Source organism: Arachis hypogaea, chromosome 1, assembly GCF_003086295.3.
Source record: "Arachis hypogaea cultivar Tifrunner chromosome 1, arahy.Tifrunner.gnm2.J5K5, whole genome shotgun sequence".
In the NCBI taxonomy this organism is placed as follows: Eukaryota; Viridiplantae; Streptophyta; class Magnoliopsida; order Fabales; family Fabaceae; genus Arachis; species Arachis hypogaea.
The window spans coordinates 60,150,429-60,222,517 of NC_092036.1; the positions used below are offsets into that span (position 1 = coordinate 60,150,429).

Genomic DNA, 72,089 nt, shown 5'->3' on the forward strand with positions numbered 1-72,089 from the left:
TATGATATGAATTCACAAGTAAAGTAAATTTTTTTTTGAATTGACCGAAAAAAATAAAATAAAACAAAAGGAAAACAAAATAAATTTTCGAAAACTAAAAGAAAATAAGATCAAAGCAAATTGAAAACTAAATCAATTAATTAGTTAAAAAGATTTTAGAATTAGCAATTGAAAAGATATGATTGAAAATTATTTTGAAAAAGATTTGATTTTTTTTTAAATGAGGAAAGAGAAAAACAACAAAATGACACCAAACTTAAAATTTTTAGAAAATCAGACACAAATTTTCGAAAACTTAGAGTAAAACAAAAAGAAGACACCAAACTTAGAATTTTTAAAGATCAAAAAGGGACTAAGGACATGCGAATTCGAAAATTAAAAGAAAAACAAAAGCATGCAATTGACACCAAACTTAAAATATGAAACTAAACTCAAATAAAAGACTCTAAACCAACAAAAAAAAAAATAAAAAAGTCCTAATCTAAGCAACAAGATAAACCGTCAGTTGTCCAAACTCAACAATCCCCGGCAACGGCGCCAAAAACTTGGTGCATGGAATTGCAATCACACTTTTGCAATTCCGCACAACTAACCAGCAAGTGCACTGGGTCGTCCAAGTAATACCTTACGTGAGTAAGGGTCGATCCCACGGAGATTGTCGGCTTGAAGCAAGCTATGGTTATCTTGTAACTCTTAGTCAGGATATCAATACTTATCAGGGTTGATTGTAAAAAGCAAAAGAACATGAAATAAATACTTGTTTTGCAATAACGGGGAACAGGTTGAGGTTTTGGAGATGCTCTATCTTCTGAACCTCTGCTTTCCTACTGTCTTCTTCTTCAAGCACGCAAGGCTCCTTTCATGGCAAGCTGTATGTAGGGTTTCACCGTTGTCAATGGCTACCTCCCATCCTCTCAGTGAAAATGTTCAACGTGCTCTGTCACAGCACGGCTAATCATCTATCGGTTCTCAATCGGGTTGGAATAAAATCCAGTGATTCTTTTGCATCTGTCACTAACGCCCAACCCTCAGGAGTTTGAAGCTCGTCACAGTCATTCAATCCTTGAATCCTACTCAGAATACCACAGACAAAGTTTAGACCTTCCGGATTCTCTTGAATGCCGCCATCAATTCTAGCTTATACCACGAAGATTCTGATTAAGGAATCCAAGAGATATCTACTCAATCTAAGGTAGAACAGAGGTGGTTGTCAGGCACACGTTCATAGGTGAGAATGATGATGAGTGCCACGGATCATCACATTCATCAAGTTTAGGAACAAGTGATATCTTAGAATAGAAGCAAGCGTGATTGAATGAAAAATGGTAGTAATTGCATTAATCCATCAAGACACAGCAGAGCTCCTCACCCCTAACCATGGGGTTTAGAGACTCATGCTGTAGAAGATACAATGAGAAACGTGTAAAGTGTCATGAGGTACAGATACAATGTCAAAAGATCCTATTAATAGTGAACTAGTAGTCTAGGGTATACAGAAATGAGTAAATGACGTAAAAATCCACTCCCGGGGTCCACTTGGTGTGTGCTTGGGCTGAGCATTGAAGCTTTTATGTGTAGAGACTTTTTCTGGAGTTAAACGCCAGCTTTTATGCCAGTTTGGGTGTTTAACTCCAATTCTTATGCCAGTTCCGGCGTTAAACGCCAGGAATTCTGAAGGTGATTTGCAACGCCGGTTTGGGCCATCAAATCTTGGGCAAAGTATAGACTATTATCCATTGCTGGAAAGCCCAGGATGTCTACTTTCCAACGCCGTTGAGAGCTCGCCAATTGGGCTTCTGTAGCTCCAAAAAATCCACTTTGAGTGCAGGGAGGTCAGAATCCAATAGCATCTGCAGTCCTTTTCAGCCTCTGAATCGGATTTTTGCTCAGGACCCTCAATTTCAGCCAGAAAATACCTGAAATCACAGAAAAACACACAAACTCATAGTAAAGCCCAGAAAAGTGAATTTTAACTAAAAACTAATAAAAATGTAATAAAAACTAACTAAAACATACTAAAAACATACTAAAAACAATGCCAAAAAGCGTATAAATTATCCGCTCATCAATGACAAACGCAAAAGAATCAAGGGATTCTATTCCAACCTGATTGAGAACCGACAGATGATTAGTCGTGCTGTGACAGAGCATAGGACCATTTTCACTGAGAGGATGGGATGTAGCCATTGACAACGGTGATGCCCTACATACAGCTTGCCATGGAAAGGAGTAAGAAGGATTGGATGAATGTAATAAGAAAGTAGAGATTCAAGAGGAGCACAGCATCTCCATACGCCTATCTGAAATTCCCACTATTGATTTACATAAGTATTTCGATCCTATTTTATTTTCTGTTTTTTATTTATTTTCGAACTTATCCATAATCAATTATTATCCGCCTGACTGAGATTTATAAGGTGACCATAGCTTGCTTCATACCAACAATCTCTGTGGAATCGACCCTTACTCACGTAAGGTATTACTTGGATGACCCAGTATACTTGCTGGTTAAGTTGAACGGAGTTGTGACCACACATAGTTGTAAACCATGGTATTGGCATCATGTTTTTGGCGCCATTGCCAGGGAAAGAAAAAGCAATGAATTTTACAAAATGCAATAACATATGAATCACAATTTCATCCACCAAGTTTTTGGCGCCGTTGCCGGGGATTGTTCGAGTATGGACAACTGACGGTTCATCTTGTTGCTCAGATTAGGTAATTTTCTTTTCAAAAATCTTTTTCAAAATTTTTCTTTTCTTTTTTCGTTTTTCCAAACTTTATTTTCGAAAAATATAATAAAAATAAAAAAAAATAATAAAATCAAATTCAAAAATATTTTGTGTTTCTTGTTCGAGTCTTGAGTCAATTTTCAAGTTTGGTGTCAATTGCATGTTTTTAAAATTTATGCATTATTTTCAAAAATTCCATACATTCATAGTGTTCTTCATGATCTTCAAGTTGTTCTTGACAAGTCTTCTTGTTTGATCTTGATGTTTTCTTGTTTTGTGTTGTTTGTTGTTTTTCATATGCATTTTTCGTTTGTTAGAGTCCATGCATTAAAGATTTCTAAGTTTGGTGTCTTGCATGTCTTCTTTGCATCAAAAATTTTTCAAAAATATGTTATTGATGTTCATCATGATCTTCAAAGTGTTCTTAGTGTTCATCTTGACATTCATAGTGTTCTTGCATGCATTCCTTGTTTTGATCCAAAAAGAAAAGAGAAAAACACAATTATGACGTTTTAATTTTAATTATTTTTCTCTCCCATAATTAAAATTTCAAAAATAAAAAAATATCTTTTCCTTGTTTTTCTCATAATTTTTGAAAATTTGAGTTGACTTAGTCAAAAATTTTCAAAATTAGTTGTTTCTTACAAGTCAAGTCAAATTTTCAAAAAAAATTAAAAATCTTATCTTTTCAAAATCTTTTTCAAAAATCATATCTTTTCCAATTTTTCCTCTTTTTCAAAAAATTCAAAAAATTCTTTTTCAATTTGTTTTCAAAATCTTTTTCTTATCTTTATATCATATTTTTGAAATTATGCTAACAATTAATGTGATTGATTCAAAAATTTGAAGTTTGTTACTTTCTTGTTAAGAAAGGTTCAATCTTTAAATTCTAGAATCTTATCTTTTAGTTTCTTGTTAGTTAAGTAATTAATTTTAATTTTAAAAATTAAATCTTTTTCAAAATATCTTTTTCTTAAAAATCTTATCTTTTTATCTTATCTTCTTATCTTTTTATCTTATCTTTTTCAAAATTTGATTTCAAAATATCTTATCTAACTTATCTTCTTATCTTTTCAAATTTGATTTTAATATCTTTTTCAACTAACTCTTTGACTTTGTGTTTGTTTCTTATCTTTTTCAAAACCACCTAACTACTTTTTCAAAATTACTAACCCCTTTTTCAAAATTATTTTCGAAATTCTCCCTCTCTTTTCTTCTTCTATTTAATTATTTAATTACTAACACTTCTCTTCACCTCTCTCCATCTAAATATCCAAACCCACTCTTCTTCATTCTTCTCCCCTTTCTTTTTCTACTAACATAAAGGGATCTCTATACTGTGACATAGAGGATTCCTCTTTCTTTTCTTGTTTTCTTCTCTTTCATATGAGTAGGAACAAGGATAAAGGCACTCTTGTTGAAATTGATCCAGAACCTAAAAGGACTCCGAAGAGAAAATTAAGAGAAGCTAAATTACAACAATCTAAAGGTAACCTTTCAGAAATATTAGAACAAGAGAAGGAGATGGCAGCCGAAAATAATAATAATGCAAGGAGAATGCTTGGTGACTTCACAAAGCCAACGTCCAAATTTGATGGAAGAAGCATCTCCATTCCTGCCATTGGAGCCAACAACTTTGAGCTGAAACCTCAGCTAGTTGCCTTAATGCAATAAAACTGCAAGTTTTATGGACTTCCATCTGAAGATCCTTATCAGTTTTTAACTGAGTTCTTGCAGATCTGTGAGACTGTAAAGACGAATGGAGTTGATCCTGAAGTCTACAGACTTATGCTTTTCCCTTTTGCTGTAAGAGACAGAGCTAGAATATGGTTGGATTCACAACCCAAGGATAGCCTGGACTCCTGGGATAAGCTGGTCACTGCCTTCTTGGATAAATTCTTTCCTCCTCAAAAGCTGAGCAAGCTGAGAGTGGATGTTCAAACCTTCAAACAAAAAGATGGTGAATCCCTCTATGAAGCTTGGGAAAGATACAAGCAGCTGACCAAAAGATGTCCATCTGACATGTTTTCAGAATGGACCATATTAGATATATTCTATTATGGTCTATCTGAATTTTCGAACATGTCATTGGACCATTCTGCAGGTGGATCTATTCACCTAAAGAAAACGCCTGAAGAGGCTCAAGAGCTCATTGACATGGTTGCAAACAACCAATTCATGTACACTTCTGAGAGGAATTCTGTGAATAACGGGATACCTCAGAAGAAAGGAGTTCTTAAAATTGATACTCTGAATGCCATATTGGCTCAGAACAAAGTGTTGACTTAGCAAGTCAACATGATCTCTCAAAGTCTGAATGGATGGCAAAATGCATCCAATAGTACTAAAGAGGCAGCTTCTGAAGAAGCTTATGATCCTGAGAACCCTGCCATGGCAGAGGTTAATTACATGGGTGAACCTTATGGAAACACCTATAACTCATTGTACTTGAAAAAAGGCTGACAAAAGGACTGCTGATGCTGTTGGAATTTGACCTCCTTGTACTTGAAATGGATTTTCCAGAGCTACAGAAGTCCAAATGGCACGCTCTCAACGACGTTGGAAAGTAGACATCCAGAGCTTTCCAGCAATATATAATAGTCCATACTTTATTTGGAAATTGACGACGTAACTTGGCGTTGAACGCCAAGTACATGCTGCTGTCTACAGTTAAACGCCAGAAACACGTCATGATCCGGAGTTGAACGCCCAAAACACGTTATAACTTGGAGTTCAACTCCAAGAAAAGCCTCAGCTCGTGGATAGATCAAGCTCAGCCCAAGCATACACCAAGTGGGCCCCGGAAGTGGATTTATGCATCAATTACTTATTCATGTAAACCCTAGTAGCTAGTCTAGTATAAATAGGATAAGCTACTATTGTATTAGACATCTTTTGACAGTTTAATCTTTGGACTTTGTAGTCTTTGATCATTCGGTCTTTTGATCATTCAGGGGGCTGGCCATTCGGCCATGCCTGAACCTTTCACTTATGTATTTTCAACAGTGGAGTTTCTGCACACCATAGATTAAGGGTGTAGAGCTCCGCTGTACCTCAAGTTTCAATACAATTACTATTATTTTCCATTCAATTCTCTTTTATTCTTATTCCAAGATATACGTTGCACAACACTTTGATGAATGTGATGATCCGTGATACTCATCATCATTCTCACCTATGAACGCGCGTGACTGACAACCACTTCCGTTCTACTCTAGGCCGGGCGCATATCTCTTAGATTCCCTAACAGAATCTTCGTGGTATAAGCTAGATAGATGGCGGCATTCATGAGGATCCGGAAAGTCTAAACCTTGTCTATGGTATTCCGAGTAGGATTCTGGGATTGAATGACTGTGACGAGCTTCAAACTTCTGAAGGCTGGGCGTGATGACAAACGCAAAAGAATCAAGGGATTCTATTCCAACCTGATTGAGAACCGACAGATGATTAGCCGTGCTGTGACAGAGCATAGGACCATTTTCACTGAGAGGATGGGATGTAGCCATTGACAACGGTGATGCCCTACATACAGCTTGCCATGGAAAGGAGTAAGAAGGATTGGATGAATGTAATAAGAAAGTAGAGATTCAAGAGGAGCACAGCATCTCCATACGCCTATCTGAAATTCCCACTATTGATTTACATAAGTATTTCGATCCTATTTTATTTTCTATTTTTTATTTATTTTCGAACTTATCCATAATCAATTATTATCCGCCTGACTGAGATTTATAAGGTGACCATAGCTTGCTTCATACCAACAATCTCTGTGGAATCGACCCTTACTCATGTAAGGTATTACTTGGATGACCCAGTACACTTGCTGGTTAAGTTGAACGGAGTTGTGACCACACATAGTTGTAAACCATGGTATTGGCATCATGTTTTTGGCGCCATTGCCAGGGAAAGAAAAAGCAATGAATTTTACAAAATGCAATAACATATGAATCACAATTTCGTCCACCAGGTGGGTTGGGTGGGAAAAAGGATTTTGAATTTTGAAGGTAGGTGGGGTTTATGGGGATGAGTGGAAGGATGTGAGTGGTGAAAGGGGGTAATTGGAAAGAGAGATTGAGGTGATTGGTGAGGGGTTTTTGGGTAAGAGTGTTTATGGGGAAGAGAGTTTGAATGTGAAGAAGATGAGAGAAGGTGAGTTGAGGCAGGTGGAGATCCTGTGGGGTCCACAGATCCTGAAATGATCCTGTGGGATCCACAGATCCTGAGGTGTCAAGGATTTACATCACTGCACCAATTAGGCATGAAAAATGCCTTTGCATACAATTCTGGCATTTAAATGCCGAAGTGATGCTTATGTTGGGCGTTCAATGCCCAATTGCAGCATGTTTCTGGCGTTGAATGCCAGTTCCATGCTTGTTTCTGGCGTTCAGCGCCAGCTCTCCTCAGGGTATATTCCTGGCGTTCAAACGCCAGGATGCTGCTTGTTTCTGGTGTTCAACGCTAGATCCATGCTCTGTTCTGGCGTTGAATGCTAGCCAGATGCTCCTTACTGGCGTTTGAACTCCAGTAAGTCCTTCCTCCAAGGTGTGATTTTTCTTATGCTATTTTTGATTCTATTTTTAATTTTAATATTTATTGTGTGGCTCCACATGATCATGAACCTAATAAAACATAAAAGAGTAATAAAAGAAAAATAAAATTAGATAAAAAAAAAATTGGGTTGCCTCCCAATAAGCGCTTCTTTAATGTCAATAGCTTGACAGTGGGCTCTCATGGAGCCTCACAGGTGATCAAGTCAATGTTGTAGACTCCCAACACCAAACTTAGAGTTTGATTGTGGGGGCTTTGTTTGACTCTGTACTGAGAGAAGTTTTTCATGCTTCCTCTCTATTGTTAAAGAAGAAGATCCTTGAGCCTTAAACACAAGGTAGTCCCCATTCAATTGAAGGACTAATCTCCTCTGTTAACATCTATCACAGCTCCTACTGTGGCTAGGAAAGGTCTTCCAAGGATGATGCATTCATCCTCCTCCTTCCTAGTGTCTAAGATTATAAAATTAGCAGGGATGTAAAGTCCTTCAACCTTTACTAACACGTCCTCTACTAATCCATACGCCTGTCTTACTGACTTATCTGCCATTTGCAATGAAAATATGGCAGGCTGTACCTCAATGATCCCCAGCTTCTCCATTACAGAGAGTGGCATAAGTTTTATGCTTGACCCCAGGTCACACAGAGCCTTTTCAAAGGTCATTGTGCCTATGGTACAGGGTATTAAGAATTTGCTAGGATCCTGTTTCTTTTGAGGTAAGGTTTGCTGAACCCATGTATCTAGTTCACTGATGTGCAAGGGAGGTTCACCTTCCCAAGTCTCATTACCAAATAACTTGGCATTCAGCTTCATGATAGCTCCTAGATATTGAGCAACTTGCTCTCCAATTACATCTTCATCTTCTTCAGAGGAAGAATAGTCTTCAGAGCTCATGAATGGCAGAAGGAGGTTTAATAAAATCTCTATGGTCTCTATATGAGCCTCAGATTCCTTTGGGTCCTCAATAGGGAACTCCTTCTTTCTTGAGAGACATCCTATGAGGTATTCCTCATTGGGATTCACGTCCTCTCCTTCCTCTCTAGGTTCGGCCATGTTGATTATATCAATGGCCTTGCACTCTCTTTTTGGATTCTCTTCAGTATTGCTTGGGAGAGTACTAGGAGGAGTTTCAGTGATTTTCTTACTCAGCTGGCCCACTTGTGCCTCCAAATTTCTGATGGAGGACCTTGTCTCACTCATAAAACTTAAAGTGGCCTTAGACAGATCAGAGACTAAATTTGCTAAGTTAGAGGTGCTCTGTTCAGAATTCTCTGTCTGTTGCTGAGAAGATAATGGATAAGGCTTGATATTGCTGAGCCTATTTCTTCCACCATTATTAAAGCCTTGTTGAGACTTTTGTTGATACTTCTATGAGAAATTTGGATGATTTCTCCATGATGAATTATAGGTGTTTCCATAAGGTTCACCCATATAATTTACCTCTGCCATTGCAGGATTCTCTAGATCATAAGCTTCTACTTCAGAAGATGCCTCTTTAGTACTGTTGGATGCATTTTGCCATCCATTCAGACTTTAAGAAATCATGTTGACTTGCTGAGTCAACATTTTGTTCTGAGCCAATATGGAATTCAGAGCATCAATTTCAAGAACTCCCTTCCTTTGAGGCGTCCCATTATTCACGGAATTCCTCTCAGAAGTGTACATGAACTGGTTATTTGCAACCATGTCAATAAGTTCTTGAGCTTCTGCATGCATTTTCTTTAGGTGAATGGATCCACCTGCAGAATGGTCCAGTGACATCTTAGAGAACTCAGATAGACCATAATAGAATATATCTATCGTGGTCCATTCTGAAAACATGTCAGAAGGACATCTTTTGGTCAACTACTTGTATCTTTTCCAAGCTTCATAGAGGGATTCACCATCTTTTTGTTTGAAGGTCTGAACATCCACTATAAGCTTGCTCAGCTTTTGAGGAGAAAAGAACTTAGCCAAAAAGGCTGTGACCAGCTTATCCCAGGAGTCCAGGCTATCTTTAGGTTGAAAGTCCAACCATGTTCTAGCTCTGTCTCTTACATCAAAAGGGAAAAGCATGAGCCTGTAGACTTCAGGATCTACTCCATTAGTCTTAACAGTCTCACAGATCTGCAAGAACTCAGTCAAGAACTGGTAGGAATCTTCTGATGGAAGTCCGTAAAACTTGCAGTTCTGTTGCATTAGAGCAACTAATTGAGGTTTCAGCTCAAAATTGTTTGCTCCAATGGCAGGAATTGAGATGCTTCTTCCATCAAACTTGGATGTAGGTGCAGTATAATCACCAAGCATCCTTCTTGCATTATTGTTGTTGGGTTCGGCTGCCATCTCCTTTTCTTGTTCAAAAATTTCAGCAAGGTTGTCTCTGGATTGTTGCAATTTAGCTTCTCTTAGTTTCCTCTTTAGAGTCCTTTCAGGTTCTGGATCAGCTTCAACAAGAATGCCTTTTTCCTTGTTCCTGCTCATATGAAGGAGAAGAGAACAGAAAAAGAAGAGGAATCCTCTATGTCACAGTAAAGAGGTTTCTTATTGTTAGTAGAAGAAGAAAGGGGATAAAGAAAGGAGAATCCAAACACAAGGGTGAGGATAGGGGCAATGATTTGAGATGAAGAAACGTGTTAGTAAATGAATGAATAAATAGAATAAGATGAGAGAGAAGTTTTCGAAAACAATTTTGAAAAGGAGTTAATGATTTTCGAAAATTAAGATAAGAAATAAAATTAAAATTAAAATTTAAAACAATTAATTAATTAAAAAGAATTTTTGAAAAAGAGAGAGGTATTTTCGAAAATTAGAAAGGGAAGAGTAGTTAGGTGGTTTTGAAAAAGATAAGAAACAAACAAAATGTCAAATAGTTAGTTGAAAAAGATTTGAAAATTAATTTTGAAAAGATAAGATAAGAAGTTAGAAAAGATATTTTAAAATCAATTTTTTGAAAAAGATAAAATTTTGAAAAAGATATGATATAAAAGATAAGATAAAAGATACGATTAAAAAGATTTAATTTTTAAAATAAAAATTGATTACGTGACTAACAAGAAACTAAAAGATATGATTCTAGAATTTAAAGATTGAACCTTTCTTAACAAGAAAGTAACAAACTTCAAATTTTTGAATCAATCATATTACTTGTTAGTGTAATTTTCGAAAATAAAGATAAAATTAAGAAAAAGATTTTTGAAAAATATTTTAAATAATTTTCAAAAATTAATAAGAAAAATAAAAAAGATTTGATTTTTGAAAAAGTTTTGAAAAAGATAAGATTTTTAAAATTGAAAATTTGACTTGACTTACAAGAAACAACTAATTTTAAAAATTTTTTGACTAAGTCAACCCAAATTTTCGAAATTTTGAGAGAAAAAAGGAAAAGATATTTTTTTATTTTTCAATTTTTAATTATGAGAGAGAAAAACATAAAAAATGACTCACAACATGAAAATTATGAATCAAAACACATGATGCATGCAAGAACACTATGAATGTCAAGATGAACACCAAGAACACTTTGAAGATCATGATGAACATCAAGAACATAATTTTGAAAAAATTTTTGATGCAAAGAAAATATGCAAGACACCAAACTTAGAAATTTGCAATGCTCATGCACTATGAATGCATAAATGCATATGAAAAACAACAAAGAACACAAAATAAGAAATTATCAAGATCAAACAAGTAAACTTACCAAGAACAACTTGAAGATCATGAAGAACACTATGAATGCATGAATTTTTTCGAAAAATGCCAGAACAATATGAATATGCAATTGACACCAAACTTAAAACATAACACAAGACTCAAACAAGAAACACAAAAATATTTTTGATTTTTATGGTTTAATTATTATTTTTTTGGTTTTTATTTTATTTTATTTTTTTCAAAAATTATTTTTAGAAAAACGAAAAAGAAAAGAAAATTTTGAAAGGATTTTTGAAAATTTTTGAAAAGAAAATTACCTAATCTGAGCAACAAGATGAACTGTCAGTTGTCCAAACTCAACAATCTCCGGCAACGGCACCAAAAACTTGGTGGACGAAATTGTGATTCATACTTAAATTTTTGTTCGAAATTGATTCCCAGGTAATGGCCCCAAAAATTTGGTGCTCAATACCATGGTCTAAATATAATTTCACAACTTCGCTCAACTAACCAGCAAGTGTACTGGTCGTCCAAGTAATAAACCTTACGTGACTAAGGGTCGATCCCACAGAGATTGTTGGTATGAAGTAAGCTATGGTCATCTTGTAAATCTCAGTCAGGCGGATAATAAATGGTGATAGAGTTTTCGAATAATAATAATAAATAAACATAAAATAAAGATAGAAATACTTATGTAGATCATCGATGGGAATTTCAGATAGGCGTATGAAGATGCTGTGCTCCTTCTGAATCTCTGCTTTCTTACTGCCTTCATCCAATCCTTCTTACTCCTTTCCATGGCAAGCTGTATGTAGGGCATCACCGTTGTCAATGGCTATATCCCATCCTCTTAGTGAAAAAGGTCCAAATGCTTTGTCACGGCACGACTAATCATCTGTCAGTTCTCGATTATGTCGAAATAGAATCCCTTGATTCTTTTGCGTTTGTCATCATGCCCAACAATCGTGAGTTTGAAGCTCGTCATAGTCATTCAATCCTGGAATCCTACTCGGAATACCACAGATAAGGTTTAGACTTTCTAGATTCTCATGAATGCCACCATCAATTCTAGCTTATACCACGAAGACTCTGATCTCACAGAATGGAAGGCTCGGTTGTCAGGCGAGGGCAACCATGCGTCGTGCATCAGGAATCCAAGAGATACACACTCTAGCTTTTGCTTGTAGAACGGAAGTGGTTGTCAGGCACGCGTTCATAGGGACGGATGATGATGAGTGTCACGGATCATCACATCCATCATGTTGAAGTACGAGTAGTATCTTAGAATAGAAATAAGATTGAATTTGAATAAAAGATAGTAGTAATTGCATTAAAACTCGAGGTACAGCAGAGCTCCACACCCTTAATCTATGGTGTGTAGAAACTCCACCGTTGAAAATACATAAGTTATGAAGGTCCAGGCATGGCCGAATGGCCAGCCCCCCCAAAACGTGATATGAATTCGAAAATAAGTTGAAGGACCAGATATGTGGTCAAAAGAGGCTGAATACAATAGTAAAATGTTCTATTTATACTAAGCTAGCTACTAGGGTTTACAGAAGTAAGTAATTGATGCAGAAATCCACTTCCGGGGCCCACTTGGTGTGTGCTTGGGCTGAGCTTGAGCTTTACACGTGCAGAGGCTTCTTTTGGAGTTGAACGCCAAGTTGTAACGTGTTTTTGGCGTTCAACTCTGGTTCGTGACGTGTTTCTGGCGTTTGACTCCAGAATGCAGCATGGAACTGGCGTTGAGCGCCAGTTTACGTCATCTAATCACGAATAAAGTATGGACTATTATATATTGTTGGAAAGCTCTGGATGTCTACTTTCCAACGCTGTTGAGAGTGCACTATTTGGAGTTCTATAGCTCCAGAAAATCTATGTTGAGTGCAGAAAGGTTAGAATCCAACAGCATCAGTAGTCCTTTGTCAGCCTTTTATCAGAATTTTGCTCAGGTCCCTCATTTTCAGCCAGAAAATACCTGAAATCACAGAAAAACACAAAAACTCATAGTAAAGTCCAGAAAGTTGAATTTAGCATAAAAACTAATGAAAACATCCCTAAAAGTAACTAGATCCTATTAAAAACTACCTAAAAACAATGCCAAAAAGCGTATAAATTATCCGCTCATCACCACGCGTTCGCGTCATTGCACTTTCGCCCCACCCACGCTCTCACGTGATCCACGCGTCCGCGTGGATTTGAATTCCCTAACCCATGACACGGAAACCCTAACCCCCCGTTCGCGTCACTTCCCTTCCTCCCCAACGTTCCACCTCCATCCCTCTCTTCTCTCTCCACTCTCCCACTGCCACCAGCCACCACCGCCGGCCCCGCCCGCTGCACCACCACCGTTACAGACCCCCAACCCCACGGCCATTCACCTAACCCTCTTTCTTCATTCCCTTCTTCTTCTCTCCCTCCTCTCCCCACTGCCCCCTTACTGGCCCCAACGCAAACCCGACCACGCCGCCAGAACGTCGACCACCACCACCCTGACGCCACCATCCCCCTCACCCCTCTCCTTCTTCTTCCCTTCTCTTTTTCCTTCTTCCTCTTTCACCCCCTGCTTCCACCCACCACACCAGGACTCCCAGCGCCGCTGTGCAGCATCCCAGCACCACCGTGCTACCCACCAGAGCCACCACACCACCACCTTCTCTCTTCGTTCAATTTCTTTCACTGCACATACCAGGTTCCACTGCACTCCGATTCCTTTTCCGTTCAAGTTAGTTAGTGTGCATATTTTTTCAATTCTGTTCAATGTAGGTTTGTTAGATATGCATGTTCGTAGTGGATTTTAGGTGGTTAGGTAACTAGGATGTGGTTAGTGGATTTAGGTCTGATAATTGCACCGTTCTTACTGCTTGCTTTATCTGTTTCGCAATTTTTGGATTTGCTGTGCTGTTGCTATTGCTAATATGTTGTTCATTATTGTTTAATGATGTTTTAACATTATTCCCCTGAATTGCAATTCTCGCTGCAACTTGAGTTTGTTTATTCTGAATTCATGTGACTTGCTACTGCTACTTTTTTATGCACCACTTTAATGTCATATGAACTGAACTCCTGCTGCACTACATATGCATTTGACTTGTTGATTCTACTAATTTCTTTTCCTGGGAACATTACTTTTACTACCGGATTGCTGCCTGATTTTTCCGCAAATTGTTTCACTAAACTCGGATTCATGAATTGGCTTTGGTACTTTTGAATTCTGCCCTAATTGGTTTCAACCAAGCCAATTCATGGATGAATGGGCTAGCATTCCTACTCCTTCTAGTTCCCTTATTTATTAAATCACATTATTGAAGATTTTATTTATTTTGCTCTTCTTTTATTTCTATGATTTATCATCAATAATCTGCAATATCTGCTTGATTGTGATTTGCTTGTTCTTCAAGTTTGTACAAATTTTTGTTAACTAGGAACTACAATACCATGCCACTAACTTTAACTTCACTTTTTAACTTTTAACTTCATTAACTTTCTAACTTTTCTGTTAGCTTTTAACTACCTAGCTTCAATCAATTTTTAGGCATGTTCATTGGTGTTTCCTAACTAACAAGCATTCTGCATATCATAGTTCTTGGATTGTGATTCTTATTTAAATTCCTTAACTTTTAGCTTGCATACAGTCCAACACTCTACATCTATCTGACTCACTTCATGCTTTGAGTTTCTTTCCTCTTTTCCCTATCCATGCTTTCTTTGCTGACACACTATTTGCCTTCCTATTTTCCTGCTTTAGTTTAATAAACTATATCCTGGAACCTCTGCTTTTCAGGATGTCTGACCCTAAAGGGAAAGGAAAAGCTAAAGCAAGCACAGGCAAAAGAAAACGAGGAGAATCATCTACCACCACTTTGTATATACTACATGATGATTCCTGGTGAGAAAAGACCTTTACTCCGCAGGAAAAGGCCGATCAATTAGTGCCTGCAACCGACACAGTCAAGTTTTCAAACCGATACTGTGAACTGAAGTATCTGGTCTTTGCAACTTCAAGGAACTTATATCTAGAAGAGACCCTTCGAATTCCAGCTGAATTACAGCAGTACACCACAGAACAAATCAAACATAGAGGATGGTTCTTTCTGGAGAGGAACTTGACTGAGGTTAATGCATCCTGGGTCCGGAAATTCTATTGCAACTATTTTAAAACGACTATGGATGCAGTACAGCTCAGAGGCAAGTAGATTTTAGTCACTGAAGAGGCAATTGAAGATATCCTCAACTTCCAGCCTATATAAGATAAACCAGAGGGTTACCAGCAGGCTAAGGAGGATATGAGGTTTATGCGTTTTGATTGGGAAGCAGTGAAGTGCACTATAGCTATTAATCCTGCTGTCCCATGGGTTATGAGTAAGTCATCAACAACCCCCAAAGGCATAAAAATTAATTATCTGAATGATGAGGCTCGGCTATGGCAACAAATCCTGAGCAATTATGTGATGCTGAGCACTCACAAGACTGAGGTGCCAGCTGCCATGATTACTCTTATCTGGTGCGTGATGGAGGGCAAGGACCTGTACCTTTCTCGATTTATCCGATGCTACATGTCTAGGGTTCATGTCCGAGGCACTCTGCCCTTCCCCTACTTGATTACTCAGTTGGGCCGCAGAGCTGGGTACCCTAGGAGCTGGCGGATGAGAAGCCACCCATCACCGACTGCAAGAAGATCATCCCACATGGCAGGAAGTTCCAGGCTCTGGGCTACAGACCGCCCTCTCTTACTGCCACGGTTGATGCAGCCACATCTTCTACTGCCCTTTCAGCCCCTGCTGCACCACCCACATCCACAGAACCCTCCCCTGCTTCCCAGCCCATCTACCACCTTGTGCACCGCCTATTTGAGCACCTAGACCAGATGGAGCACCGCAACCAGCGGCGGTATAAGCGGTCTGAGCGTCGCAGTAAGCGATGCTATGAGCATTTGAAGTTGATGATCCGGTCCGGCCACACTAACATCCCCTCTGAGCCTGACACACCATCAGAGCCATCTGAGGAGGAAGGGATGACCAGGAGGAGGATGCACGAGTAGAGGCTGAGCAGGCAGGACCCGAGCAGGCAGCGCCCCAGCATGAGGAGCCTTAGCAGACACAGCCAGCAAACCCACAGGCACCTATACAGGCAGAGCCTCAGACACTTTTACTGCCAGAGCCCATACAGACAGCACCAGCACACCCCTCTGGAGATGACGACTCTTCACACCCAGCCTGATTGAGCATCGGGGATGATGCTATTATTTAAGTGTGGAGAGGTCTCCATCTCTGGCGAACTTTATTTTGGTGAAAACTATCTTCAGACCCTTTATCCTAGTCTATTTTATTTTATCTTGTTTGACTTTCAGTACTTGCACATTTTCTTTTGCTGTATTTCTGATTACTTTATTACATTGTGCATTTTGGGTTGTATATATATATATATATATATATATATATATATATATATATTAGGTATTTAGTTTAATTTGCACTCTTAGCTTATTAGTTGTGATATAGAAAATATAGATTATTTAGTTTAGTTTACCCTTTTAGCATATGATAATTTGGTTCAAATTGAAAATAAAGAGTAAACTAGAAACTTTAGTTTTTCAGAATCACAACAATCCACCCACCATCTATATATATATATATATATATATATATATAGCAATAAATGTTGATAAATTGACAACATTTTTCAAGGAAAATACTTATTTTTATAAGAGCCATTCAAAGATTCACATTGAGTTGAATGGAAACTCTTAATTTCTACTTGCATGATATACATAACTGATATATGGTTTTTGAGCCAAAGAACACACAACCCGTGAGTTTTTGAGCTTAATTGCATGGTTATATTATTTAACCATAGTTTTCATTCCTGTGTGTTTCTCCCTTCTTCTCTATACTTGCAGACATTACTTTGCTCCATTCTATATGTCCAATATTCAATGTATTTACATGCTTGCATATGATTGAGGCTATTATTTGTTTTTGCTCACTTATCCCAAATAGCCTACCCTTTTAAATCACCCTTGTTAGCCACCTTGAGCCTTTTAATCCCCTTCTGTTCTATAACCACATCACTAGCCTTAAGCAGAAAAACAAATTAAATATCCCAAATTGAATCTTTGGTTAGCTTAAGATAGAGATTGTGTATCCATTAAGTGTGGGGAACCGCAAGAACTTGGGTTGATAGGAAGGTATTGAATTGATAAATTATTTGAAATTTGGGTGCATGCTCATGTAAGGCCAAAATAATTAAAATACCATGTGCATTGGTATGTTGAGTTTATTTTTTTCAGATTTAAAAAAAATCCATATAAATAAGGGGACAAAATTACCCCAATATTAAATTTGGTGAAAGACCAATGCATATGTGATAAAATCAAAAGAAAAGCTGATACATGAGTATGTGATACAAAAGTGGAAAAATTGGGTAGCTAGGCATAATTTTAAAATTGTATAGAGTATGTATATGTTAGGTGAGATCTTAGACTAATCAAGGATTCAATTTATAGCTCACTTAGCCTTATATATACACCCTCACCTTTACCTTAGCCCATTACAACCTTGAAAAGACCTCATGATGTTTACATGTGTACATTAAATATTTGTTGATTGGTTAGATGAGGAACAAAGTTTTAGAAAGCATGAATAGGGAAGAGTAGAGTGATTAACCCCAAACACTGAGTGATTAGAGTGTAAACACAAATCCAGTGAGGTTTCAATTGCTAAATTCCATATATCCATGTTTAATCATTGCTTGTCTTGCAAGTTTATGAATTCTTTTGATTAGCTCAACTCAATTGTGAATATATTTTAATATGGTTCAACTTTTGTTGTGCATATATGATTCCTTGAAAAATTTGACTTAATTTGACCACATGTAAGCTCTATGAGTATATAGGTGGATAGTAATTAGAATTACATGATTCATTTAGGTAGCTTGCATTTAGATAGATTGCATTGCATAGATTCCACCATTCTACCTTCACCCCTTTATAGTTTCTCTTGGATTAAGCATGAGGACATGCTAATGTTTAAGTGTGGGGAGGTTGATAAACCACTATTTTATGATTTATATTATGCTCAATTGAGTGGTTTCTATCAAGTCTTTGCTCACTTATTCATATAAATTGCATGGTTTTACAATTCCTCCCTTATTCCTTAATATATGTGAAAATATGTTTCCTAGACCATAAAATTATTAATTTTAATTATCCTTTATTACCATTCGATGCCGTGATCCGTGTGTTGAGTATTTTCAGGCTTTATAGGGTAGGAATGGCTTAGAGAACAGGAAGGAAACATGAAAAAGTGGAAGGAACGCGCGAAAATGAAGTTTTGAAGGAAATGGCAGCGACGCGCACGCATGGACGACGCGGACGCGTGACTCGCGCAGAACACAAGCGACGTGCACGCGTGGACGACGCGACCACATGCCTAGCGCAAAGCACAAGCTACGCGCATGCGTGACTGACGCATATGCGTCACAAGAAAAACTTCCAAATGACGCGTACGCGTGACGGACGCGCACGCGTGAACGGATGCTACGTGCAGAAAATTGCAGAAAACATCCCCAGCGATTTCTGGACTCCTTTTCAGCCCAAATTCAAGCCCAGAAAACATAGATTAGAGGCTATAAAGTGGGAGAATGCATCCATTCAAAAAAAACAACATTCATTATTCACAATTTAGGTTTTAGATGTAGTTTTCTAGAGAGAGAGGCTCTCTCCTCTCTCTTAGGTTTTAGGATTTAGGATTTCTCTTAGGTTAGGTTTACTTCTTCTTCATTCCAGGTTTAATGTTCCTTAATTTATGTTCTCTTCTACTTTTATTTATTTTATTACTTTAGTTGTTTATTTTCTCAATATGGTTTATGAATCCCTATGTTGAATTTGATTTTCCTATTTAATACACATTGAGGTATTTCAAATTTATGATTGCTTTCTTCTCTTTAGGATATAAATAATTTGGATTTTTCTCCCTTTACTTTGGTTGAGTAATTGCTGACACTTGAGTTATCAAACTCAGCTGTTGATTGAAAATTAGAATTTGCTTATTGATTTGGATCCCTCTAAAGCTAGTCTTTCCATAGGAGTTGACTAGGACTTTATGAATCAAATTGATTAGTGCACTTGACTTTTCTTTATTTAGTAAGGGTTAACTAAGTGGGAGCAATAAACAATTTTCATCACACCTGATAAGGATAACTAGGATGGGATTTCCAGTTCTTATACCTTGCAATTGTTTTCATGATAATTAATTTACTTAATTGCCAGTTTATTTTCCTGTTCCCTATTTCAAAACCCAAGAATATACTTTTTCCATAACCAATAATAAACACACCTCCCTGCAATTCCTTGAGAGACGACCCGAGGTTTGAATACTTCAGTTATAAATTTTATTGGGTTTGCTTTAGTGACAAACAAGTTTTGGTACAAAAGGATTTTATGTTGGTTTAGAAACTATACTTACAATGTGATTATTCTTATGAATTTCTTTACTAGAAAAAGTACGTTCGTCAGAGATTCCATGTCTCCTTATCTCTTTGTACTCTGTATAGAAATTCTTACTTGCTTTATCTCTCATAGAGTTTCCCAAGGTTCGTGGAACCCAGTAGCGGTTTCCAGGAACAGACCTCGACTCTCTCATTTGATGTTTGCAGATGATCTTTTGCTTTCCTGTAAGGCATCAAAAGCTCAAGTAATAGAGGTTATGCACTGCCTGGACTTGTTTTCTAGAGCGTCAGGTTTGAAGATAAATCTTCATAAGTCAAAGGCCCAGTGTCCCAAGAGGGTGTTAGAGAGGAGAAAAGTGGTTCTCTCAGGGGTCTCTAACATCTGGTTCTGCAATGATTTGGGTAAATATTTGGGAATTAACATTGATCATGCCAGAGCTTCTAGGAGGATGACTCAGGAGGTTATTGAAAAAATTTTGAGGAATCTCTCTAGTTGGAAAGGATGCCTGCTGAATAAGGCAGAGAGGCTTTGTCTTGTTAAATCGGTTATGGCCTCTATCCTGGTTTATGAAATGCAAATTTTTCTTCTCCCGAAGTATGCATGTAATAAAATTGATTCCTTGATGACACAGTTCTTGTGGAAAGGCCAAGCAACCGGGAAAGGATTGCCTCTGGTCAGGTAGGAGGTCGCCATAACTCCTAAAAGGGCAGAAGGATTGGGCATTAGGGATACTTCCTGTGCTAACATGGCGCTTTTGGAAAAGTTGGTTTTGGATTGTCTAAATAATAGTGAGAAGTTGTGGGTGCAAGTTTTGAAGCATAAATATCTCATGAATCAGTCTTGTATGAGCGGAAACAGTAGAAATTCTTCATCGGCTACCTGGAAGAACATTGTTAGTGTCTATGAACATCTCAAGGAAGGGCTTCATTGGAATATTGGAGATGTCCACAAATCAGTTTGGTAAGCTTTGCAACCTTGTTCCTTATGTGCATATTTTTGAATCAGATTTCATAGTGGTTGACTTGTGGAAAGGGGTGACTTGGGAGGTTGATAGTCTTACCACGCCTATTCCGCATGAGATTAAGCATTTTATTCGTGCTCTGAGATATCCTAGTTCGATTGAGTTGGAGCCATAGTGGGAGTGGTGGCCTGCAGCAACAAAAAAGTATAGTGCAAAGGAGGGTTATAGATGGTTATTAGAGAAAACCTTAAATTGGAATGCCAATAGTAACTGGAATTGGTTGTGGAATACAAACATTCCGGAGAAGTTTAAATTTGCTATGTGGCTTGGCTTACATGATACTCTATCAACTGAGACCTTTCGATTCAAGCGGCATTTAGCTTCTTTAGATATGTGTAAGAGATGTAACAAGGCGTAGGAAACTATGGAGCATTGCCTTAGAGACTGTAAACGATCAAGGGCAATTTGGCATATGTTGGATCCTAGTATCCTGGACTTGATGGCTGGTACTATTCTTGAAGAGTGGTTTCGGAAGGCCTTGGCTAACAATGAGGCGTCTTTTGGTGCAGGATTTTGATGGATATGGAGACATAGGTGCAATGACATATTCAATACTGACAACCCTTGGACAGACTACAAGGTTGTTGCCTTGGCCAGAATTACCGCCAAGGACTTACAGGTTTACAGGAATCGAAACAATGCCTTTAGGTCTCTTCAAAATTGCCTTTGTTGGGAACCACCGGCAGGCAACAGTGTTAATTGTGATGCAAGCTTATATCTGGATTCAAATTTAGGAATTTGGGTGTATTATTAGAGATTCTAAGGGAGATTGGATCTCGGGTTGCTTTGGAAGCATTTCCCCTGTTCTATCATCAGATGTGAATTATTTGCTGTTTGGAGGGGGCTAGTTTTAGCTTGGGATTGTGGTTTGAGGGATATTATATGTGAAACGGATTGCCTTGACATTCTGCCCATCATGCATGGTCTTACAAGTGGGTATTCATCTGAAGTAACAGATTTAGTTCACAAGATTCAGGAGCTTTTATCTCGTCCTTGGCTTGTTCACGTTGAGTGGGTGTCCCCGGAAAGCAAATAGAGTTGTGGATTGGATGGCTAGATATGGTGCCAAGAGTAACTCTAATCATGTTATTTGGTTTGAGCCTTGTATTAATATTCAGCAAATCATCCGCTCCGATATACGATAGAGTTTGCTTTATTTTTTTCCATGTTTAAACACCAAAAAAAGTATGACAACAATAATAAAAATATAACATATGTTTTTTATAATTAGTAAAAGTTTTTAAATAATTTATATATTTAATCTCAATTTTTATGAAGATATTAGATAATTATTTAAATTTAATCTTTAAACATTTTTTATTTTGTAAAAGAATTTTGGTCGGTAAAAATAAAAAATAAAAAAATTGTTTGACATAAAATCTTTAAATTTTAAGAATAAAAATATGTTCAAATTTGATTTTTAAAATATATATTTAATATCTGATTATTTTTATTTTATTTTTTTTTTAATTTTCAAAACTTATTTGTGGATCGTATTTTTTGAATTATTTTTATCAGCCACGTCAATACTAGTACAATTTTATTATTTAACCCAATACTGTTTTAGTTTAAAATAAATTAAGTCAAGATATGTTTCATCCTTATTAATTAATTGTTTAGGCCGAAAGATTAATATCACAAAAAAAAAAAAAATTAATTAGCCCCAAGAATCGTCACTCAATTCAATCCCATGAGCGCAAACCACTCCCTAGCTCACATCAGTGTGGCCCATAGTAAAACCCGGATGAGGATGTGCTTTCTAATCAATAATAAACAAACACAAATTTGGATAAGCACGACGAATAATAAGGGAAGGACATAACTATTCTCGTTGACCGCTAAGTTGATCTACACAGTGTGTAACCAAATCATATCCATCCAGGTGTCACCATTACAAAAGCCAATGTAAGAAGTATGTGAATCCAACGATGGTTTATATTTGTGTTGAGTAGGTTAAGTGATCCTATATGGTTCAGTTATTTATGGGAAGGTGTTGGAGAAGAATGATCATGTTATAAGCTTGTCAACATTGCAGTTACACACAGAGAAAAAGAGAGAAAATGATGGCAATGGATACAATGGTGGCAGAGGGTCCAAGAAGCCCAGAAGCGAAGCTTGGGTTGAGAGTGGAGGATCTTTGGGATGTTATGGAGCCACAGCTAAGTCCTACTGAGAAGCTTAATGCCTGCTTTGAAAGCATCCCAGTCTCTGCGTTCCCAATGGCTCCTTCAAACAAAGGTATGGTAGCAATAAGGATCTTGTTTTAATGCAAGAAAATGCTTCAAATTTATTCTGATGCGCTTTCACTTCAATCTGTAAAGTTTGGACTTCTGGATCATCATTTTGGTCCTACTCGGTTGAAGAGCAGTATAATATTTAATCACAACTCACAACCATGATATTATCCATTGATGTCTAAGCATGTGTATTTTTGTTTTATTTTATTTTTTGGTGTGTATTGTAGAACTTGAGATAAAATCAGATGCCACACTAGCCGAAGCTGTAAAAGTGCTGGCACGTCACAACATTCTGAGTGCACCTGTGGTGAATGTTGACGCACCTGAAGATGCAAGTTGGCTTGATAGATACATCGGAATAATTGAGTTTGCTGGAATTGCTGTATGGATTCTGCATCAGGTTAGACACATGTCAATTCACCTTTAATTCCCCCCTTTTTCACTGTAGTAATGTTTGAAATTATGTATAATTGAATCTAGCAGTGGCAAATATGAATGTCATATTTTGGTATGTATATGGTGATACACAATTTTGTTGCTATATAAGGGAGATTTGAATGTGATTGTGATTGTTCCTATCTATGCATGTTATAATATAATGTTTTAAATGCAATAATCGTGGACCATATGAAAATGGAATTAATTTAACTAACATTTTTGCACTAAGCCAATGTGGGTGTATGCTTTTTGGCAGTCTGAACCTACAACTCCTACAAGTCCATCCACTCCAAACACTCCAACCAGTGCAAGTGCTATTGCAGCTAAAGCAAACGGATTAACCTTTGCTCTAGAACTTGAAAATTTAGGCCTTGGATCTGCTGCAACTACTTCAGGGAACTTCTTTGAGGATCTCATTTCTTCTGAACCTTACAAGAACACCAAGGTCCATACTTGTCTTTGCAATTATTTCACCTATTTGTATTTCAACTGCTATTTGTTCCAGATATTCCATCTGTTTGATTTAGTCTTACATATTTGTCTATTTATTTCACTAGTTTTTCTTTTCTGGGTGCAAACAGGTCTGCGATATTTCAGGGACGTTCCGGTGGGCTCCATTTCTTGCTTTGGAGAGATCGAACTCGTTTTTAACCATGCTGTTGCTGCTTTCTAAGTACAAGATGAAGAGTGTCCCTGTGGTGGATTTAGGTGCTGATAGAATTGACAACATTATTACACAATCTGCAGTGATTCATATGCTAGCGGAATGTGCCGGGCTTCAGTGGTTTGAAAGCTGGGGAACCAAGAGTCTATCTGAAGTCGGTCTTCCCTTGGTGACACCAGACCAAATCATCAAGGTTTGTAACGGAAAATGACTTGCATTATCATCAATCTAGAATATAAAATAGTAGACTTTGTTATTAGCATAATGCCATATTATATTTTACATACATTTGTACATTATAATCCTGTGTATACTATACCAACATAACCTTTATTGGAATATTTCATGCCATTGGAACTATGAGGGTAAATTTACATTAACCGCCTCTAAGATTTGGTGAGATTCAACATGAGCCCCACTTGTCAGTGACATTGATCTCTCCAAAGCTTCAGTTAAGAGGAGGTTAGTAATATGTTTACGAGTGGGGTTTAGTGTCATTCTAGAAAATACAAGGATATTGAGCTTACTATTACTTAAATACAAGGATATTGAGGTTAGTACTATGTATATTTCTGGAAATAAAGGAGAGTCAAGTTCAATTCACTGAAAGTTAAGGAAGATGAGATTAATTTTCCCTAACTATCACCCATTAATGCTATCAACCTGGCAAATACACCCTGAGTTCGAAGATGTTTATTCTGCTTAGATACAAGATGGTAAGCTTTAGCTCTCTGCTGCATTGAACCATGTTAAGTAGAATTCTCAAAACTCTAGTAGATATGGAGAAAAAACTCTGTTAGATATCTTGAAAACAATATAAATTGTAGTTGTAGAGTGTTGCCACCTTCTTAGTGGAGTGTTGCCACCTTCTCAGGTATATGAGGATGAACCAGTGCTTCAAGCATTTAAATTGATGAGGAAGAAGAGGATTGGAGGGGTGCCTGTGATGGATAGGGATCAAGGCAAGGCAGTTGGTAACATAAGCTTGCGAGATGTTCAGTTCTTGCTAACTGCCCCAGAAATCTACCATGATTATAGGTGTGTCATTACATTAAGAGAATTTGGTTTCGTAGCTTATTTCTTTTCTTCTTTTAGAAGCTACTTCGTTTAGCTGAAAGGATGAAACAAACAACCTAAATTTGTGAGATAAAATTACATTTCCTTTATGTGTTTCTTTACTTCGTTCACTGATCAGATGTTCTCACAATCACAGATCTATTACAGTAAAGGACTTTGTGACAGCAGTTAGAAGCTACCTAGAGAAGAATAAAGATGCAAACCCAATGTCAAGTGAATTGGTTACATGTAAAATTGATTGCACGATCAAGGATCTGATTAAATTGCTTGATGATGAGAAGATTCATCGGGTCTATGTCGTGGATGATGATGGGAATCTACAAGGACTTATCACGCTGAGGGATATCATCTCAAGGCTAGTACACGAGCCACGTGGCTATTTCGGTGATTTCTTTGATGGCGTTCTTCCCCTGCCTCTGGATTGCCGGGTTTGACAACCAAACTGTTAATTAAGAATAACATGCTGTCTCAGTATCTTTTTTTATATATAATTATGTTCTAAAATGAAAAAAAAAATTACAAATAGATCTATGTGCTTCTCTTCAGCGTTGAAGATGGGAGCTTGGACCTTTGTAGTATTAGGCTGTGTGCAAGTTGCTTGCTCCGCATTTTGACCAGTGTCGTAGCGTGAGATTTTGAGTACTGTAAATTAACCATGACTTTTGTCAACTTCTGTAATTTAACAAACCCTTATTTTTTGGATAATTGAACAAGGTTCGATATTCAAAACGAATATAGTACTCAGAACCTAATGGAAATTGGAAAATTCATTACCATATCAATAGCAAGACTTATGACTTATCCATCCTCCTTTAGTTTGGAAAGAATATAACTCGTGAACTTGCAAAGTAAATCAAGAATTTGGGATTTCTCATTTTGCAGTTGCGATGTTAACATATGAAGTTGGAAAAAGAAAAATGTTGGACATGTGACACTAAAAGAAAATAAGAGGAGAGCTGCTTTAGTTAAAACACTTTGTCGAATAAGACCAATCATAGGATATAGATCCACATACCCTGGGGCCAGAGGCACAAAGTGAGGAATTAAAAATAGAGGCTGTTCTAAATTGTCCCGGAATAGAAAGTTAACAAACATATAGCATCCAATAATGTTTGATGATAGGTGTTAGAAAATGAGTAAATGACATTATCATTGTACTGCTCACACTAACCATAACTTTCAACGACCAACCAACATAACATGTTCTCACGTTGTTTCATTCAGCAAATTAATATGCAACTTCCTTCATCCGATTCTTCTTGCTTCATTTACAATATTTTGATCATCACTTGAGCCTTTTCGTTAGCAAAATAATCCAGTTTCTGCTAAACTATAGATTATTTCATTTCATCACTCTTAGACATAAGCATAGAGCAATAAAAAACTACAAGTACCGTTTGAGACACTAGACCTGTGAATATATACAAAGGATACTACAGTATTGACAACCAAATGAAGGAAAAAAACGTGGATTTCATAAAACCCCATTGCACCTGAAAAACTAACAGCTATTTAGGAAAAACACATAACATACACAGGATAAGAAATCTTTTTTTTTTTTTTCCCAACTAATCCTCCTAAAATGAGTTCACCCTTTATAAACAACCTATATAGTCTATGTACTTTTTCTCCTTATGTGATGCAATACAGCAGGGGACCCTTCAAATAAATTCAATAAATAGGTATCAAGATCCTCTGGGGTATACTTAATGTATTTTCCAGCATGCCTTCCTTCTATTAGATGACTGCTAAACCTTCCCACAAACGAGCGGTAGGCCGGAATCACCTTCTCCGAAATAGATAACTGCAGCTCTTCACGAAGCCGGTCATCCGGTACCTTCCAAGCTGTCTGAATCCTATAAATCTCTTCAAAACAGGCATTGAAACTCTTGAACTTTTCCTTCAAGGCCATCTTTGAGGCACTACTAAGACTAGAGCTCCCTCCAATTCCTTCATCCTTCAAACAAGCCAAGGCTCTGGTCCAAGAGGCCCTGAGATAGCCTGTAGCATACTGGCGAATCTGGCCACGGCGCTTCCGGATCCAATCATCCCCTAAGACCTTCCTGATTTCGGAGTCTCTCACTTTCCACACTAGGTAATAGAGATTGTTCATCAAGAATATCTGCTGCAGTGCGTTGTCCTCATAGAGCCTTGATTTTTCCTCAAGGTTAAACTCAAGCTCAGACATCAACAACAACGTTCTTTGTCCTAAGGGAGAAATGGCCTCTAGCTGGGAAACATCACCCTGGAAATCATTTTGAAACCGATAAAGATCCTCTTCTCTGATTTCCAAGAGCAAGTTCAAGGGATCACTGTAATCCACAAGCAACTTTAGGTAGTTCATCACATATCGAGCCAACGGATGAACATCCCCTGTAATCACCAGCTTCTTGGAAGTCTCATTCCTAATACAATTCTCAAACTCGGCAAACGTCCCTATCACGGCATTGCCGAGTCCACTAAGCACTCCCCTGGCCTCACCAGCCACAAACTCATCAGAAACCATCGCCTCCAAATCAGGTAGAACATCCCTCGATGCCTCGTACATATCCAATATCCTGAACAACTTCTCCGGGGACCTCTTACAAATTGAGACAGCCTCCGCGAAATTCAGCAACTGCATAACACACCCTTTAGCAATCTCATTAAAACATACCTCTTTGACCTCAACCAAATCCCCAAACACATTTTCACAGAGCCTCTTCTCACCACTCAGCAAAACCCCAACACTAATCTTAAGAGCATGAACCCAATTCTTCATCTTCTCATCTAGAACCTTCCATTCAACCCTGTGAACCTCTTCGATACTCAACCTCTCGACACCAATAATAGCCAAGCACTCATCCAAAGCGTCACGCCTAACACCGCTATAAACCTGAAGGCACTCTCTTTCGTAACCAGACCTTATCATTCGAGTTACGATTTCTCTCAGCTCTGGAACCGCATCGGGATGCACCAAATTGATTGAAACGCCATCGTTTTCGTTTTCGTCTTCAAAGCTCGCGACGCGCTCGTGGAACCGGTGATTTGGGGTTTTGCCAAAGCTCTCCGAGCTTCCGTCGATTTCGGCGGTGGCGGTGGCGGCGCCGTCGTGTGAGGCGAACGAGAGTGAAACCCTATGCACCGAGCTGTAGAGGCTGTCGGCGTCTAGGGGGACGGTGCTGTGGATCAGCACATGGCGGAGCTCGTGCTCGAGCCTTGTCATCGCGATCTGGATAGCCTTTTCGGCGCGGTCACACATGGCGGCTCGGCGAGGTGGCAACGGCGGCGCTAACGAGAGATTTTCATCGATCCACTGGATGATGTCATCAACGGCAGAGAAGTACTCTACTCCGTCGACATGCGAGTCAAGGATGGAGGTGGAGTGGCGCAAGAAATCGCCGCCGCCGGAGAAGGAGGCGTCCCAGCGGAGGATGACTTTCATGGCGGCCTCGAGGCGGTCAAGGTCTTCTTCTTGTTCCTCCTCATCGGCGGGAACGGCGTCGGAGATGGTGGACTTGGAGTCGTTGTCGGCGTCGATGAGGTCAGAAATGGTAGAGAGACGGTTATCGAAGGAGGAGAAAATGAGGAGCATGTCCTGGCGAACCTCCTTGGGAGTGTTGAGACTCATGAGGATCTGCTGCGCCGTCGCCAGAACACGATCTTCTCCGGCGCCGTCGAGGCTAGTGGTGGCCATTCCTCGTCCACCAGCGCGGTGTATTTTGTCTTTCTGTGTTTCTCTCTTTTTGTTGGAGTGCGTTTCGGAAACTCGTAGGTTGTCTGTGAGGTGGAAGGGTTTGGGGAATTTGGAAGTGTCAGAACGCATAAGGTTCGAAGAGTGAAGGCCAAGAAGCCTTTTATTCTCGGATAAGTCGGACTTGTGGGATGTGGATTCTTTTTAGATTCTTTTTTTGTTTTATTTGTTTGCCTATTTATTTATTTATTTATGAATAAACACTCAATCCGGTCCTTCTTCTTTGTCTATTTTCACAAAGAACAAAGTGATTTTTGTCTAAAAAAAAAAGACACTTCAACTTTTGACTTTTTTATTTTGAAACAATATAATCTTCTGTTAAAAAAATTATTTAAATAATAATAAAAATTGGTTTTGTGAGAGTTTTATTTGTATTTTGTGGGGGTTTTAAACCTTCACAAAATTATTTTCAATAATATAGCTAATTACTACTACTACTATCACCACCTTTTTCATTTTCATTATTATGGCTCCTACTTCTATTATTTTTATTAATTTATCATTATCATTATCTCCTCTACCGTCATCATCACTAATACCAATATTATCAACATTAAAATTCTCTTTTTTTATTTTTTATTCGATGTTATTTTTTTCTTCTAAAAAGTATTTGTACTACAATTACTATTTTTTTTGTGCCATCATTTTCATTGATAGTTTTTCTTCACTTAACCACCATTGGTGAAGAAATTTTTCAAACACAAACTTATTAATAGTTTGTAGAGGTTTAGAACTCTACAAAATACAAATAAAACTCTTACAAAACCAATTTTTATTATTATTTAAATAATTTTTATAACAGAAGGATCATATTGTCCCAAAATAAAAAAATTAATGGTCAAAGTGTCCTTTTTTAGATAGGGATCGCTTTATCTTTCGTGAAAACGGACAAAAACCGAATTGGGTGTTTATTCATTTATTTATTTATGTTTTTTTATTTCTAAAGAGAAAATCGATGAAGGGATAAGCCGAGGGAGTGTTGTTAGCCCTTAGCCGGCTAAGTTGTGGTTGGGGACGGTTGAAGTTGTAGAGATTCTCACACACTTTTTTGCGTACCCCCATAGCATGTTTTTGTTTTCTGTTTTCCTATAAATAAACAAATAGTTAGTCTATAGATGATTTTTATTAACTTATAAATTTAGATGATGATTAATTGATTATTATTATAGAATAAATAACTATAGGTCTTTTTTAGTCTCGTCTATTTATTTAAAAAATAAAATACTCTTTCACAATTTGACCATTTTTAATCAAATCATAATTATTTAAGTAATTAATCTAAATAATTTTTGTTATTAATCTCAGTGAATTTAATAAATTAATTCGTATATATTATCGTATTCTGTACAAGATAATATATAAAATTATATAAAAATTTTTATTAAAAAAATTAAACCAAATACTATATTTATATTTTTTTTGTAACATTTTACCATGTAAAATTTTATATTTAAGTCGTAAATCAAAGGTAGTGAGATATTACAACGCCTAAAAAAATATACATAATATTTGAGTGATAATAATATAACTAGAAACCTGTGAAAAAAGGATAAATAATATTGACAGCCGTTATCAACACTCGAATCACATTAATGCAAATAAACGCTGTATATTGAAACAAAACATATATATATATATATATAAAAGTTCCGGAATAAGATACATAATAATTATTTGTCGAAGAAAAAGTTGGTTAGAATATTACAAAAGTAAAAAGTATACAAAATAAAAATCATGTTTCTCTAAATAAAAACCTTTAAAAAGAAATATACAATAAAGTTTTCAAAAGTGGAAAAATGCTAAATATAAAATAAGCATCAACAAAAGTCTTCTTTGCTTCGCAAAAATAATCCTGCACACTCAGTGAGGTACGTCACGTCCTGCATCTGAAAAAACAGAAAATCCACAACGGGTGAGAATCCGAAGGTTCCTAGTAGGATAATAGTTCCAAATAAAGACTATATAAAGAAACATGAACCCACTAGGCAATTCTAATCTCCAACTTAATAGAAATTCAAGTCTAGGGTCCTAACTAATCCCAATAGGATCAATTTTTGCTAAAGTCTTAGTTCTATCAATTGCCTCTAATCTCAATCATTCTCAATATATCGTCATCTTTACTCCCAATATTCAATTGCCTAGTTCAATATTCAGTTCAGTAATATAAATCACAAATAATAATCAATACGGGATTAATTTGCTAAGTTTAACATACTCTGAACTGCCACCAGTCTCATTAATCCCAAGTCTCAAGTATCAATAATAAAATCATACACAAACAACAAGCAGAACAAAGCAAATACAGTTAAAGAGTAATTACAACAAATAGTACATTTAACCGTTAACAGAAAATCAATTAGGCAAACCAAAATAATTATGTACACTCAAACAATAGCAAATAAATGCACATGATGCATATCTGTCCTACTGACCGTAAGCTCAGCTGTCGGTTAAAATGTCAGAACCCAACATATCTGGTAGCTAACCTGGATATTATCTCTCTGTTATCCATTCCCGAAAGGTAATTGTTTTATATATATAGCCTCGCAAAGAGAGTGCCATATACACCTTGCAGAGAGAAAGAGTGCGTTGTTACCTTGCAACTAGAGAGAGATTGTGATGTAGCAGAAAAAGAATCCTCAACCTAACTCGTCTACATCATAGCCAAGAATTGAAATCGAAAGGAATCCTTAACCTCCTATCCATTTTTTCAATATAACAAGAGTGGGAATCCTCAACCCTTCTTGTCCACCCTAACAAGAGAGAGAATTTTTAACCTTAACTTGTCTATGCGTGAGCGAGATCAAACTACCGTCCTCACCGTAGGCGGGACAAAACCACTATCGCACAACATTAATAACGCAAGCGTGACAAAACCCACATCCTTGCCAATCAATAATCATTATTAACCAAATCTATTATCATTGTCAAATTTATCATTAATCATAGTCGTTAGTATATATCTCAATCATAGTTTTCATTTTAAACCTCATATGAATCCTCACTTTTTGATCTAAGTCTCTAATCAATTCAATTCGATCCTAGTCATAATCTTAACTAGCCTCGTAAAGCATAACTCATCATAACCCCATTTGTGTGTGTGTGTGTGTGTGTGTGTGTGTGTGTGTGTGTGTGTGTGTGTGTGTGTGTGTGTGTGTGTGTGTGTGTGTGTGTGTGTGTGTGTGTGTGTGTGTGTGTGTGTGTGTGTGTGTGTGTGTGTGTGTGTGTGTGTGTGTGTGTGTGTGTGTGTGTGTGTGTGTGTGTGTGTGTGTGTGTGTGTGTGTGTGTGTGTGTGTGTGTGTGTGTGTGTGTGTGATCAAAGAGAATCCTCAACCTCTCCAATTTATGAGCAGAATTAAACCACCCTCCTCATCGTGGGCGGGACAAGACCATCATTCCTACAACATCACATCGCAACTACAAATAAATGGGATGAAATCGCCGTCCTCACCCGGTGCAGGTGCTAAATCAAATACACAACCGTGACAAAACCCACGACCTTGCCAATTCAGTTTTAGACCACATTCATTAAAAATAATTTACTCAAATCTATTTCATAAGTTATGACATTGAATAATCCTAATTCTTTATCAATTTATCAATTTCATTATTTCGTGAGCGGGACAAAGCCACCGTCCTAATCATAGGCGGGACGAACTTCCATCCCACAACATTCTCATCCGGCTATCCAAGGGTTTGTCTGGCTATAATTCAATTCAATTTGTTATACTCCTTTCCGGTATATTCAATGCTTACTAATTAGTTATTCAACTCCATACGGAGGTTAGAGAGGGATATAAACAGACTAGGAATGCTAGATAGTTCAAAATAATCATTTTGGCCAAAACAAGGTAGTCGTGCGTATGCACGCCTCGCGCATACGCGCGGAATTTGGTTCGGGAAAATTGGGAATTCGCAAGAGATGCATACATGGTCATCGTTCAAGCACGAGAATTCAAGTGCATGCGTAGGCGGCACCCATGCGTACGTGCGGGAGCTGCCTCTACCCCAATTTTTGCAAAATTTGAAATTTTCAATTTTCAACCCCAATTTTCAAACTTATATAACTTTTGCTACAAAATTTATTTTTCATCCGTTCTTTAATGATTTTAAATTTATCATCACCAACTTTAATTCAAGATAGGTTTCACTCAATTTCAAGTTTCAAGCATCAAGTTATGTCCTGTCGAAGTTAACCAAAAACCATTTTTTACCAAATTCTTCTACATCACTCAATTTCACAAATTCTCAAATTTACCTTTTTTAAAACAAATCGTAGACCAATTCCTAAGTCTTCTCTACACTCAATCATCAATCCCAAATCACATCCTAGCCATTCAAGGGCCAATCAACCAATTTCGATTTACATCAATTCCGTTCAAAAACCATTAATCAATCAAACCACAACAAAATCAAAGCATATAACTCAACCATCATACCATAACCCAATTCAACATATCTATACCAACAACTTACCAAAACTTACCCAATTATGGCGCCAAACACCACCAATCCGGCGTTTGTCGCCAGTAGCGCAAACCAGAGTGGTCCCCACGTGATTCAACACCGAATCTCTTGCTCCAATTTGAATTTTTAATCAATTTTGAATTAAGAAAAGATATTTTTAGGTTTTAGAATTTAAATTTTGTATCAATTAGGATTAGATATAAAAAGAGAAGATATCTTGGCCTAAGGCTTCTTTTTCTCTTCTTCAAACTTTTACAATTTTCTCTACTAGGATTTTTCCGCACCATGAGCAACTAAACCTCAATTGTTAAGGTTAGGAGCTCTATTTATTTTGATGGATTAATGTTAGCATCATTCTACTCTTAATTAATGCACTGATTTAAATTCAAGGATTATTTTCGTTCTTCATCCTAGGGATTAGAGTATATTGGAAGATAACTCTTTTTCTAATTAAGTTGTTGTTGAATCTTGGAAAAGTTAAATCACTTTAATAACAGTTTAAAATAAATTCCTCATAACTCTCTAACTACTTGGACTTAATGTGATATGTGATATATAATCATCTTATCTTTGGGTACTTAGAGTTTGTGTGGCTCATAAACTAGAATTGAACTTAATCCTCTAATTGAAATTAAGTGACCAGAGAATTAGTGGTTAACTAGGTTAGAGGAGATTAAATTACTAATTAAAGTTTGCCATGAATTAAACCTTTGCATGATTAAAGTAGTTAATAAGAATTATTAATCCGAAAAATTAGTCACCTTCAAAGCCTTAACTATTAAATTTTCACCAATTGTTCATTACTTGCTTTCTTAAATTCTCTGATTCATTGATTTATGATACTTGGAACACAAAACACTCAATTTGACTTGTCTGACTAGTCTAATCATTCGGTTATTGTCGCTCAATCTATTAATCCTCGTGGGATCGACACTCACTCACTTAAGTTATTACTTGGTACGACCCGGTGCACTTGCCAATAAATTTGTGGTATTCAAAAATTCGCATCAAGAGCCAACATGGGTTCTTCTTTGGAGGACGCCAACAGAATGAAGAGTGAGCCCCTGACTGCGACGGACAGCGTGGGTGGCTCACTCCTTGCGGCGGTGAGGTTAGGATTTTCGTTTTTGTTTGGGGAGAAGGAAGGAGATAAAAGAAACCGGATAAGGGGCTCTAGGGTTGGGAGGAGAGGATTATGTGCTTCACACGTGCCCCTGATTGCGATGGACGGCGACGATGGCTCACTTCTTGTGGCTTGCGGCGGTGAAGCTAGGGTTTCCGTTTCTTTGGAGAAGAGGAAGGAGATAGGATAATTGGAGAAAAGGTTGGTTCTATTTCACACATGCTTTCTTTTTATTTTCCTTCAACACGAAACGGCATCGTTTCATGAAAACCGGCCAGGTCCCAATTTGGTCCGATTAACCAGTTTTTGGCCGGTTTAGTAATTTAAATTCAATTTTAGATTAGTGGTTTTGCATGATAAACTGAACCATTTAAGCTGATGGTTTACAGTTGAACCGGCCAGTCCAATTTTAGAACCATAAGTATAATAAGCATTTTATTATTTTGTACAAAATATTATTAATTTTAATTTATATATTTATTATTATTGGGTATTAAAAATAAAAGATATTATCATTTTTCTGACCTTCCTCAACTCCAACTGTGATTAGACCTAAAATCTCGCTCATCGCATTGGAAACAAATATAATTTAATCATTTCTTATCTAATAGTGCTATACATTTGCATAATAATAGGAGAATTAACTTTAACGAGTTAACGGTATGGTGTTTGATCACCATAGGAGTATTTTTACACAAAGTTATTAATCAATCTTGTATGGCTTTTTATGAAAATAATATATTCAACATGGATGTTGTTTGTTAGGTAAAAGATAATAAATTGACAAAAAAATTCATTACAATGGGTATATTCATTTTAACAAATATTCTTCTATTTAATACTGTAAAATATGCACTGACTATCCTAAATTAATACAGGTTCAACTTTCATTGGTAGCGGTAGAATGCCTAAACTGAGACTATAGCATTCATCAAACAAATAAACAATGAAACACTCATTCATGCTTTCTCATTTTAAGTACATTTATACATAAAAAAAATTACACATAAAAAAAAAAGAAGAAGAGTAGAATTATAGTAAGAGTGATAAAAATGACGATTCTTATAATTTTGTTTGGCCATCTATATATAGAAGACAAGAAGACCATGATTATTTAATAAAATTAATTTATTTTTTTGTATTTAATTTAAACAAGTAAAAAATTATCTTATTTTAGTTTAGTCCTTAAATATTAGTTAAAAATATCTCAATTGTTTATTTTATTCATAGATTTATTATTCTAATGACTAATAAATTAATCGAATCAATTAATTAATACGCATAATTAGTATAATTAATTTAGTTTAATAAATTAAAAGAAATAAATTTAAAAATACTACCAGAACATTAAAAGAAATAAATTAAAAAATACTAATACTAAAATAAATTAATATAAATTATAATAAATTGTGTGATATATAAATATCTAATCAAATCAATTAATTGATACAATTAATTTATTATGATAAATTGTATTTAATGAGTTAAAAGAAGTAAATTGAGAAACACTCTCTACGTCAACTTTATCATTAAGTGTATAAACCTAATTTTTAATAGATATAATAGATAATAGCTAATAGATATGTTATCCTTTATTAGATGCCACTTAGACTAATTAATTGGACAATTAGAAATTGATTAAGAATTTTAAAATTTTAAAAAATTATTTTGTCTTTCGAATAAATGGTTGGAGACTGAAATTTTTTTCTTATTATTAGTATTAGATAAGTGAATATCTATTCGAATCCTTGATAATTTTGTTGAAAGACTACGAGGCTCTAAATAAAAAAATACCCATTCCAAACCTTGATATTTGGTGCACGAAATTGCAATCACACTTTTGTAATCCGCACAACTAACCAGCAAGTGCACTGGGTCGTTCAAGTAATACCTTACGTGAGTAAGGGTTGAATCCCACGGAGATTGTTGGTTTGAAGCAAGCTATGGTTATCTTATTATTCTTAGTTAGGATGCCAACAACAGTGTTTTTCAAGTTCAATTGTAAAAAGTGAAAGGGCATAAAATAAATAATTGTTACTCAATAATGGAGAATAGGTTGGAATTTTGGAGATGCTTTATCTTCTGAATTTCTATAACATAATGCTTCCTCACTTTCAAAAGTGCAAAGTTCCTTCCATGGCAAGCTGTGTGTAGGGTGTCACCGTTGTCAATGGCTACTTCCCATCCTCTCAATGGAAATGGTCCAAATGCTCTGTCACAGCACAGCTAATCATCTGTTGGTTCTCGATCATATCAGAATAAGATCCATTGATCCTTTTGCGTTTGTCACTATGCCCAACAATCGCGAGTTTGAAACTCATCACAGCCATTCAATCCTTGAATCCTACTCGGAATACCCCAGACAAGGTTTAGACTTTCCGGATTCTCATGAATGCCGCCATCAATTCTAGCTTATACCACGAAGATTCTGATTAAGAAATCTAAGAGATACTCATTCAATCTGATGTAGAACAGAGGTGGTTGTCAGGCATATGTTCGTGGATTGAGGAAGGTGATGAGTGTCACGGATCATCACCTTCTTCATAGTAAAGCACGAATGAACATCTTAGATAGGAACAAGCATGTTTGAATGGAACCAGAAATAATTACATTAATTCATCGAGACGCTGCAGAGCTCCTCACCCCCAACAATGGAGTTTAGAGGCTCATGCCGTCAAAAAGTATAAAATTCAGATCTAAAAATGTCATGAGATCCAAAATAAGTCTCTAAAAGTTGTTTAAATAGTAAACTAGTTCCCTAGGTTTACAGAAAATGAGTAAACTAAGATGGATAGTGCAGAAATCCACTTCTGGGGCCCACTTGGTGTGTACTGGAGCTGAGACTTAAGCTTCTCACATGCCTGGGCTGTTTCTGGAGTCGAACGCCAGGTTGTAACCTGTTTCTGGTGTTGAACTCCAACTTGCAACCTATTTCTGGCGCTGAACGCCAGACTGCAACATGGAACTGGCGTTGAACGCCAGTTTACGTCGTCTATCTTCGCGCAAATTATGAACTATTATATGTTGTTGGAAAGCCCTGGATGTCTACTTTCCAACCCATTGAGAGCGCGCCAATTGGACTCCTGTAGCTCCAAAAAATCCATTCCAAGTGTAGGGAGGTCAGAATCCAACAACATTCGCAGTCATTTTTCAGCCTGAATCAGATTTTTGCTCAGCTCCCTCAATTTCAGCCAGAAAATATCTGAAATCACAGAAAAACACACAAATTCATAGTAAAGTCAAGAAATATGAATTTTTCCTAAAAAATAATAAAAATATACTAAAAAGTTGCTAGAACCTACTTAAAACTACCTAAAAACAATGCCAAAAAGCGTATAAATTATCCGCTCATCACAACACCAAACTTAAATTGTTGCTTGTCCCCAAGCAACTGAGAATCAAATAGGATAAAAAGAATAGAATATACTATAAATTCAAAAATATCAATGAATATTAGTTCTAATTAGATGAGCGGGACTTGTAGCTTTTTGCTTCTGAACAGTTTTGGCATCTCACTTTATCCCTTGAAGTTTAGAATGATTGGCATCCATAGGAACTCAAAGTTCAGATAGTGTTATTGATTCTCCTAGTTAAGTATGTTAATTCTTGAACACAGCTACTTTTATGAGTCTTGGTCGTGGCCCTAAGCACTTTGTTTTCCAGTATTACCACCGGATACATAAATGTCACAGACACTGAACCTTTTCAAATTGTGACTCAGCTTTGCTAAAGTCCCCAGTTAGAGGTGTCCAAAGCTCTTAAGCACACTCTTTTTTCTTTGGATCACGACTTTAACCACTCAGTCTCAAGCTTTTCACTTGGACCTGCATGCCACAAGCACATGGTTAGGGACAGCTTGATTTAGCCGCTTAGGCCTGGATTTTATTTCCTTGGGCCCTCCTATCCATTGATGCTCAAAGCCTTGGATCCTTTTTACCCTTGCCTTTTGGTTTTAAGGGCTATTGGCTTTTTCTGCTTGCTTTTTCTTTTTCTTTCTCTATTTTCTATTTTTTTTGCCATATTTTTTATTTTTTTATTTTTTTTCGCAAGCTTTGTTCTTCACTGCTTTTTCTTGCTTCAAGAATCATTTTTTTATTTTTCAGATCATCAATAACATTTCTCTTTTTCATCATTCTTTCAAATAATCATGTAATAAAGACACAAACATAGACAAACATGAAGCTCAAAAATCGAAAAATAGAAAAATAAGAGCAAGGAGATTAAGGAATGAGTCCACCTTAGTGAGGGTGGCGTCTTCCTCTTGAAGAACCAATGGTGCTCTTTGAGCTCCTCTATGTCTCTTCCTTACCTCTGTTGCTTGATCCCTAGTGATTTTGGTGCTCATATCCTTAGTTGCTTCCAATAGTTGTGTGGAGGAAAATATATCCCTTGAGGTATCTCAGGGATTTCTTGATGAGGGAATTCCTCATGCTATTGTTGAGGTCCATGAGTAGGCTCTCTTGATGTGCTGTCAAATGCTCTATTACTGAGCTATGGACCCTTGAGATGAATCTTTCCATCTCCCATGACTCGGAGGTGGAAGCTTCTGTCTTTCCTTTCCTCTTTCTAGAGGTTTCTCCGGCCTTAGGTGCCATAAATGGTTATGGAAAAACAAAAAAGCTATGCTTTTGCCACACTAAACTTAGAATATTGCTCGCCCTCAAGCAAAAGAAGAAGAATAGATGAAGAAGAAGATATGGATGAGAGGGAGGGGGATGTGTATTCGGTTAGTTAGGGTGGGTTTAGGTGGGAAAGAGATCTTGAATTTGAAGGTAGGTGGGGATCCTGTGGGGTCCACAGATCCTGAGATGATCCTGTGGGGTCCACAAATCCTGAGGTGTCAAGGATTTACATCCCTACACCAATGAGGCGTGTAAAACGCCCTCTGCATGCAATCCTGGCGTTTAATGCAAGATTGATGCTAGTTTCTGGCGTTAAACGCCAGCTCTATGCTTGTTTTGGGTGTTCAACGCCAGTCTGCAGCATGTTTCTGGCATTGAACGCCAGCTTTCCTCAATGTGCAATCCTGGCATTTAAACGCTAGATTGCTGCATGTTTCTGGCGTTCAACGCTAGATCCATGCTCTGTTCTGTCGTTGAACGCCAGCCAGGTGCTCCTTACTGGCGTTTAAACGCCAGTAAGCTCTTCTTCCAGGGTGTGTTATTTCTTCTACTATTTTTATTCTGTTTTTAATTTGTGTATTTGTTTTGTGACTCCACATGATCATGAACCTAATAAAATATAAAAGAACAATAGAAATAAAAACAGAATTAGATAAATAAGAATTGGGTTGCCTCTCAATAAGCGCTTCTTTATTGTCTTTAGCTGGACTATTACTGAGCTTTAATTAAGTCTCAGTTTTGAGTATTCTTGCTTAAAATTGCCTGCAAGATAATGCTTGACTCTTTGCTCATTAATAATGAACTTTTTGTCAGAGTCACTATCATGAAGCTCTACAAACCATGGTGCTTCCTGAATGGCAAAAAGTTGCTAATCTGGAAATGTTTCCGAGATCTCAGTAAGAGGGAGGGACGTCCCTTCTATTGGTTCTATTCGGGACAGGTGATCTGCTACTTGGTTCTCTGTCCCTTTTCTATCTCTTATTTCTATATCAAACTCTTACAGAAGCAACACCCATCTTATGAGCCTGTGTTTTGAATCCTGTTTTGTGAGTAGATATTTAAGAGCAGCATGTCTGTGTACACAATCACTTTTGATCCTACTAAATAGGATCTGCACTTGTCAATGGCGTAAACCACTGCAAGCAATTCCTTTTCTGTGGTTGTGTAGTTCTTCTGCCCATCATTTAGAACACAGCTGGCATAATAAATGACGTGCAGAAGCTTGTCATGCCTCTGTCCCAACAGTGCACCAATGGCATGATCACTGGCATCACACATTAATTCAAATGGTAATGTCCAGTCTGGTGCAGAGATGACTGGTATTGTGACCAGCTTAGCTTTCAGAGTCTCAAACGCCTGCAAACACTCCTTATCAATGATAAATGGCGTGTCAAAAGCTAGCAGATTACTCAGAGGTTTTGCAATTTTTGAAAAATCTTTTATAAACCTCCTATAAAATGCTGCATGCCCCAGAAAGCTTCTGATTGCCTTAACATTGGCAGGTAGTGGTAATTTTTCAATTACCTCTACCTTGGCTTGATCCACCTCTATTCCCTTGTTCGAAATTTTGTGCCCAAGGACAATTCCTTCAGTTACCATAAAGTGACATTTCTCCCAGTTTAAAACCAAGTTAGTCTCTCGGCACCTCTGTAGAACAAGTGCTAGATGGTCAAGACAGGAGATGAATGAGTCTCCAAATACTAAAAAGTCATCCATGAAGACTTCCAAAAATTTTTTCATCATATCAGAGAAAATAGAGAGCATGCACCTTTGAAAGGTTGCAGGTGCATTGCACAGGCCAAATGGCATCCTTCTGTATGCAAATACTCCAGATGGACATGTGAATGCTGTTTTTTCTTGATCCTGGGGATCTACTGCAATCTGGTTGTAACCTGAATAGTCGTGCGGTATTTATAACCCACACTTACTAACCGGCAAGTGCACCGGGTCGTACCAAGTAATACCTTACGTGAGTAAGGGTCGATCCCACGAGGATTGATGGATCAAGCAACAATGATTGATTGATTGGATTAGTTAGGCAAGCAAAAATTGGTTTTGAGATGTTCAAAAGGTTTAAGTTCGAACTTAGAATATCAAAAGGATAGACAAATAAATGAGTTGGGAATAAAATGTTGAGAAAGCAGTTAAAGTTTCAGAGTTATCTATTTTCCAGATTTATTTTTTATCACTAACTAATTTAATTATGCAAGATATAATTTCATGGCAAACTATATGTGACTAGGCCCTAATTCCTTAGACCTTCCTAGTCTCCTCTAAAATTCATTAATTGCCAATTTCTTGGTCAATTAATTCCAATTAGAGGGTGATGATCAATTTCTAGTTTATATGCCAAAAGAATTCTAATTATCCAAAAATAAAGGGATTATATGTCACGTATCCCGTTAAATACAAACAATTAGAAATTCAGTATAATATGTTTTCAAGCTGTTGTTCAAGTAAAGAGCTTTTCCAAGTTTTACAAGAACTCAATTAGAACATGGGTCATACTTCCGTTCTAACCAAATTCATAAAATAAAGAGCGAAAATAATTATTGAAATATAAATCAAGACATGAATTAAATTAGAAAAATCAAACGAATAAATCCATACAATTAGACAGAGCTCCTAACCTAATAATGAAGCATTAGTTGCTCATGGTTCAAAGAATAAAAATAAGGGTTCTGGTAACAATCTGGTAACAATCTGGTAACAATCAGAAAAAATTGAAAGCATACACCTCTGAAAATTGCTGGAGCATTGCAAAGTCCAAAAGGCATTCTTCTGTAGGCAAATACTCCAAAGGGGCATGTGAATGCTGTCTTCTCCTAATCTTGAGGGTCCACTGCAATTTGATTATATCCAGAATATCCATCTAGAAAACAATAAAATGCATGACCAGCTAACCTCTCAAGCATCTGATCGATGAAAGGCAGGGGGAAATGATCTTTTCTTGTAGCAGTGTTGAGCCTCCTGTAGTCTATACACATTCTCCATCCTGTGACTGTTCTTGTGGGGATAAGCTCATTTTTTTCATTCTTGATCACTGTCATCCCTCCTTTCTTGGGAACTACCTGCACAGGACTTACCCAAGGACTGTCAGAAATAGGAGAAATAATTTCTACTTCCTATAGTTTCATTACCTCTTTTTGGACCACCTCTTTCATGGTTGGATTGAGTCTCCTTTGTGGTTGCACAACTGGTTTAGCATCATCTTCAAGGAGGATCTTGTGCATACACTTGGTTGGACTAATCCCCTTTAAGTCACTAATGGTCCACCCAAGAGCTGTTTTATGGCTCTTGAGCACTAAAATAAGCGCCTCTTCCTCTTCAGGCTTTAGGGAAGAGCTAATAATCACTGGATATGAGTCATTCTCACCCAAGAATACATATTTCAGAGAAGGGGATAGGGATTTGAGCTCGAACTTGGGGACTTCCTCCTCTGCTTTAGGCGTGTGGACCAAAGCCTTCTGGGGTGGTGAATTATCAATTTCAACTAATTCATACTCAGAGATAGGATCCAGAATGTCATCAAGTACCTCAGCTTTCAGTACCTCGTGAACAAGTGGTTCAATAACATCTATTTTAATACACCCTTCAGAATCATTTGGGTGCTTGAGAGCTTCAAAAACATGAAGGACCACCTGTTCTTCATTGACCCTCAGGGTTAATTCACCATTTTGTACATCAATCAGAGCTCTACCTGTAGCTAAAAAGGGTCTACCAAGTATGATAGAGGATTTTACTTCCTCTTCCATGTCTAATACAACAAAATCAACAGGAAAGATGAATGGTCCTACTTTAACAAGTAAATCCTCAATAACACCCACAGGTAATTTAATAGAAAGGTCAGCAAGTTGAAGAGAAATACGAGTGAGTTTTACCTCCTCAATTTGAAGCTTTTTCATCACTGAAAGTGGCATGAGATTGATGCTGGCTCCAAGGTCACATAAAGCTCTCTGAATGGTGACATCTCCAATGGTGCAAGGAATGACAAAGCTCCCTGGGTCTGGCATCTTCTCAGGAAGGTTGTGTTGAATAATGGCACTGCATTCCTTGGTTAATACCACTATTTCTTGTTCCTTCCAGTTCCTCTTGTTGGTCAACAATTCTTTCATAAATTTAGCATAGAGAGGCATTTGCTCCAGAGCCTCTGCAAAGGGAATGTTGATCTGTAGCTTCTTGAAGACATCTAAAAATTTAGAGAACTGCTTTTCTTTGGAGGCCTTCTGAAGCATCTGAGGGTATGGCATTTTTGGCTTATATTCAGGAGCCTTTGGCAAGGTAGGATAAGTGTCAAGAGAATCAGGGAAAGGATTGTCTGCACGCTTAGGAGGTGTGTGCTCGACTTCTTCCTTCTTCTCCTCTGGGGCATCTTTTTCAACTAATTCTTCATTGGCCTTGGTCTCAAAACCAGTTACTTTACCACTTCTCAACTGAATAATCTTGCAGTCTTCTCTTGGGTTCACCACTGTATCACCTAGAAATGTGCTTGTAGACCTCTCAGGTAATTGCTTGCTTATTTGGCCCATTTGAACTTCTAAGTTTCTAATGGAGGCTCTGGTTTCCTACATAAAACTCCTCATCATTTCCCAATTAGAATCTTCCTTGGATTTAGAGTTGGCCTGCTGATGAGCGGATAATTTATATGCTTTTTGGCATTGTTTTTAGTATGTTTTAGTTAGTTTTTATCATATTTTTATTAGTTTTTATTTAAAATTCACTTTTCTAAACTTTACTATGAATTTGTGTGTTTTTCTGTGATTTCGGGTATTTTCTGGCTGAAATTGAGGGACCTGAGCAAAAATCTGATTCAGAGGCTAAAAAGGACTGCAGATGTTGTTGGATTCTGACCTCCCTGTACTTGAAGTGGATTTTCTGGAGCTACAGAAGCCCAATTGGTGCGCGCTCAATTGCGTTGGAAAGTAGACATTATGGACTTTCCAGAAATATATAATAGTCTATACTTTGCCCGAGATTTGATGGCCCAAACCGGCGTTCCAAATCAGCTCAAGAATGCCCGGCGTTTAACGCCGGAACTGGCACAGAAGTGGGAGTTAAACGCCCAAACTGGCACAAAAGCTGACGTTTAACTCCAAGAAAAGTCTCTACACATAGAAGCTTCAATGCTCAGCCCAAGCACACACCAAGTAGGCCCGAAAGTGGATTTTTATGTCATTTACTCATTTTTGTAAACCCTAAGCTACTAGTTCTCTATAAATAGGACCTTTTGCTATTGTATTTTCATCTTTGGACGTCTAGTTCTTAGATAATATTGGTTCTTCTGGTTCCCTCTCTGGGGCCGAAGCCAATGATCACTATTATCACTTATGTATTTTCAACGGTGGAGTTTCTACACACCATAGATTAAGGTGTGGAGCTCTGCTGTACCTCAAGTATTAATGCAATTACTATTGTTCTTCTATTCAATTCAGCTTATTCTTGTTCTAAGATATCACTTGTTCCTCAACTTGATGAATGTGATGATCCGTGACACTCATCATCATTCTTACCTATGAACGTGTGCCTGACAACCACCTCCGTTCTACCTTAGATTGAGTGGATATATCTTGGATTCCTTAATCAGAATCTTCGTGGTATAAGCTAGAATTGATGGCGGCATTCTTGAGAATCCGGAAGGTCTAAACCTTGTCTGTGGTATTCTGAGTAGGATTCAAGGATTGAATGACTATGACGAGCTTCAAACTCGCGATTGTGGGGCGTTAGTGACAGACGCAAAAGAATCACTCGATTCTATTCCGACATGATCGAGAACCGACAGATGAATAGCCGTGCTGTGACAGAGCACGTTGAACATTTTCACTGAGAGGACGGGACTGTAGCCATTGACAATGGTGATGCCCAACATACAGCTTGCCATGGAAAGGAGTAAGAAGGATTGGATGAAGCCAGTAGGAAAGCAGAGAGACGGAAGGGACAAAGCATCTCCATACGCTTATCTGAAATTCTCACCAACGAATTACATAAGTATCTCTATCTTTATTTTATGTTTTATTCATATTTTAATTATTAATCCTCCATAACCATTTAAATCTGCCTGACTAAGATTTACAAGATGACCATAGCTTGCTTCATACCAACAATCTCCGTGGGATCAACCCTTACTCGCGTAAGGTTTATTACTTGGACGACCCAGTGCACTTGCTGGTTAGTTGTGTGAAATTGTGATAAAGAGTTGAGATTGCAATTGAGCGTACCATGTTGATGGTGCCATTGATGATCACAATTTCGTGCACCAAGTTTTTGGCGCCATTGCCGGGGATTGTTTGAGTTTGGACAACTGACGGTTCATCTTGTTGCTTAGATTAGGTATTTTTCTTCAGAATTTTTAAGAATGAATTCTAGAGTTTCAAGGTGATGTTCTTATCATCACCAAAGCTGATTGATTTTCATCAATTTAGCTCTTGAATGTAATGTCCTGCTGAAGCTTGGCTAGCCATGTCTAATCTTTTTAGACTAAAGCTTTAGACTAACATTGCATGATTCCTGGAATTCTTATTAAAAATTTTGAATCTCTTTAATTTCTTTTCCATATAATTTTTGAAAAATCCAAAAAAATTACAAAGTCATAAAAATAAAAAATATTTTATGTTTCTTGTTTGAGTCTAGTGTCTCATTTTAAGTTTGGTGTCAATTGCATGTTTCTATTCTTCTTGCATTTTTCATGTGTCTTCATTGATCTTCAAGTTGTTCTTGATGATTTACTTGCTCTGATCTTTAAATTCTCTTGTTTTGTGTGTTTTGTTGTTTCTCATATGCATTCTCAATTTGTTAGTGTCAGTAGTATACAAACTTCTAAGTTTGGTGTCTTGCATGCATTATTTATTTGATTTTAGTTGCATTTTGATTATTCCTCATCATTAAAAATAAAAAAAAAATTTAAATTTGTGTATTTTCAAGTCAATAATACAGAGAATTGAAGATTCAGAACATACAGCAGAGGAATTACACAGAAAAAGCTGGGCGTTCAAAACGCCCAGTCAAGAAGGAAAACTGGCATTTAAACACCAGCCAGGGCACCTGGCTGGGCGTTTAACGCCCAAAAGGGTAGCATTTTGGGCGTTAAACGCCAAAATGGATACCATTCTGGGCGTTTAACGCCAGGATGGCACAAGAGGGAAGATTTTGTTTTTAATTCGAATTTTTTTTCAAGTTTCCAGAATTTTTCAAAATCAAATCTTTTTCAAATCATATATTTTCAATCATATATTTTCAAAATCAATTTCTTTCCATTTTTCAAAAATACTTGCTAACAATTAATGATTTGATTCAACATTTCAAGTATGTTGCCTTTTCTGTTGAGAAAGGTTTAATGTCTGAATCATATCTTTTAAATTTCTTGTTAGCCAAGTCATTAATTTTAAAAATCAAATCTTTTTAAATTGTTTTTCAATCATATCTTTTCAATCATATCTTTTTAAAACCATAACTTTTCAATCATATCTTTTTGATTTCTACTTTCAAAAATCTTTTTCAAAAATCACTCTATTTCTTTTCCAACTTTAATTTTCGAAAATCATTCATCAAATTTTCAAAATTTCTTTTAAAATCTTTTTAATTTATTTTCGAAAATTCTTCCCCTCTTCTCACATCCCTCTATTTAAGGACTAACTCTACTCATTATCAAAAATTCGAATTCTACCTCTCTTGATAAATTCGAATTCTTCTTCTTCTACCTCCTCCTTCTATTCTTCTTTTCCTCTGACACCTTAAGGAATCTCTATACTGTGATATAGAGGATTCCATATTTTCTTGTTCTCTTCTCTTTCATATGAGCAGGAGCAAAGACAAAAGCATTCTTGTTGAGGCTGACCTTGAACCTGAGAGGACCTTGAAGCGAAAGCTAAGAGAAGCTAAAGCACTACCCTCTGTATAGGACCTAACAGAAATCTTCAAACAAGAAGAAGACATGGCAGCCAAAAACAACAACAATGCCAACAATGCAAGGAAGGTGCTGGGTGACTTTACTGCACCTACTCCCGACTTCTATGGGAAAAGTGATGAGCGGATAATTTATACGCTTTTTGGCATTGTTTTTAGTATGTTTTTAGTATGTTTTAGTTAGTTTTTAGTATATTTTTATTAGTTTTTAGTTAAAATTCACTTTTCTGGACTTTACTATGAGTTTGTGTGTTTTTCTGTGATTTCAGGTATTTTCTGGCTGAAATTGAGGGACTTGAGCAAAAATCTGATTCAGAGACTAAAAAGGACTGCAGATGCTGTTGGATTCTGACCTCCCTGCACTCGGAGTGGATTTTCTGAAGCTACAGAAGCCCAATTGGCGCGCTCTCAACGGCGTTGGAAAGTAGACATTCTGGGCTTTCCAGCAATGTATAATAGTTCATACTTTTCCTGAGATTTGATAGCCCAAACTGGCGTTCCAAATAATCTCAAAACTGCCCGGCGTTAAACGCCGGAACTGGCACAAGAATGGGAGTTAAACGCCCAAACTGGCACAAAAGCTGGCGTTTAACTCCAAGAGAAGTCTCTACACGAAAATGCTTCAATGCTCAGCCCAAGCACACACCAAGTGGGCCCGGAAGTGGATTTTTATGTCATTTACTCATCTCTATAAACCTTAGGCTACTAGTTCTATATAAATAAGACCTTTTGCTATTGTATCTTCATCTTGGTTCTTCTGGTTCCCTCTCTGGGGCCGAAGCCAATGATCACACTATCACTTATGTATTTTCAACGGTGGAGTTTCTACACACCATAGATTAAGGTGTGGAGCTCTGCTGTACCTCGAGTATTAATGCAATTACTATTGTTCTTCTATTCAATTCAGCTTGTTCTTATTCTAAGATATTCATTTGCACTCAAGAACATGATGAATGTGATGATTATGTGACACTCATCACCATTCTTACTTATGAACAAGTGCCTGACAACCACTTCTGTTCTACAAGCAAACAAGGCTTGAATGTTTATCTCTTGGATCCCTTAATCGGAATCTTCGTGGTATAAGCTAGAACTGATGGCGGCATTCAAGAGAATCCGGAAGGTCTAAACCTTGTCTGTGGTATTCTGAGTAGGATTCAATGATTGAATGACTGTGAGGAGCTTCAAACTCGCGATTGTGGGGCGTTAGTGACAGATGCAAAAGAATCACTGGATTCTATTCCGACATGATCGAGAACCGACAGCTGAATAGCCGTGCCGTGACAGGGTGCGTTGAACATTTTCACTGAGAGGATGGGAGGTAGCCACTGACAACGGTGAAACCCTACATACAGCTTGCCATGGAAAGGAGTAAGAAGGATTGGATGAAGACAGTAGAAAAGCAGAGGGACGGAAGGGAAAAAGCATCTCCATTCGCTTATCTGAAATTCTCACCAATGAATTACATAAGTATCTCTATCTTTATTTTTATGTTTTATTCATACATCATCATAACCATTTGAATTGCCTGACTAAGATTTACAAGGTGACCATAGCTTGCTTCATACCAACAATCTCTGTGGGATCGACCCTTACACGTGTAAGGTTTATTACTTGGACGACCCAGTACACTTGCTGGTTAGTTGTGCGAAGTTGTGATAAAGAGTTGAGATTACAATTGTGCATACCATGTTGATGGCGCCATTGATGATCACAATTTCGTGCACCAAGAAGCATCTCTATCCCTGCCATTGGAGCAAACAACTTTGAGCTTAAGCCTCAATTAGTTTCTCTAATGCAACAGAATTGCAAGTTCCATGGACTTCCATTAGAAGATCCTCATCAGTTTTTAGCTGAATTCTTGCAAATCTGTGACACTGTCAAGACCAATGGGGTTGACCCTGAGGTCTACAGACTTATGCTATTCCCTTTTGCTGTAAGAGACAGAGCTAGGATATAGTTGGACTCACAACTTAAAGAAAGCCTGAACTCTTGGGAAAAGCTAGTCAATGCCTTTTTGGCAAAGTTCTTTCCACCTCAAAAATTGAGTAAGCTTAGAGTGGAAGTCGAAACCTTCAGACAGAAGGAAGGTGAATCCCTCTATGAAGCTTGGGAAAGATACAAACAATTGATCAGAAAGTGTCCTTCTGACATGCTTTCTGAATGGAGCATCATAGGTATCTTCTATGATGGTCTGTCTGAACTGTCCAAGATGTCATTGGACAGCTCTGCTGGAGGATCTCTTCATCTGAAGAAGACGCCTGCAGAAGCTCAGGAACTCATTGAAATGGTTGCAAATAACCAATTCATGTACACTTCTGAAAGGAATCCTGTGAACAATGGGACGAATCAGAAGAAAGGAGTTCTTGAGATTGATACTCTGAATGCCATATTCACTCAGAACAAAATATTAACTCAGCAAGTCAATATGATTTCTCAAAGTCTTTCTGGAATGCAAGCTGCACCAGGCAGTACTAAGGATGCTTCATCTGAAGAAGAAGCTTATGATCCTGAGAACCCTTCAATGGAAGAGGTGAATTACATGGGAGAACCTTATGGAAACACCTATAATCCTTCATGGAGAAATCATCCAAATCTCTCATGGAAGGATCAACAGAGACCACAACAAGGTTTCAATAACAATAATGGTGGAAGAAACAGGTTTAGCAATAGCAAGCCTTTTCCATCATCTTCTCAGAAACAGACAGAGAATTCTAAGCAGAGCCACTCTGATTTAGCAACCATGGTCTCTGATCTAATCAAAACCACTCAAAGTTTCATGACTGAAACAAGGTCCTCCATTAGAAACTTGGAGGCACAAGTGGGACAGCTGAGTAAGAAAGTTACTGAACTCCCTCCTAGTACTCTTCCAAGCAATACAGAAGAGAATCCAAAAGGAGAATGTAAGGCCATCAACATGGCCGAAATTGGAGAGGAGGAAGAGGTAGTGATCGCCACTGAGGAAGACCTCAATGGACGTCCACTGGCATCCAATGAGTTCCCTAATGAGGAACCATGGAGATCTGAGGCTCACACTGAGACCATAGAGATTCCATTGGATTTACTTCTGCCATTCATGAGCTCTGATGAGTATTCTTCCTCTGAAGAGGACGAAGATGTCACTGAAGAGCAAGTTGCTAAGTACCTTGGAGCAATCATGAAGCTAAATGACAAGTTATTTGGTAATGAGACTTGGGAGGATGAACCCCCTTTGCTCACCAAAGAACTGGATGACTTGACTAGGCAGAGATTACCTCAAAAGAGACAGGACCCTGGGAAGTTCTCAATACCTTGTACAGTAGGCACCATGACCTTCAAGAAGGCTCTGTGTGACCTGGGGTCAAGCATAAACCTCATGCCTCTCTCTGTAATGGAGAAGCTAGGGATCTTTGAGGTATAAGCTGCAAGAATCTCACTAGAGATAGCAGACAATTCAAGAAAACAAGCTTATGGACTTGTAGAGGATGTTCTGGTAAAGATTGAAGACCATTACATCCCTGCTGATTTCATAGTCCTAGAGACTGGGAAGTGCATGGACGAATCCATCATCCTTGGCAGACCCTTCCTAGCCACAGCAAAGGTTGTGATTGATGTTGACAGAGGAGAATTGATCATTCAAGTGAATGAAGAATCCTTTGTGTTTAAGGCTCAAGGATATCCTTCTGTAACCATGGAGAGGAAGCATAAAGAGCTTCTCTCAAAACAGGGTCAAACAGAGCCCCCACAGTCAAACTCTAATTTGGTGTTGGGAGGCCACAACCAAATTCTAAGTTTGGTGTTGAACCCCCACATTCAGACTCTAAGTTTGGTGTTGGGAGGTTCCAACATTGCTCTGAACATCTGTGAGGCTCCATGAGGGCCCACTGTCAAGCTACTGACATTAAAGAAGCGTTTGTTGGGAGGCAACCCAATGTTATCTTTATCTATTTTCCTTTTGTTATTTTATGTCTTCTGTAGGTTGATGATCATGTGAAGTCACAAAATCAATTGAAAAAGCAAAAATAGAATGAAAAATAGAATGAAAAATAGCACACCCTGGAGGAAAAACTTGCTGGCGTTTAAACGCCAGTAAGGGCAGCAAATGGCCGTTTAATGCTCAGTCTGGCACCATTCTGGGCGTTTAACGCCAGAAAGGGGCACCAAACTGGCGTTTAATGCCAGGAATGGGTAGGAAGCTGGCATTAAACGCCAGAAAGGGGCAGTAGCCCGGCGTTTAACGCCAGGATTGGCAGAAAAGGCGTTTTTGCACGCCACTTGGTGCAGGGATGAGCCATCCTTAACACCTCAGGATCTGTGGACCCCACAGGATCCCCATCTACCCCACCACTCTCTCTCTTCTTCACCTATTCACCAATCACCTCAATACCTCTTCCCCAAAAACCCTCACCTATCAAATCCCACCATTCTCTTCACCACTCACATCCATCCTTCATAAAACCCACCCTACCTCACCATCCAAATTCAAACCACTTTCCCTCCCAAACCCACCCATAATGGCCGAACCCTACCCCTCCCTTCACCCCTATATAAACCCTTCTTCACTTCTTCATTTTTACACAACCTAAACACTACTTCTCCCCCTTGGCCGAAACACAAAGCCCCCTCTATCTCCTCTATTTCTTCTTCTTCTACTCTCTTCTTTCTTCTTTTGCTCGAGGACGAGCAAACCTTCTAAGTTTGGTGTGGTAAAAGCGTTGCTTTTCGTTTTTCCATAACCATTTATGGCATCTAAGGCCAGAGAAACCTCTAGAAAGAAGAAAGGGAAGGCAAAAGCTTCCACCTCCGAGTCATGGGAGATGGAGAGATTCATCTCAAGGGTGCATCAAGACCACTTCTATGAAGTTGTGGCTATGAAGAAGGTGATCCCCGAGGTCCCTTTCAAACCCAAAAAGAGTGACTATCCGGAGATCCGACATGAGATCCAAAGAAGAGGTTGGAAAGTTCTTACCAACCTCATTCAACAAGTCAGAATCTTAATGGTTCAAGAGTTCTATGCCAATGCATGGATCACCAAGAACCATGATCAAAGTGTGAACCCAGACCCAAAGAATTGGCTTACAATAGTTCGGGGGAAATGCTTAGATTTTAGTCTGAAAAATGTAAAGTTGGCATTCAACTTGCCCATGATGCAAGGAGATGAGCATCCCTACACTAGAAGGGTCAACTTTGATCAAAGGTTGGACCAAGTCCTCATAGACATTTGTGAAGAGGGCGCTCAATGGAAGAGAGATTCAAGAGGGAAGCTGGTTCAACTGAGAAGGCATGACCTCAAGCTTGTGGCTAGGGGATGGTTGGAGTTTATCCAACGCTCAATCATTCCCACTAGCAACCGGTCCGAAGTTACTATAGACCGGACTATCATGATTTATAGCATCATGATTGGAGAGGAAGTAGAAGTTCATGAGGTTATATCCCAAGAACTTTATAAGGTGGCGGACAAGTCCTCTACCTTGGCAAGGTTAGCCTTCCCTCATCTTATTTGTCACCTCTGTAATTCAGTTGGAATTAACATAGAGGGAGACATCCTTATTGATGAGGACAAGTCCATCACTAAGAAGAGGATGGAGCAAACAAGAGATCCCACTCATGGACATAAGGAAATTCCTCATCATGAAATCCCTGAGATGCCTCAAGGGATGCACTTTCCTCCACAAAACTATTGGGAGCAAATCAACACCTCCCTAGGAGAATTGAGTTCCAACATGGGACAACTAAGGGTGGAGCACCAAGAATATTCCATCCTCCTCCATGAAATTAGAGAAGATCAAAGTGTCATGAGAGAGGAGCAACAAAGGCAAGGAAGAGACATTGAGGAGCTCAAGCGCTCCATAAGATCTTCAAGAGGAAGAACTAGCCGCCATCACTAAGGTGGACCCGTTCTTTAATCTCCTTGTTCTTTATTTTTCTGTTTTTTGAATTTTTATGCTTATGTTTATCTATGTTTGTGTCTTATTACATGATCATTAGTGTCTTAGTGTCTATACCTTAAAGTTATAAATGTCCTATGAATCCATCACCTTTCTTAAATGAAAAATGTTTTTATTACAAAAGAACAAGAAGTACATGATTTCGAATTCATCCTTGAAACTGGTTTAATTATCTTGATGTGGTGACAATACTTTTTGTTTTCTGAATGTATGCTTGAACAGTGCATATGTCTTTTGAATTTGTTGTTCATGAATGTTAAAATTAGTTGGCTCTTGAAAGAATGATGAAAAAGGAGACATGTTACTGAGGATCTAAAAAATCATCAAATTGATTCTTGAAGCAAGAAAAAGCAGTGAAAAGCTTGCAGAAAAAAAAGAGAGTATATGCGAAAAAAAAGGAGAAAGAAAGAAAAAGAAAGAGCAAGCAGAAAAAGCCAATAGCCCTTTAAACCAAAAGGAAAGGGTAAAAATAAAAAGGATCCAAGGCTTTGAGCATCAGTGGATAGGAGGGCCTACAGGAATAAAATCCTGGCCTAAGCGGCTAAACCAAGCTGTCCCTAACCATATGCTTGTGGCGTGAAGGTGTCAAGTGAAAACTTGAGACTGAGCGGTTAAAGTCGTGATCCAAATCAAAAAGAGTGTGCTTAAGAACCCTGGACACCTCTAATTGGGGACTTCAGCAAAGCTGAGTCACAATCTGAAAAGGTTCACCTAGTTAAGTGTCTGTGGCATGTATGTATCCGGTGGTAATACTGGAGAACAGAGTGCTTTGGGCCACGGCCAAGACTCATAAAGTAGCTGTGTTCAAGAATCAATATACTTAACTAGGAGAATCAATAACACTATCTGAATTCTGAGTTCCTATAGATGCCAATCATTCTGAACCTCAAAGGATAAAGTGAGATGCCAAAACTGTTCAGAGGCAAAAAGCTACTAGTCCCGCTCATCTAATTGGAGCTAAGTTTCATTGATATTTTGGAGTCCATAGTATATTCTCTTCTTTTTATCCTATTTGATTTTCAGTTGCTTGGGGACAAGCAACAATTTAAGTTTGGTGTTGTGATGAGCAGATAATTTATACGCTTTTTGGCATGTTTTTAGAATATTTTAGTTATTTTTTATCATATTTTTATTAGTTTTTATTTAAAATTCACTTTTCTGGACTTTACTATGAGTTTGTATGTTTTTCTGTGATTTCAGGTATTTTCTAGCTAAAATTGAGGGACCTGAGCAAAAATCTGATTCAGAGGCTGAAAAGGACTGCAGATGCTATTGGATTCTGACCTCCCTGTACTCGAAGTGGATTTTCTGGAGCTACAGAAGCCCAATTGGCGCGCTCTCAATTGCGTTGGAAAGTAGACATCCTGGGCTTTCCAAAAATATATAATAGTCCATACTTTGCTCGAGATTTGATGGCCCAAACCAGCGTTCCAAATCAGCTCAAGACGGCCCGGCGTTTAACGCCGGAACTGGCACAGAAGTGGGAGTTAAACGCCCAAACTGGCACAAAAGCTGGCGTTTAACTCCAAGAAAAGTCTCTACACATAGAACCTTCAATGCTCAGTCCAAGCACACACCAAGTAGGCCTGGAAGTGGATTTTTATGTCATTTACTCATTTTTGTAAACCCTAAGCTACTAGTTCTCTATAAATAGGACCTTTTGCTATTGTATTTTCATCTTTAGACGTCTAGTTCTTAGATCATCTTGGTTCTTCTGGTTCCCTCTCTGGGGCCGAAGCCAATGATCACTATTATCACTTATGTATTTTCGACGGTGGAGTTTCTACACACCATAGATTAAGGTGTGGAGCTCTGCTGTACCTCGAGTATTAATGCAATTACTATTGTTCTTCTATTCAATTCAGCTTATTCTTGTTCTAAGATATCACTTGTTCCGCAACTTGATGAATGTGATGATTCATGACACTCATCATCATTCTCACCTATGAACGTGTGCCTGACAACCACCTCCGTTCTACCTTAGATTGAGTGGATATCTCTTGGATTCCTTAATCAGAATCTTCATGGTATAAGCTAGAATTGATGGCAGCATTCTTGAGAATCTGGAAGGTCTAAACCTTGTCTGTGGTATTCTGAGTAGGATTCAAGGATTGAATGACTATGACGAGCTTCAAACTCGCGATTATGGGGCGTTAGTGACAGACGCAAAAGAATCATTGGATTCTATTCCGACATGATCGAGAACTGACAGATGAATAGCCATGCTGTGACAGAGCGTGTTGAACATTTTCACTGAGAGGACGGGACTGTAGCCATTGACAACAGTGATGCCCAACATACAGCTTGCCATGGAAAGGAGTAAGAAGGATTGGATGAAGACAGTAGGAAAGCAGAGAGACGGAAGGGACAAAGCATCTCCATACGCTTATCTGAAATTCTCACCAATGAATTACATAAGTATCTCTATCTTTATTTTATGTTTTAGTCATCTTTTAATTATTAATCCTCCATAACCATTTGAATCCGCCTGACTGAGATTTACAAGATAACCATAGCTTGCTTCATACCAACAATCTCCGTGGGATCGACCCTTACTTGCGTAAGGTTTATTACTTGGACGACCCAGTGCACTTGCTGGTTAGTTGTGCGAAATTGTGATAAAGAGTTGACATTGCAATTGAGTGTACCATGTTGATGGCGCCATTGATGATCACAATTTCGTGCACCACCTGCTGAGGCTGAGGTTGGCGGTTATTGTAATTGTTCTTTTGGAAGCCGCCTTGAGAATTATGGTTGAAATTTTGAGGTCTCTGAGGTTGGTCTCTCCATCCAAAATTTCGTTGATTTCTCCATCCTTGATTGTATGTTTGAGAATAGGGGGTCATTATTGGGATTTCTAGAACCACTTCCCATGTAATTGACCTGTTCAGAAGAGGAATGGGCATAATCATAGTTGTCATTCTGCACTAAATGTCCTGCCATGTCATAAGAGATCTCTTGAGGTGGATTTTGGGTGTTGATAGCTGAGACTTGCATGCCACCCATGTGTTGAGTAAGTAGATTGATTTGCTGAGACATAAGTTTGTTTTGAGCAAGAATGGCATTAAGAGCTTCCACTTTCATGACACCTTTCTTCTGAGGAGTCTCAAGAGTTCACAGGATTCCTGTTAGATGAGTATAAATATTGGTTGCTAGCAACCAATTCAATAAGCTCAATAGTCTCCTCCGGTGTCTTCTTCTTGTGCAATGAGCCTCCTGCAGAATTATCTAAGCACATTTTGGATATTTCACCCAAGCCTTCATAAAATATGTCTATTTGTGTCCATTTAGAGAACATGTCTGGAGGGCATTGCCTAGTCAGTAGCTTGTATCTCTCCCACGCTTCATACAGAGTCTCAGTCTGAAGGTCTGAACCTCCATCCTAAGCTTAGTCAGCTTCTTTGGTGGAAAATTTTTTGTGAGAAACTCAGTAACCACCTTGTTCCAAGTATCCAAACTGTCCTTGGATTGGGAATCTAGCCATAGCTTTGCTCCATCCCTCAGAGCAAACGGGATGAGCATGAGTTTGTACACATCTGGGTTTACTCCATTTGTTTTCACAGTGTCACAAATTTGCAGAAAACTAGAAATAAACTGATTTGGGTCTTCGTGGGGAAGACCATGATACTGCCAGTTTTGTTGCACCAGGGTGACCAGTTGAGGCTTCAACTTAAAGTTGTTCGCAGCAATAGGAGGTACCACAATGCTTTTTTCCACAAAGATCCGCAGTAGGGGCAGAATAAGAGCCAAGCACTCTCCTTTGTTGATCATCCCCATTCGGATTTGCCACATTGACATTAGCATTATTATTAGGATCCATAGTGGATTCTGTAGCCTTGTAAAGTCTTGCTTGTTGTAAACACCGCCTGAAAGTCCTTTCAGGTTCAGGATCAAAGTCTAAGAGATGTTTTTTGTCTCTATTTCTGTGCATAAACAACCAGAAAACAAGAAAGAATGGGAATCTCTACGTCAGAGTGCAGAGAATTCCCAGTGAGATAACATGTGTAAAGAGATAAAAATATTGAATAAAATAAATAGAAGAAAAATAATAAATAGGTAACACCAAACTTAATTTCAGAAATTAAGAAAAATATTGGTGCTATTTATTTATTAAAAAATTTTTTCGAAAATATTTATTTTTATTTTTTTATTTTTATTTTATTTTATTTTTTTTGAAATATCAAAGCAAATTTATTTTTAAATAAAATTAAAACAAAAACGCCTAATCTAAGCAGTCAAACAACTAATAGTTGTCAATCACAATCAATCCCCGGCAACGGCGCCAAAAACTTGGTGCGGTATTTATAACCCACACTTACTAATCGGCAAGTGCACCGGGTCGTACCAAGTAATACCTTACGTGAGTAAGGGTCGATCCCACGAGGATTGATGGATCAAGCAACAATGATTGATTGATTGGATTAGTTAGGCAAGCAAAAATTGGTTTTGAGATGTTTAAAAGGTTTAAGTTCGAACTTAGAATATCAAAAGGATAGACAAATAAATGAGTTGGGAATAAAATGTTGAGAAAGCAGTTAAGGTTTCAGAGTTATCTATTTTCCAGATTTATTTTTTATCACTAACTAATTTAATTATGCAAGATATAATTTCATGACAAACTATATGTGACTAGGCCCTAATTCCTTAGACCTTCCTAGTCTCCTCTAAAATTCATTAATTGCTAATTTCTTGGTCAATTAATTCCAATTAGAGGGTGATGATCAATTTCTAGTTTATATGCCAAAAGAATTCTAATTATCCAAAAATAAAAGGGATTATATGTCACGTATCTCGTTAAATACAAACACTTAGAAATTCAGTATAATATGTTTTCAAGCTGTTGTTTAAGTAAAGAGCTTTTCCAAGTTTTACAAGAACTCAATTAGAACATGGGTCATACTTCCGTTCTACCCAAATTCATAAAATAAAGAGCGAAAACAATTATTGAAATATAAATCAAGACATGAATTAAATTAGAAAGATCAAACGAATAAATCCATACAATTAGACAGAGCTCCTAACCTTAACAATGAAGGATTAGTTGCTCATGGTTCAAAGAATAAAAATAAGGGTTCTGGTAACAATCTGGTAACAATCTGGTACAGTCTAAATGTGCAGAGTTTCTATTTATTACTAATCCTAATAGGTTTAAAATTAAAAAAATTAAAAATAATATCTTTTCCTCAAAGATAAGATTTGAATTTAAATTCGAATTAATTAACAGATCTTCAGTTGATGGTTGGGGACCACTTGATTTGTCCATTCCGCAGCTTCTAATATGTGTTTTCTGGGCTGGAAAGTGGGTCAAAACAGCCCAAAATTCGTAACCAGCATTTTCTAAATTATTTCAGATCGGGCATGTGACGCGTCCGCGTCGTCCACACGCTCGCGTCATTTGTGCAGATTCCAGTCCACGCGTTCGCGTTAGGCACGCGATCGCGTCATTGCGATTTCTCCATTCCGCGCGGTCGCGTGAGCCATGCGTCCGCGTCGGTCTTTGCTGGTCATCTCTTTGGTTTCTTCTTTTTCTCTGCAGAAACTTCATCAAATCTCTCCGAATGCTACCTAAAATAAATAAAATTGCATAAAACTCAAAATAGCATCCATAGTGGCTAAAATATAAATAGTTCTTAATTAAAATCAACAAATTAGATGCAAATTCACTAGGAAAAGATAGACAAGATGCTCACGCATCAAATAGCCATCCAAAAAGCAGTAGTAATCATGACCTGCTAGTCTTTCTAGCATCTGGTCTATGAATGGTTAAGGAAAATGATCCTTTCTGGTGGCTGTATTGAGTCTTCTGTAGTCAATACACATACGCCAACCTGTAACTGTTCTTGTAGGAACCAGTTCATTCTTTTCATTATGAACCACTGTCATGCCTCCCTTTTTGGGGACGACTTGGATAGGGCTTACCCCGGGGCTATCAGAAATAGGATAAATAATCCCAGCCTCTAGTAATTTAGTGACCTCCTTCTGCACCACCTCCTTCATGGCTGGATTCAGCCGCCTCTGTGGTTGAACCACTGGCTTAGCATTACCCTCCAATAGGATCTTGTGCATGCATCTGGTTGGGCTAATGCCCTTAAGATCACTGATGGACCACCCAAGAGCTGTCTTGTGTGTCCTTAGCACTTGAATTAGTGCTTCCTCTTCCTGTAGCTCTAAGGTAGAGCTTATGATTACAGGGAAGGTATCACCTTATAAAGAAATGCATATTTCAGGGATGTTGGTAATGGTTTGAGCTCAGGTTTGGGAGGTTTTTCCTCTTCCTGAAGGATTTTCAGAGGTTCTATTATTCTCTCTAGTTCCTCCAGATCAGGCTGAGTATCTTTAAAGATATCCTCTAGCTCTGATTCGAGGCTCTCAGTCATATTGACCTCTTTTACCAGAGAGTCAATAATATCAATGCTCATGCAGTCGTCTGGGCTGTCTGGATGCTGCATAGCTTCGACAACATTCAACTTAAACTCATCCTCATTGACTCTCAGGGTTAATTCCCCTTTCTGGACGTCAATGAGGGTTCGTCCAGTTGCTAGGAAAGGTCTTCCTAGAATGAGAGTTGCACTTTTGTGCTCCTCCATTTCCAGCACCACACAGTCAGTGGGAAAGGCAAATGGCCCAACCTTGACAATTATGTCTTCAATCACGCCTGATGGGTATTTAATGGAGCCATCAGCAAGTCGGAGACATATCCGGGTTGGTTTGACTTCTTCAGTCAAACCAAGCTTTCTGATAGTAGATGCAGGTATTAGGTTGATACTTGCCCCAAGGTCACATAGAGCTTGCTTGGTACAAGTACCCTCTAATGTGCATGGTATCATAAAGCTTCCGGGATCTTTAAGCTTCTCAGGTAAGCTTTTCAGAATGACTGCACTGCATTCTTCAGTGAGGTAGACTTTTTTAGTTTCCCTCCAATCCTTCTTATGACTTAAGATCTCTTTCATGAACTTAGCATAAGAGGGTATTTGCTCAAGTGCCTCTGCAAACGGAATCTTTATTTCAAGAGTCCTGAGGTAGTCTGCAAAGCGAGCAAATTGCTTATCCTGTTCCGCTTGGCGGAGTTTCTGAGGATAAGGCATTTTAGTTTTGTATTCCTCAACCTTAGTTGTTGTAGGTTTATTGCCTACAGATGTGGATTGAGAAGCCTTTTTAGAGGGGTTGCTATCAGCACTTATATGTGTCTGATCTTCCACTGACGTTTGAATGCCACGGGTGTAAGCTGGAGTGGCATTAGACGCCAACTCCTTACCTATTTCTGGCATTTGAATACCAGAACTGTGCTTCCTTTGGGCGTTCAACGCCAATTCCTTGCTTGATTCTGGCGTTGAACGCCAGGACTGAGCATGGTTTGGGCGTTCAACGCCAGCTTTCCACCCATTTTCTGGCGTTTGAGCGCCAGAATTATTCCTCTCTGGGCTCTTACTGTCCTCAGATGGATTTTGGGTAGTTTGCTCATTTCTTGGCTTCCTGCTACCTTGAAGTGAGGTATTTAATATTTTCCCACTTCTTAATTGAACTGCTTGGCACTCTTCTATTATTTGTTTTGATAACTGCTGTTCTGTTTGCTTTAACTGTACTTCCATATTCATATTAGCCATTCTTGTTTCTTGTAGTATCTCCTTGAATTCGGCTAGCTGTTTTGTTAGAAAATCTAGTTGCTGATTGAATTCAGTAACTTGTTCTGCAGGACTGAGTTCAGCAGTTACTGTTTTGGTCTCTTCTTTCAAGGAAGGTTCACTGCTCAGGTACAGATGCTGATTTTTGGCAACTGTATCAATGAGCTCTTGAGCTTCTTCTATTGTCTTTCTCATGTGTATAGATCCACCAGCTGAGTGGTCTAGAGAAATCTGAGCTCTTTCTGTAAGCCCATAATAGAAGATGTCTAACTGCACCCACTCTAAAAGCATTTCAGAGCGGCATTTTCTTAGCATCTCTCTGTATCTCTCCCAGGCATCATAAAGGAATTCATTATCTCCTTGTTTGAAGCCTTGGATGCTCAGCCTTAGCTATGTCATCCGTTTTTGAGGAAAATAATGATTCAGGAATTTTTCTAACAGCTGTTTCCATGTCTTTATGTTGTCCTTAGGTTGGTTATTTAACCACCTCTTAGCTTGGTCTTTTACAGCAAATGGAAACAGTAACAGTCTATAGACATCCTGATCTACTTCCTTATCATGTACTGTGTCAGCAATTTGTAAAAATTGTGCCAGAAACTCTATACGTTCTTCCTGTGGAAGACCGGAATACTGGCAACTTTGCTGCACCATGATAATGAGCTGAGGGTTCAACTCAAAGCTACTGACTCCGATGGAGGGTATACAGATACTACTCCCGTATGAAGTAGTAGTGGGGTTAGCATATGACCCCAGAGTCCTTCTGGACTGTTCATTTCCACTTAAGTCCATAATGGAGAAAGGGAGATGAGGTGAATTTATTTTATTTATTTTATTATATATAAAAATTTCAAAATAATAATAATAAAATAGAATAAAATAAAGACGACAATAAAATTAAAAATAAATAAAAATAAAAATAAAATAAAAAAGAATGTAAAAATATTTTATGAAGATTTTTGAAAAAGTGAGGAGAGAGAAAGTGGTTAGGATATTATCGAAAAAGATAAAAAAAAATCTTAAAAGGATAAGATTTGAAAAATTTTGAAATTGAATTTTGAATTTTGAATTTTATGATAAAAGAGAAAAACACACAAAAGACACAAGACTTAAAATTTTTAGATCTAATGCTCCTTGTTTTCGAAAATTTTGGTGGGAAAACACCAAGGAACACCAAACTTAAAAATTTTAAGATCAAAACACAAGGAAGACTCAAGAACACCTTGAAGATTCACAAGAACACCAAGAATAAAAGAAAGAACACCAAACTTAAAATTTTTAGAAAACCATAATAAAATTTTCGAAAATTAAAGAAAGATTAACAAGAAAACACCAAACTTAAAGTTTGGCACAAGATTTAATCAAAGAAAAATTATTTTTGAAAAAAAATTTAAAAGGAAGATACCCAATTGCCAAGAACATAAGCCAACGCTCTAGCCAACTGAGCTATAAATGTAACGTGTTTTAATATTGTATATATAAAAAATATATTTTTGAAAACTAAAATTTTGAAAAAGCACAAGGAAAACACGAAAAATACACAAAATAGGAAAAATCAAAGATCAAACAAGAAAATTTGACAAGAACAATTTGAAGATCAAGGAAAAATAAAGAACACAAATTCGAAAATTTAAAGGAAAATATAAAATACGCAATTGACCCCAAACTTAAAATATAAAACTAAACTCACATAAAAATTAAAAATTAATAAGGAAAAATAATATTTTTGAAAAATTTTTGAAAAGAAAATAAAGGACTCAGATTTAATGACTCTATAGCAAAAAAAATAAATTATTCCTAATCTAAGCAACAAAATAAACCTTTAGTTGTTCAAACTCAAACAATCCCCGGCAACGGCGCCAAAAACTTGGTGCAAGAAATTGCAATCACACTTTTGCAATCCGCACAACTAACCAGTAAGTGCACTGGGTCGTCCAAGTAATACCTTACGTGAGTAAGGGTCGAATCCCACGGAGATTGTTGGTTTGAAGCAAGCTATGGTTATCTTATTATTCTTAGTTAGGATGCCAACAACAGTGTTTTTCAAGTTCAATTGTAAAAAGTGAAAGGGCATAAAATAAATAATTGTTACTCAATAATGGAGAATATGTTGGAGTTTTGGAGATGCTTTGTCTTCTGAATTTCTGTAACATAATGCTTCCTCACTTTCAAAAGTGCAAAGTTCCTTCCATGGCAAGCTGTGTGTAGGGTGTCACCGTTGTCAATGGCTACTTCCCATCCTCTTAGTGAAAATGGTCCAAATGCTCTGTCACAGCACAGCTAATCATCTATTGGTTCTCGATCATGTCCGAATAAGATCCATTGATCCTTTTGCGTTTGTCACTACGCCCAACAATCGCGAGTTTGAAGCTCGTCACAGCCATTCAATACTTGAATCCTACTCGAAATACCACAGACAAGGTTTAGAATTTCCGGATTCTCATGAATGCCGCCATCAATTCTAGCTTATACCACGAAGATTCTGATTAAGAAATCTAAGAGATACTCATTCAATCTGATGTAGAACAGAGGTGGTTGTCAGGCACACGTTCGTGGATTGAGGAAGGTGATGAGTGTCACAGATCATCACCTTCTTCATAGTGAAGCGCGAATGAACATCTTAGATAGGAACAAGCATGTTTGAATGGAAACAGAAATAATTGCATTAATTCATCGAGATGCTGCAGAGCTCCTCACCCCCAACAATGGAGTTTAGAGATTCATGCCGTCAAAGAGTATAAAATTCAGATCTAAAAATGTCATGAGATATAAAATAAGTCTCTAAAAGTTGTTTAAATAGTAAACTAGTACCCTAGGTTTACAGAAAATGAGTAAACTTTTTTTGAAAGAAAATGAGCTCAACACATTCAGTGGAGCATACAAGAAAACATAAAATAAGATTTTGTAACTCCTATGTTATCTCCGGTATAGCCATCAACAACATGAGTTACCTTTTGCACCACTCTCTAGAGCAAGAAAACGTCCTAGCAACACAATCTACCACTTCCACTGTCACCTCATTTCTACACAACCATATGTTCCATATAACTGTGAAAAATCCCACTAACCATATTTTTCGTACATCTTTTCTCAAAAACATCGTCCTCCAGCTCTCAAAATGTTCTTTTATGGACCCAGGGATTCTCCAAACACAACCCACATGACTTATCCATGCGCACCACACCTGCCAAGCATACTCATATGTAACAAACAAATGTTGTACAGTTTCAATTTCCTTACTACACATAACACAGACTTTATCACTTTGTTCGATGATGCCTAATCTGCTCAAGCGATCCTTTGTGTTAAGTCGGCCTACAAGCACAAACCAAGTAAACAACTCAACCCTCGGTGGAACAATTCCTTTCCAGATTCCATTTGTGAACTTATAGCTAAGAATATCATCTGTCAATGTCTGTACCTGCAAAACCTGCACAAATGAGTTAGTAGTATAAACTCCCTCCTTATCAAATTTGCACACCACTCTATCTTGTGTGTTTGCTATCAGTCTCATAGCTTACAAGATCTCAAGCATTTGGATCAGATTGTCGGTCTCCCATTGACAAAGTTCCCTCCTCCAATGGAAGTTTCACACCCACTCTATCCCATCCCAAAATCTACAGTCCCCAATCACGGATCCCTTATTATCTGAAATTAAGTAGAGTCTTGGAAAGGAGTCTTTTAGCTTCCCTGACTGTAGCCATGTATCTTCCCAAAATCTGGTTAGTCTACCATCGCCTACTTCTATAGCCAACCCGTCAATCATCCTCTGTTTAACATGTTCCTCCTTGATTTGCAAGTGACAAATATCTCTTCACGGACCCCCTTTTGCTGGTATAGCTTGAGTAGACAATAACTGCCCCGGGTTTAGATTATTGCAGGAGCACACTATTTTCTTCCGCAGAGGACACTCTTCCTTGGAGAATCTCCACCATCACTTAAACAACAACGCGGTATTACGAATCATCGCATCTCCCACACCTAGTCCCCCTAATTTCTTCGGTGCCTGTATCATCTCCCATTTTACAAGAGCCAGTCCCGGTCGTCCGTCGTCCTTCCCCCAAAAGAATCTTCTTTGGAATGAGATTATTTTTTTGGCCACTGTAACTGGCATTTTATACAAGCTCAAATAGTACGTAGACAAACTATTGATCACGGATTTGATGAGAACCAACTTCCCTGCTTTACTGAGCACCTTCGCTTTCCACAGACTCAGTTTCTCCTCCACCTTATCTATTACTGGCTTCCAAGTTTTTAATAGCCTCGAGTTTGCTCCTAGATTAATGCCCAGATACTTCACTGGTAGGTTCGCCGCCTGACATCCTAATAATCTGCACATTTGACCAACCTACTCCTGGATACAATTTATCGGTATCAACATAGACTTGTCAAAGTTAATGCTCAATCTCGACATGACTTCAAAACACCTCAGGAGTCTCTTGTAATTTCTCACTGTCTCCTCCTCTGGTGGGCAGAACAGTATAGTGTCATAAGCAAACTGAAGGTGGGATAACTCTATATTGTCCCTACCAACTAAGAGAGGAGATATTCTCCTATTTCTTACTGCCTCCCCGATCATCCTGTTCAGCACATCTACAATGAGAACGAATAGAAAAGGTGATAACGGGTCGCCTTGTCGAAGCCCTCTTTCCATCTTGAACGGTTTTGATGGAACCCCATTAACCATTATAGATATGGAAGCTGATCTAATGCACTCTGTAATCCATGCCCTCCATCTTCTTTCGAACCCCATCTTTTCTAACACAATATCAACAAAATTCCATTTGACTCTATCATAGGCTTTCTGGAAGTCCAATTTGATGATAACTGATGCCTTCTTCTTCTGTTTCAACCACTGTACAGTTTCACATGCAATTAACGCTCCATCATGTATTTGCCTACCCTTGAGAAATGCACTCTGTGATTCTCCAACTAACCCGGGCATTACACTCCTCATTCGTCTTGTCAACACTTTTGATATGACCTTGTAGATGCAGCCAACCATACTGATCAGTCTCAGGTCCTTTATCTCCTTCGCGTCCACAAACTTCGGAGCCAATGCTACCCAAGTAATATTGGAGCCTGCTGGTAATCTCTCCGTCTCAAAGAAGCTCATCACAGCTTTAGTGAATTCCACTCCAATCTCCTCCCAACATCTTTTTATAAAATTCATGTTGTATCCATCACTACCCGGAGCCTTAGATGAGTAAACTAAGATGGATAGTGCAGAAACCACTTCTGGGGCCCACTTGGTGTGTGCTGGGGCTGAGACTTAAGCTTCTCACGTGCCTGGGCTGTTTCTGGAGTCGAACGTCAGGTTGTAACCTGTTTCTGGCGTTGAACTCCAACTTGCAACCTGTTTCTGGCGCTGAACGCCAGACTGCAACATGGAACTGGCGTTGAACGCCAGTTTATATTGTCTATCTTCGCGCAAAGTATGGACTATTATATATTGCTGGAAAGCCCTGGATGTCTACTTTCCAACCCAATTGAGAGCGCGCCAATTGGACTCTTGTAGCTCCAAAAAATCCATTCCGAGTGCAGGGAGGTCAGAATCCAACAGCATTCGCAGTCATTTTTCAGCCTGAATCAGATTTTTGCTCAGCTCCCTCAATTTCAGCCAAAAAATACCTGAAATCACAGAAAAACACACAAATTCATAGTAAAGTCCAGAAATATGAATTTTTCCTAAAAACTAATAAAAATATACTAAAAAGTAGCTAGAACCTACTAAAAACTTTCTAAAAACAATGCCAAAAAGCGTATAAATTATCCGCTCATCAATATTTAATTTCGTGAGACTGCTTAGTCTCTCTATCAATGATCTCTCTCCAGATCATGCTTATGTGATACGTTAATCACTAATATATCCTTAATTTAGTTATTATAAGTAAAAACAACTTAAAAATCACTAATATTTTTAATTTTATACAGTAAATGTAGCTAATATATTTAAAAAAGACAATAACAAAAAAACTAAACAGTCCTGACAATTATCCTCTAAAAGATAATAAAATTCCTAACGATAAAAATTTGTCAATCCTAATTGACTCTTAATGGATAAATCAACAGTTTACCATGTCATGTATATTTATTTCGTTAATACAGAAAAAAAATATTAACAGAAAGACTAATCAATCTCACTAAAAAAAGATCAAAGACCAAAAAATGTATTTTTTTTTATTTAAAGATCTCGTTGTTATTTAAGGTAATTATCAGACTCGTTTATGAATTTTTTTTTCTTAATATTATGATGTTAGAATTGAAATTATTTGGAAACTTGCATGACATCTATCTAGTTTGTGAGAAGCTTCGGCAGCCAGTCAGCCATCAAAAAACAAGAAAAGAAAAATAAATACCACTGATATTAGAATTGAAAGTTGAAGTGTGTAACACGAACCAATAAGTAATCTACTTGACCACCTAATAGTATATTTGTGGGAGAAGTTGATTCCGTCAAATAGATGAGAACCCAACCACTGTATACATTGAAAGATCAGTTTCAGTTTAGTTTTATATACCATAAATCTATTATACAGAGATGACCATTTATAGGTCCATCATACCTTTAAAGTTTTCTTTTTGTAGATTCTTTTAGTTAATCTCATGTATATCATCAACTTGCTGGTCAAAGGTCCATCTCAATCTCATTCAATATGCCACTTTCCGATTAATATTTCCATCCAACTTGGGCCCTGAGCCAAGAATTTCTTTCACCAATATGTAGCAGTTTTCACACCAGCAAGTGGTGATGGAAATAATCAACAACAATATGGACGTTTTAGTTTAGTTAGCTAATTATATCATTATTATTTGCACTTCATAAGATCTCATCATCAAATAAGGGAAATAAGTTTATCAATGAATGTTTTATTGTTATTTTAATTTGTCGTTTATAGGTAGTCAACTGAAAATAAAATTTAAATTGTGGATTCGATTAGTATTTAAACGCCGTGGTTGATTTGATTTTACATGATAACCATTTTCCACAAAAATACAAAAGAAGGTCGTTAAAAGCTTAGAATTGTAGAATACTAGAATTTGTTTGATGAGCATAGTAGAGCCAATATCCGAAAGCAACACAAATTAGAGAGCTTGTAAAGGTCCAGAAATGTTCAATCAAATAAAATTGGATGTTAAATCTTTTTCAAGAAAGTGACAAGGCTTTAAGCGTTAAGGGGTTCGTTCGGTTGTCGGTTCGAGATACTATAACTTATTTTTCGAGTGGTATGTTTGATATACACACAACTAAAAAAAAAAAGATAATTCTAAATTAAAATTGAAGTTAGTGACAGACTATATTCATCTTTAAAAATTATCCTCTTATTAGGTGTGAGTAAGCCTATGAATTTTTTTCTTTTTTTTTTTTCAACATTTACAGATTTAAAGATTTGAAATGGTATGAAACTTTGAATAGATTGAGAAGAAATTGCAGAGATGTGGATGAATTTGTGCACAGGTCTTAGCTACATACGAGACTAATTAGCTTGTGATGCAAGCAATCATAATTAACTAACTAACGAATTGCTATAAATACAGTAACTAACTAACTGAAACTTCAACAAACTAAACTGACAATTGACAAACTATATTAGGTGGCACCCGCTACCAGTCAGGATAATATGAAATTCGTTCATTCCCTTCCCCAGCTTAAAATGAAGTGAAGAGGATAGACATGGGGTTAATAATTGTGTTCTTTGATTCATAATTGTAGCCTGATTACACTGCATAATTCTTTCGGCCCTTAGTTCTTGCAGTATATAAATATTCAATTCATAAGAACATAGATGAAGGTGTACATGTATGTATAGAGTCTATAGAGGCTACACAATTTTAAGTGGCTAAAGTGGTTGGTTCACATCCATCATGTACACATGCCAATACATCTTTGTAATCCCTTGAAATGGTGAAAGAATCGTAGACGTTGCCATCACTGCTTTTCTTGTACTCAAATAAGAGAGAAGAATGGTTGAATGCGGTCAACTTGACAAAGCCAAAGTCATAGTCTCTGTAAAGACTCCACTTTGGTGTCACTTGGCTGAAATTCGACAAGTGGCTTCCTGCTCCTCCAACAACAACATGAATTGTTCCGTTCACCGTGCCTGAATACTGTGACCTTTCTTTGTTCACACATTGGTTCTGCATATGTTTTGTTACAAAATTAATGATCTTATTTAAAATTTAATTGCACTATTTTTTAACTTATACAATATATACTCGTTTCGTTTGAGAATATGCTTGTTTGGGCGCCACTAAATCCATAAAAAAAAATGTATATTTTTTCAATGAAAAAAAATCTTTTATTTTTAAATGTGTTTGACAAATTTTTAATAATAAAAGTAAAAAATTAAAAAAATAAATTTTTTTTAAGAGGTTACAATTTACATTATTTTTTAAAAGATCTTTTTTTCTTAAAAAAAATATTTTTTATATAATAAATGAATAAAAAAATACTTTTATCTTATTTTACCCAAACATATTGATAAATAAAAATTTTTTTTACATAAGATATCCAAATATAAAATCACTTCTACTTTTATAAAAAATCTTTTAAAAAAATATCATTTAAAAAAAATCTTTGTCGTGCTGAGTCTCTTTTCTTTTCTTTTCTTTTTGTACTTACTCTAAATCTCTGCATCTTTTCAATTCATCACCTAAATTTAAATGAAACGAGGGCATAGTTGGTTATTATTGTGTTTACCTGATAAATGGGGCATGTCCTTTCATAGTTATGGACATGGCCATAAAATGCAATATCCACTTTATATCTCTGCCAAAGTTTCTGCAAACTTTCCCTTCCCATTGGCTCTTCAAATGAACCCTCCAATCCATAATAAAAATCAGACGAATATCCAAGCACTCTATGTGCAGCAAAGATCAACCATGGTTGCTTCTGTCTGTCCACTGTTGCGAGACAATGCTCAATGAATTTGTATTGTTCTGTTCCTTCTCTCCAATCATGTTCAGTGTCCCCTATGCAGAAGCGAAACATGCCATAATCCGTTGAATACCTGTGTATTCAGAATGTTATTTATTATTATATATACTAATTGTATTTAAAAATTATAATATACTATTGCTTTTATTTTCACTGTCATTTTCTGATACGTCTTTGGATCTGTTGATTTGTGTAAAAAGTGATAGAATAAGATGAAACGATGAGAGAGTGCGAAAAAACACTCACTATTGCTGTGTATCAATATAAGATTTTTGTACTTTTGTTGAATTAAGCATGTTTGATGATACAAACATTAATGTCATGAATAATTTAAGAGTAATATCTATCATTTTTGAATTTAAACTTAAGTCAATTTAACCTCTTCCTGCATTAGATTTGATGCTAATGGGTTCATTTCTTACAGCTATCTTCAATGTTGAAGTTAAAATTATTTGGAGAACTAAAATAGACTCAAACGGTAAGCCCTTCATGCTTCATTTGGTTCCGTTGGTTTAACCAAGTTGAATTTTGATTGAACTAAATAATAGATACTCTATGTGTTCCCTTTTATCTATCACCATCACTTTTTAATATATCTATAGACAAAAATAACAACTTTTTACAATTGACAGCATAAATAATTATCCAACAGAATAGATGTGATTGCAAGATTGTATCAGATGTTTTAAGCAGTGCCATCATATATATAATAATAAAATTAAATGAACAGCACTAAGATTTTCATAAAACAGCATGTACCAGAACTTTTCTCTGTTTTCTGCTGGGACATAAAACATGGTCTGAGCCAAAACTCCACATTCACCACCTGAATCTGTAGTATTATAAAAGGATCCCGTGTTGGGCCAATCACGCTCATGATTACCACTGCATCATGATCACACAATTACGAATTCTAATACATCAATACAAAAGTAATTGAAAAATATTGTTCTTATAACATAGGACAAACCTACCTGCCAATCATATATGGCACTTTTGATGCAATTGGTTCCACTTGAGCAGTGAATTGGTCCCATTGTGAGATGTATCCATTTGCATAAGTCATGTCTCCAATGTGGAAAACAATGTCAATGTTTTCTAAATCCTTGATGAGCTGGTCTGTTGTGTTGAGTGAACCAGGTTGATAGTTGTTATACTCGTTTGAACCGTCACGTTCAGCCTGCAAACTTATTGGATCAGAAGTAAATCTTTTTCAGCCCTCATCCTCTTGAAAGTTTGTTATTTTAGCCTAACTAAGATTCTAAAGAAAGTTTAGATAAGTTCGGTGTAGGTGTTGATCATTCTATTAAGATCAGAACAAAGATACAAGCCCGACTAGCACTTCCAAATTTTTCGCAACATAAGATAGGATAAAAAAAATGGTTTAACATTACCTTGCCCATGTCACCAAATATGATTACACGTTGGAGTGAGTTCTGTCCAGGATAAGGTGATGACTTGAATGAATATTGCTTGCTCCAAATTTCTGAACCATTAGACAAAAGATGCCCCAATCGGTATGTGTACCTGAAGAAAATATATTTGAAAGAAAGAAATTATGAAACAAAGTCTGCCTGTTACTCAGTTTGCTATCAAAATACATGGATATCAATAACCATACACTTTATTTGGCCACAGTTCTTTAAGAAAACTTGTGTGGATGAACCCGGGATCACGCCAACCTACAGTGCTTGCTGGTGAACCTGCACAGTGGCAAAGGAAGATCATGGTTTCAAATAATTAGTGATCTTGAATATTGATGATAGCCAGGATTCATAAGGTAACAGGGATTATGCATGTGTTTATATCTGATTAAACCTAAAATCGTTAGTTTTCTCACCAACGGCTCAAATGCGAGCCTAATCGAAGTTCTTGCATATTTGCCAAGCAGAAATTTAAGTTATGAGTAAGGTTAAATAAAGTTATAATTCAAGAGTATTATTTCTGCCATAGAAAAGTTGATTTAGCCGATTGAATGAAGCATACCACACATGGCGTTGCGACCAAATGTCAATGTTCCAGCAGGAGATTGCACTGGAGTCTTTCCCTTAATACTCCACTCAACAAATGGTGTAGCTTCACTTATGTCATATCCACTTGTCCATGTAACTGTCATCTGCATAAATCACTGTATATTTCATCTTTTCATAGACGTGTGTTCAAAATTTACTAAACTTTATAGATCAAGTGTCTAAGGAGTAGGGTACTGAATTTTATCAAGTTGATTCATATAAAGGGTATGTATCACACTATCACTCGCTATGCTCAACTAAATTGTTATGGCTTGTGATAAATATCTTAAGACATAAGAAATAAACTTACTTCATCCCAAGACTTCCCTTGAGCAATGCGCGGATACAGAGGTGCCTTAGGATTCACAAATGATATGAAATTGGAGACTGTAACAAGTTTAGGCTGCAATGATCAATCAATTACAATTAATTAACGGCTAGCAATTTCATAAAATAAAAATCATATACATATTCTGAATCAAGATAATACTGAGCTGTTTTTGTAAACAGCAAATGCTAGATCAAAGTTTCTAAGGTAACACTCAATATTATTAGAAGACAACAAATACAAGAACAGCTGCAATAGTCATGGACATACATTCAATAGTCCGCCAGAAAATAGCGCGAAGGAAAAGTCGGCACGCTGGTTGATCAATTGGAACTTCAAAGAAGCCTTTCCTGTCTTTGTATACATTGAATTGGAGTAATTCACAAATTTGTACTGGAACAAACATTCAAAACGATAACATCAGCAGGGTACCACTTTGAAGTAGTTAACCACTTAACCTTAATACAATCTAGCAAGAGTACAAGTTAATCATAAAGAGATTAATGAATAACATACTAACCTTTATTGGTGCTGAGCATATGTATGGAGTATCTTCTTTTGGATCATTAACCGGTGGACATGTCGATGAGCTGCAATTAACAAAATAACAATAATAATT

General features: G+C 37.4%; 3 protein-coding genes and 1 non-coding gene across 5 annotated transcripts in view; 1 reads left to right on the top strand and 3 right to left on the bottom strand.

Moving 5' to 3' along the window:
• Positions 1–22,078: 22,078 nt before the first annotated feature.
• Positions 22,079–25,584, top strand: LOC112805199 (SNF1-related protein kinase regulatory subunit gamma-1). The gene is made up of 6 exons (XM_025847608.3): positions 22,079–22,624; positions 22,851–23,023; positions 23,318–23,506; positions 23,643–23,918; positions 24,600–24,763; positions 24,939–25,584. Exons 1-6 carry the CDS (start codon positions 22,447–22,449, stop codon positions 25,234–25,236), a joined length of 1,278 nt encoding a protein of 425 aa, XP_025703393.1. The 5' UTR covers positions 22,079–22,446; the 3' UTR covers positions 25,237–25,584.
• Positions 25,585–26,121: 537 nt separating this feature from the next.
• LOC112805192 (exocyst complex component EXO70B1) lies at positions 26,122–28,799 on the bottom strand. Its single transcript, XM_025847600.3, has one exon. The coding sequence runs from the start codon at positions 28,605–28,607 to the stop codon at positions 26,418–26,420; it is 2,190 nt and encodes a 729-aa protein (XP_025703385.1). The 5' UTR covers positions 28,608–28,799; the 3' UTR covers positions 26,122–26,417.
• Positions 28,800–48,696: 19,897 nt separating this feature from the next.
• On the bottom strand, positions 48,697–48,804 carry LOC112711781 (small nucleolar RNA R71). Its single transcript, XR_003157599.1, has one exon. It is a non-coding gene; the product is annotated as a small nucleolar RNA R71 (small nucleolar RNA).
• A 19,064-nt stretch (positions 48,805–67,868) lies between these two features.
• LOC112805206 (probable inactive purple acid phosphatase 27) overlaps positions 67,869–72,089 on the bottom strand; it is a 5,527-nt gene continuing 1,306 nt past the window's right edge. For both annotated transcript variants that reach the window (XM_025847620.3, XM_025847614.3), the window contains 10 exons: positions 71,991–72,060; positions 71,741–71,863; positions 71,453–71,545; positions 71,117–71,246; positions 70,752–70,833; positions 70,525–70,657; positions 70,105–70,310; positions 69,890–70,015; positions 68,894–69,203; positions 67,869–68,331 (listed from right to left, as the gene is read on the bottom strand). In XM_025847620.3, coding sequence (XP_025703405.1) covers positions 68,026–68,331; positions 68,894–69,203; positions 69,890–70,015; positions 70,105–70,310; positions 70,525–70,657; positions 70,752–70,833; positions 71,117–71,246; positions 71,453–71,545; positions 71,741–71,863; positions 71,991–72,060 — 1,579 coding nt within the window. In that variant the 3' untranslated portion in view covers positions 67,869–68,025. The remainder of the gene's footprint in view (positions 68,332–68,893; positions 69,204–69,889; positions 70,016–70,104; positions 70,311–70,524; positions 70,658–70,751; positions 70,834–71,116; positions 71,247–71,452; positions 71,546–71,740; positions 71,864–71,990; positions 72,061–72,089) is intronic.

Excerpts from the sequence above, each read along its gene's own strand:
- LOC112805199 (XM_025847608.3), top strand. The coding sequence starts at position 22,447 with ATGATGGCAATGGATACAATGGTGGCAGAGGGTCCAAGAAGCCCAGAA. Across the intron at positions 22,625-22,850 it reads AATGGCTCCTTCAAACAAAG|AACTTGAGATAAAATCAGAT; the intron begins GTATGGTAGCAA and ends TGTGTATTGTAG. Across the intron at positions 23,507-23,642 it reads AACCTTACAAGAACACCAAG|GTCTGCGATATTTCAGGGAC; the intron begins GTCCATACTTGT and ends GGGTGCAAACAG.
- LOC112805192 (XM_025847600.3), bottom strand. The coding sequence starts at position 28,607 with ATGCGTTCTGACACTTCCAAATTCCCCAAACCCTTCCACCTCACAGAC.